Source organism: Tupaia chinensis, unplaced genomic scaffold (genome assembly GCF_000334495.1).
Source record: "Tupaia chinensis unplaced genomic scaffold, TupChi_1.0 Scaffold000281_1, whole genome shotgun sequence".
Lineage (NCBI taxonomy): Eukaryota > Metazoa > Chordata > Mammalia > Scandentia > Tupaiidae > Tupaia > Tupaia belangeri.
In genome coordinates this window covers 1,994,735-2,066,823 of record NW_006159764.1, presented here as the reverse complement: position 1 = coordinate 2,066,823, position 72,089 = coordinate 1,994,735, and the positions used below count along the sequence as shown (strand labels likewise).

The 72,089-nt window shown below is 39.1% G+C and overlaps 1 protein-coding gene across 2 annotated transcripts; it reads left to right on the top strand.

Annotated features, from left to right (window-relative positions):
- The first annotated feature begins 20,961 nt into the window (after nucleotides 1-20,961).
- LOC102491855 (uncharacterized) lies at nucleotides 20,962-53,022 on the top strand. 2 transcript variants are annotated; one of them, XM_006150288.3, is made up of 8 exons: nucleotides 20,962-21,285; nucleotides 28,035-28,182; nucleotides 32,552-32,645; nucleotides 39,884-40,002; nucleotides 43,525-43,667; nucleotides 49,374-49,571; nucleotides 51,652-51,713; nucleotides 52,852-53,022. In XM_006150288.3, the coding sequence occupies exons 1-7, from the start codon at nucleotides 21,275-21,277 to the stop codon at nucleotides 51,695-51,697; spliced, it is 759 nt and encodes a 252-aa protein (XP_006150350.1). In that variant the 5' UTR covers nucleotides 20,962-21,274; the 3' UTR covers nucleotides 51,698-51,713; nucleotides 52,852-53,022. The 2 variants fall into 2 exon arrangements, with proteins under 2 accessions (XP_006150350.1, XP_014443987.1); XM_014588501.2 differs by having other exon boundaries at nucleotides 20,964-21,285; nucleotides 43,525-43,619.
- Nucleotides 53,023-72,089: the final 19,067 nt, after the last annotated feature.

Sequence of the window (72,089 nt, the reverse complement as noted above, 5' to 3'; positions counted from 1 at the left end):
TTAGCTCTTATCACCAATGGCCACTGTAGGCCAACCCCTCCTTCTCTCTGGAAGCACTTTGTCCACTTGGCTTTTCAGACATCATTTTGCTGCTCTGGGGCCCAGTAGTAGAGAAAAATGTGGGCTCTTTTATTTATTTAGTTAGTTATTTTGTTTTTAGAGAGATTTTTGCTAGAGACGGAGAGACAGAAAGTGAGAAATCGCCCCCTGGGGGGATGGCCATACCTCAATCCCTTCTCCTCCATTCTCCTCTCGGAATGTTGGGCTCACACGCACACACGCCCAGCATGAGTTTTAAGCCACCACCAGGTCCAGAATGATGTGGGAGTCCAGCGACGGAACAGATTATGCCATCTGCTGTTCCCTGGGCCCTTTTGTTCAGAAACAAAAACCAAAAAAAAGAAAAAAGTGTCTTGAAGGTATATGTAACTCATGTCCATTACACAATTTATATTTTGTAGCTCACACTTGCATACCTTATCCTTCTCAGACAGTAGCCATGTAGCACACAATTATTTTTATTTCACCTCTTATGCTACACACTTTCTACCCTTCTATACTCTACCTCTAGCTTATGGATAAGTAAGGAAGGGCTGAAAGGAAAAGGAAGCAGTAGTTGTTCGACCTTTGCCTTTCCATTTTCAGTGGAAGTGGTTGGCTCATACAGGAAAGTAACACATTAAACGGATACAGTGGGGTTCCTTGGTTGTTCAGGTTTCTTAGAACACCTGAACCTTCCTTCTGGCTGAAAGCCAGCTCTGCTTTGCTATAGGGTGTGTGCACTCACCAGACAGAGAGACAGAGAGATAGAAAGCGAGAAATCACCGCCTCCCCCGGGGGGATGGCCATGCCACAATCCCTTTTCCTCCATTCTCCTCTCGGGATCTTGGGCACACACGCACACGCACCCTGCGTGAGTTTAAGCCGCCGGGTCCGGGACTCAAACTGCGGTCAACTACATGGGAGTCCAGCAACATAGCCATTACGCTAATTGCTGGTCCCCAAAGCCAGCTCTGCTTTGAATGGACAGCGTGGCCTCTCAGAGCACTCAACACTACCTGTAAGTAGGTGGGCCCTCCAGCGCCTCTGTGGTTTTACGCTCTGTGGTTTCAGTTACCTGCCGTCAGCCATGGTCTGAAAATAGGTGCATGTGGGACAGTACAATAAGGTTCTTAGAGAGAGAAAGAGAGAGGACATTAGTATAGCTTTTACTGTGGTGTTTGCATAATCGTTCCATTTTGCTCTTAGTTACTGCTTTTTATTAATCTCTTACCGTGCCTATCTTACACATCAAACTTTCTCATAGGTAGGTATGTATGTATGATAGGTTTCTGTACCGCTTTCAGGCACCTGCTGGGGGCTAGGCTGACTTGTCTATGATAAAGGGGCCCTCTGTACTCTGCGGTGCGGGTGGAGTGCTCCCCTACTTCCTTTAAGTCCCTCCAAGCACAGAGGCACACTGGACCTCTGCATCCCTGAAACCTAGCATAGCACAATGGCCAGCACTATATAAAAGCTCAGTATTGTACAAGGAAGACAACGGGACGAAAGAATCTCCATTTCTGTTATTAGGTTCCTTAGTTCTGTGCGAATGGCATCTCTTTAGATGAATTCGACAAGCATATTTATATTTAAATTTTTAAATGTAGCTTATTGTTCCACTAGAGTTTTTTTTTTTTTAATTGAGGGTAAATGGGATTAAGGTTTAAATTACCAAAAAAAATTATCTTCATGCTCTTTTACTTTACCCTGATTTATGCTACTAACACAGGTAGAGAAAATATTTTATTTTTTTATTAAGTTGTAATAATCTCATAGGCAAAAGTCAAAATGAGATTTGAATTATGCTTTGTTGACAGATGAATGATTGTCCTATGAATATCTAAGAGACATTTGATTGCCTTTGTTGACAAATATGACATCATATTTTCATCTACAAAAGCATGTGAATTGATAAAATCTAATTACTGTAACTCCCAAAACAAACCCTTAGAAGATGTTTTTAAGTGCAGTGAAAACATTATTGCATCTCAATAAGACTACTCGGTAAACGTACAGTGAGTAAATCTGCAAGCCTTTTTCATTTGTACTTTGGACTACACACATTTATTGAAATAGCTGCTTTATTATGAATAGATTTAAAAGCTGGACAGTAAATAAAAGAACTACATTTAGATGGGTAAGCTGAGAGATATGACTGAATCGTAGCTATAACAGATTTGTTTTACTTGTGTGTTTATCGTGTCTCTTTCTGAATCACCATTGCATATTGAATTACACACCTTCAGGAATGATTTCTTTCTTTTTGGATTAAATCCAATAAACATTTATTAAATAATTCACAACTGTGACAAGTACTATGCTAAGATGTAGGATTATATTTCCTGCCTTGAGAGGCTAATGCCATAATGGTCAAACTGGAAAATAAATGATTATTTAAATAAAATTACAACATGGGAATATGATAAAGATATGGACAAAATAATAAGGAAGCACTGTGGGCTAAATAATTTTGAAGGGCAAGTAAGGCTGAGTTAGGTGAAGGATCAAGATATGGAGAGAATGTTACAGAGAATGGAAACAGGGTGAGACAAGAAACATGTACCTCAGAAATAAATGTTCGCAATAGGTAAGGATGATGGGGAGTGTGTCACTGAGAGTGAAGGAGGGCTAGGGCAGTGATTAAAGCTGAGACTTTTAATATAGACAGCCAAGCCATACAGACCTTTGTCTAATGTGCAAAGCTCTTAGACATCACCCTGTAAAGCAGTGGGAAAGCATTGAAGGAATTAAGGCAAGGGAACGGTAAAGAGGGGGATGGCATACAGTCATGTGCTTCTAAAATTTCTAATTTGATACAAAGTACTTGAGGATCTCTTTAAACATGAATTCGATTTCAATGTGTCTGGTCGGAGCCAACATTTTTCTTTTTCTTTAAGAATTATTTATTTACTTTTATTTATTCATTCATTTATTTTAATTTGACCAGAGAAAGACACACACACACAGAGAAGGAAAGTGAGAAAGAAAGCCATCAGGTCCAGGACTCAAACCATAGTGGACTATATGGGAGTGTCCAGTGCCCTAACCACCATGCCACCTGCTGGCCCCGGGAGCCAACATTTCAACAAAGTCTGAGGCAATGTGCTGGCTGCTTACTGGTTTGTGGCCAAACTGAGTAGAAGCATTTTATGGAGTTTTCCTTTGGAAACATACAGTAAGGTCAAGCATGGTGGCAGAAATACCAGGCAGACTATTAGAACAGATAAGGTGAGAAATAATCAAGCTTAGGCAAAAATAGTGAGAGTCACTAAAGATATTAGGTGAATGAAATCAATTTGATGACTTTTTTCTCTAACATGTTTAATGAGTGAAAATTGAAACATCAAAAAAGTGTAAAGACTTCTAAAGTGATCACCCCTATCCCTACCGCCTCCTTGCGACACTCAACATTGTCCTTTACCCATTTCATCACATATCAGACTTCTAAAGTGATCACCCCTATCCCTACCACCTCCTTGCTACACTCAACATTGTCCTTTATCCATTTCATCACATATTGTTTATCTCTCATCCCTCCATCCACCCATCTATCCACCTTACTTTTTGAATGTATTTCAAGGCATGTTAAAGATATACCTTTTTTTAGAGTTATTTTATTTAACTTTATTTATTTATTTATTTTTATTTATTTTAATTTGACCAGAGAGAGAAAGGGAAACTGAGAAAGCAAGCTGCCAGGTCCAGGACTTAAATGGGTGTCAGTCATGTGGGAGTCTAGTACCCTTAACCATCAAGTCACCTGCCAGCCCCAGTTATCGATAACCTTCTAATTTAAAAAATTTAACATTGACTGAAAACAGATAGCAGAGAACAGATTGTTATTGAAATTTATGCTTCATGAGAAAGAATACAGAAAGAAAAGTTTATGAGGCAGACTCAGATGCCCTACGTTGAGTTCCACCCAGAACACTGACTTAGAGACGGGAATGTCATACCTGGGTTATACATTTACACATGAACGTCTGTAACTCTGATCAGATTTCACAGAGACACGGACTAAGAATCATCAGCTGAGAGTTAACACAAAGGAGTAGGAGAGACTGCTTGGATACAGAGTGTGGAAAGAGCAAAGAGTAGTGTCAGGGCAAGTGTCCTGAGGAAAATGACATTGAAGATGTACGAGAATAAAAAGATAAAATGAAAGCGACTAGAAAGAAATCAGGGAGGCAAAACAGAACCAGCAGAGAGAAGAGTAACAGAAAACATTTTCTTAAAATCTCTTCACTGTTTGGGAATATTCTGGTTTTAAAAATGCTGACATTGCACTATATATATATATATCACATTACATGCATGCATTTATATTTAAGAGTGCTGACATTACACCTTCAGTAGTCAATCCCAATTTCACACTGCTTTACCTGTACAGCAGTGGGAGTAAAGAGCCATTCAGAGAAGATTTTCCAAAGTCACTTTCTCAGTTCTCATTTACTGAAATGCAAACTGGTGTTCCTGCTTTACCCTGAGTGGGGCAGGGAACCAGCTGTCTCCCTGGTCCTCTTTTTACAAGTGCAGAGCTCTTATTCTCTTAAAGGTCACTGACCCACTGATATATAACTTGCAATTAACTCTAGATTTTAGAGAATAAAATAAGAAAATACATTTAATTCTTAGGGAATACATTTTCTAACTTTATTTTCCCTAATTATTAGAAAATTAGATGCATTTTTACTTGAACTTTAAGAAGGGGACCAACAAATGGTGCAATGGTTAGGTCACTGGACACCCACATAGTTGACTTTAGTTCAAGTCCTGGACCCAGCAGCTTAAAACTGATGCCGGGAGCATGCGTGTAGATGCCCAAAATCCTGAGAGGAAAAAGGAGGAGAAGGAATTGTGGTGTGGCCATCTCCCCTGGGTGAGATGGAGGGGGAATGATTTCTCTTTTTCTGTTTCTCTGTCTCTCCAGCAAGAGCGCACGCCCTATAGAAAAATTTCTCTCTAAAAAACAAAAAAGGAAGAAAACAATTTAAGAAGGAACTTAAAAAATAATTTAATGATATTTTTAAACATATTATATTTTAGTTCTACATTATAGCTATTTAAAAGAAAAAGAGTAGATGGGAAAAGTAGAGAAAACACTCATCAACGAGAAGAAGAAAAACATGGAGTAAATCAAGCAGAAGACTCACAGAGGAAAAACAGAGACAAAGAGGATAGAACCGAAGATCTACACAGGAGGAACACATTTGTGTTTCTCTGGAGAGAGGAGTCTGTCCAGGGAGATGTAGCCGCCCTTTTCCCACCAAGGGCTACATAGCCAACATCCTTGGCTTTACTCTGTTGTCACTGCTCTTTTCTGCTACTGCAGCACAAAAGCACCATAGACGGTGTAATTCATGTGACTGTGTTTCAGTAAAACCTTGTAACAAGAGCAGGGAGCCATCAGGATGGACTCAGTGGCATATTAGTGACCCTGAATTAGAACAAAGGACAGATGGAGCCAGTACATGTTTTCTGTAAGGACGAGATGGCAAATATTTTAGGCTTTGCAGGCCACATGTGTCCCTGCTACACATTTTTCTTGACTGTTGGTTTTATTGATTTGTTTTGTTTCATTTTTAAGGTTTTTGTTAAAGGGTATGTGTGCTCACCAGAGAGAGACAGTGAGATATAATGTGAGAAATCACTCCCCAAGGGGAGTGGCCATGCTGCAAGCCTGTCTCCTCCATTCTCCTCCTGGGATTTTGAGCAAGTACAAACATGCACCTGTCATGAATTTCAAACCACCAGATCGGGGACCTGAACCTTGGTTGGCCATGTGGGAGTCCAGCTCCTCAACCACTAAGCTACCTGCTGGCCCCTGTTTGTCTCGTTTTTATAACCCTTTTAAAATGTAAAAGCCATTCTCATTTTACAGGTCCTTCAAAAAGTAACTGTGGACCAGATTTGGTATTCTTTTATACTCACAACGCTTCTGACACCAAATATGTGAATTTTCCACACTAAGAAATTCTCCAGCTTCTCCTGACACCAAGTGGTGTCCTCCAACTCAGTTCAAAACTGACACTGTCAACTGTGTTTGCATCAGGTGAAGAGTTCAGTCAACCACGACTGCCCCAATGCAGACACCAATTTCAAGACCAGGATTTCAGTACTTCTGACTTATCTACAGAGAGAAATTTCCTGTAACTCCTTCCTTTGTGTTAATAATTTATTATAATGGCTCATAGAACTCAGGGAAACCATTTCTATTTTCTAATTTTTAAAAGGGTACAAATAAACAGTCAAATGAAGAGGTACAAAGGATGAGCCATGGGGAGAGGAGTGAGGGTTTCCATGCCTCTCCTAGCACCTTCAGGTGTTCACCAACTTGAAAGCTCTCCAAATCCCTCACCTTTTAGGGTTTTCATGGAGGCTTTACTAAGCAGACATGATTGAATAAATCATTGGTCATTAGTAAATCAATCATTCTCTAGCCCCTGGCCACTTCCTGGAGGTTGGGGTGAAGTTATAAGTTCTAAGTCTTACTAGTGATTTCAGGGACTAGGAGAAATGAAGATTTTCTACTGGTTATTCAGTCTGTGGTCCCCAGTCTCAAGTGGAGAGGGCAAGGAACAGGCCTTCAGAAGAAGACTCTTCCATTGCCGCTGAGAACTAGTGATTTCAGGGACTAAGAGAATGAAGATTTTCTACTGATAATTCAGCCTCCAGTCTCAAGTGGAGAGGCAAGGGGCAGGCCTTCAGAAGAAGCCTCCTCCATTGCTGCTGAGAACTAGGTACCATTTTTATTTTTTGCTTTTTTGGGAAAAAATTGGGGAGGGGGGGTTGTTTTATCTTTTTTCTTCTTTTCCTCTCTGTTTTTTCTTTCTCTCTCTCTTTTCTTATTCTTTTCCTTTTGCTGCTCAATCTCTATTCACTGAGTGTCTAGACAGATCTAAGGGAACTGTAGCCCAACATCCAAACACTATTAGGGCTAAAATATTCCTCAATACCCACTGAATCTGCTTTGTGTGATGCTTACGTGCTTGTACATTAATAACGTTGTATGCTTTTACTCCTGGTAACCTGTCTTTTGTCTGTTTGTTTTATAGTCTCAAATAATGGACTCCTCAGGGAGTGGGAAGAAAGCTTCTTCTATTCCTACAATTAGTTCACAAGAGACTTTTGGGAATAATAGAACTAATTTCCTCTTGATTGTGTTAGTAGTTACATGACTGTATGTGTTTTTCAAGATTCATAGACCAGAACAGCCATGATACGTGAAATTATTATACGTAAAACTTCAATAAATCTGAATAAAAATCTATCTACCTACCTATCTACCTCCGATATATTTATTTTGCTGGAGAATATGAAGATCTACTTTTTAAGGTTGGAAGGAATGCCTAAGTGTACAATTTACCATAGAAGCAAAATACCATTAAAACTGACATTAAGGGAACCAGCAGTTAGCGTAATGGCTATGTCGCTGGACTCCCACGTAGTCGACCGCGGTTTGTGTCCCGGACCCGGTGGCTTAAAACTCACGCCGGGCGCGTGTGCGTGCGTGCCCAAGATCCCGAGAGGAGAATGGAGGAGAAGGGATTGCGGCGTGACCATCCCCCCTGGGAGGTGATTTCTCGCTTTCTGTCTCTATGTCTCTCTCTGTCTGTCTGGCGAGCGCACGCGCCCTACAGTGAAAATCTCTCCCAAAAAAAAAACAAAAAAAAACTGACATTAAGATTTAAATTATAGACAAGAAAAATATCTCACTGTCTCTAACCCTGAGATCCATTGTGGTAGACATGTGATCTGCACTACAAATAAAATATAATAAAGCTTTGATATTTTAGGGAAGAAAATAATAAAAAATTGAACTTTGTGTGAAGTGCAACCATGTTCATGAACACTGGAATCATCACAATGACATTTGGGCTCTGCCTGTAGACATTCTAATCTAAATACCCTTGGTGTGCTGCTGGTGGCACTGGTGGGGGGAGCTGACAGACTTCGTCTTGTTTTAAGTTCTTCATTTGGTTTTAATGTACAGATGGCCTTTGGAAACACTAGGAAAATAGTGATTGCTCTTTTTATTGCTGAAATAAAGTATTTTTAAATATATATATAAAAATTGATTTAAGAAAGTAATATACTAGAAAACATTACTTACAATGACTCTGAATAACAAATGGCCAAGAACAATTTTTTTTTTCCAACTGCAAAATCATTTGCTATTCATTTGATTGGTTTAAAATAAAGCTTTTTATGGACTTCTTAATGTGGACTCTTAAAAATTACTTTGTTATTCACCATTTGGGGATTCCTTCCCTGATAATTGCACTATAGTTGTATTAAAAATGTCCCTCTTGTCTCTCAGAACATTTGCCCATCAACACCTGCCCAAAAGCTGAAACCACTTCAATGTCTAATTTTTCCCACTCGACTTTGCCCACCAGACTATTTTAGACTATAGGTATTCAGCGTCACGGCCTCTTTGAGCTAGTAAATGTTCTATGGACTTTCTCACTCTCAGCTGGGAAGTTATCTTCCACTGCTCCCAGAAAACAGAAGCTTTGGAAAGACCAACTCTCAACTTTCTGTCACTTCTAGAAATTTGCCTGTATTCACACAATTCCTTCTCTTTTTTTCTTCTCTTGCCAATGGAACAATCATATCTCAAGGACAGCTAAGATAAACATGTAAATTGTTATCTCTGGATTCTTTCTCTCTTATCTCCTCAGAGTTTAGACTCCACCAATTACTCTTCCCCCACCACTCCACCCAGCACTGTCCTCTTCTCTCCTGGCATCTTGCTTCTGGCTTCTTCCCAGGCTTTAATCTGCCATATATTCTACATCGTTGTTTTTTTTTTTTTCTCTAGAGTTAAGTTTCTTAAGATCACTCTCTCTTTAATCTTTACTCCCTTACCACCAGGAAGGATCATGGGACCCTGTCAAAAATACCACTCTTCCCCTTGTCTCCCTTTTCTCCACTACCTTCACCATTAAACAGAAGAAAGAGAGACCTTCAGTGTAATTTTTTAAATTCCCCCCCCCATCCACCATATTCAATCAGTACTGTCAATGACAACTTCTGAAGGGTTTTTCAAATGTCTCTTGGTACAGTTATTTTGACGTTCGCAAAATTCTCTTAAGTTGCCCCAATCTCCAGTTTTTCTCCTTTGGATTCCCTTTACACAGTGCAGTCAGGTGAGTTTGTAAAAGCAAAATTTCATGTCATTTACTTTACTCTTGAGATTTTGCACATGCATGCACATATGGTCAGTGTGAGTTTCAAGCCACTGGTCTGGGATTCAAACTGCTGTCAACCATGTGGGAGGCCCGCACCTTACCCACTGTGCCACCGGCTGGCCCCTACTATTTTTATTTTTAACTTGCTCTGGATATATGCACTTGCTGGGGGGGGGAGAGAAAGAGAGAGAGTGAGAAATTACCATCCAGGAAGATGACGATGCCATAAGCCCCTCTCCTCCACCCCCCCTCAGGATTTTGGTCCCACCCACACAAGACCCGGGTATGTTTCTCAAGCAGTGGGATTTGGGAACTGAATCTTAGTCAGCCATGTGGGATCCAGTTACTGTAAACAGCAAGCCATCTGGCTGGCCTGACAATAAATAATTTAAAATATAATTTTGGATTATTGTTTAGTATTTATCATGATAGTATCTTTTAATCACTTCCCTCAGAACTGCCAGGCTACCAGGTAATTGGTTTCAGAGAATTAACATGATTTCAGATCCAGCAAAGTTACTTGGCACGTTTAGGTTTATTTCTATCAGCCCAGATAGTTCTCATTAAAACATAAGTCAAGTTAGCAATGTAAAGGCTACTTATCCAACAGAGCAAAATCAGAAAAGGGGCTTCGCTGTTAGGGATTATCAATAAGCACTTCACAGTGATTTTACCCGTCATGACAGGTTAATCGACTTTAAAAAGAAAAGCGATGAAAACTCTAAGTTTTTAGGGTTAAGCAGTTTTTTGAAGGTTGAAATGATATAGGTAAATATCAGTATATTGACCCAAATTTGGAGATTAAAATTCAAGTGCAATGAGTGAAACAGACAGTATTTAGAGGCTTCATTTCATGTTGGATATTTGTAAATCACCTTTCCATTTAAAAGCAACTCATTATTGCTGGGGAGCGTCGGTAATTTAAATAGGCTTTAGCAAAACCAAACGTGGAACCCTTTGCACATATTATGTCATGGTTTCTGCAAAAGAAAATTTTAAAAAGTGAGTTTCTTTGGCATTTGGCTAGCTGCTAGTTCCACTGGAAAAAGTAAAATTTTTAGAACACACAGTTAGCTTGTGTTAGACTGAACGAGATGGCGTATATATGAGAACAATGTTTAATTTTCCAAGAATCTGCAGTATTCTAATATCAGATTTAGAGCAACCCTAAAAATCATTTTGTTTTTTCTCTTACACCTTTTATCAAAACCGTTCTGTGCTCATGTTTTAGGTCTCCAGGGTAGAGCTGTTAAGTTGTCGTATTATTTATCTGAAAGCAAGAGAAGCTTTCTTCCTATACCACATAAATTCCTTGGGTACAGTAGATGTTATCATAGCACAACACAGGAGTTATATTAATATGATGTGCCCTCTGTCTCTCTGTGGGCTTCAGGGATGATAAATCTGCTAAATAATAGAACGTTCCCACTCCTTGTCTAGAATACATTCCAGAGCAGTGACACTCAAAAGACCCAAAGGCAGGTCCACGGGTTAGTGTTCTCAAGGCTGAGTGTAAACAAAGAAAATAAAGAAAACATACTTGAGTATTATAAAGAGATATTTTGCCACTTTAAAGAATCGTTATTTCAAGATAGTGGTTTTGTATTTGGGTTGCTTAATACTGTATCTTTTCATTTTAAAGATAAGGATGAAAAGTGTATAATGTTTCTATGGTTCTATTTAGTTACATTACTTGGAAAGTTCAAAAATTGTCGAGGCCAACCAGTGGCAGGTGACTAAGGTTGCTGGATCCCACATGCCCAACCATGTGGTTCCAATCCCAGAACTGGAGGCTTGAGACACACACCAGGTGCATGTGTGTGTGCCCGAAATCCTGGATGGGGGAGAAATGGAGAGGGGACTGCAGCTTGACCATCACACTTTCCCTCACTTTTCCTTGCTCTCCCTTCTCTTTCTGTTTCTGTCTGGCAAGGGCACATGTCCTCTGGGAAACTTTTATTTTTTAATTGTCAATTCTACATTATTTCATTATTTTTTTTTCTATTATTCAGGCCCAGCATGGTACCACAGGCAGTGGAGTGCCACTGCACCACACCTGAGCCATGTGGGAGTCCACGTTGCAATCCTTCTCTTCCATCTTCTGTTGGGATTTGGGGCACACACGTATATATGCCTAGAGGGATTTTCAAGCCACCTTATCCAGGGCTCAAAACACAGTTGGCCATGTGGGAGTTCAGCACGTTAGCCATTGTGCTACCTGCTGGCCTCTCATCTCATTCTATCTATGGTTATCTAATGACAACTCCACCCAGTTTGTTTCTAATTCTATTAGCCTGTTTTTTAACAGGGACTGTTGAAGTCCTTGGTCTTCCTGTTTACTCTTGGAGGCAAAGTTTTGTTTTCTCCTCATTAGAAAAGTCAGTCTCTCAAAGAACTTCCTATTCATTAGTCTATGTGCCAGGCACTCTGTTAGACCAAGCACGTAACTGTTCCCACCTAAGGGGAATATTCTAATTTGTCTCCACTGTGATCGTTTTTATTTTTTTTTAAGGTTTTTGTCATCAAGTATGTGCATTCTCTAGAGAGAGACAATGAGAACAAAATCACTCACACACACACCCCGAGGGGATAGCCATGCCCAATCTCTTCTCCTCCATTCTCCTCCTGGGATTTTGGGAATACACTCACAAGGGCCCAGTGTTATTTTTAAGCCACTGGGTCTGGGACTCAAACCGTGGTTGGCCATGTGAGAGTTGAGTGCTATAACCACTTCACCACCTGCTGACCCCCACTTTTATCTTATAGGAAGAAAATAAGTCTTCGTGTGACTATTTTCTCCCCAGAGAAGTAGAATATGAGGTAGATCCGTATGTCTATGTTACAAACATGCTATGAGATTTTTCTAGGCCCTTTGCTGACCAATTACTCTCTGTACTATTGTAAGAATGTCACGTGCCCAGCTGTGAACGGTTTTCATCTTTTGTAACAGCAAGATGACGTCAGACATGTGTATTTCACTCACTCCTTTAACCAATACTAAGTTCATAAGCATGATATACCGTTCTGTATGTGGCCAGGAGGGAGGCCACGGGGTAAACAATATAGACAGAGAAGCTTCTGTGGCAATCAGTTACCTAGCAGCAGGTAACAAGCAACCTGGGGAAGAGTAGAGGAAGACTAGCTGGCTAGTCATTAGTTTAGAGAAATCACTTTTTGAACTTCTGTATCAGGTTAGGCCTTTAGCCTTGCAGGAAACTCTTAAATCTGCATCCCATATACCTACATCATATTTTATGTAGCAACTATATATATTTTTCATTTATTTAACTTTATTCATTATTATTTATTTACATATTTAATTTGACCAGAGAGAGAGAGAAAGGTAAAGTGAGAAAGCAAGCTACCAGGTCCGAGACTTGAACTGTTGTCAGCCATGTGGGAGTCCAGCATCACAACCACCAGGCCACTTCCCAGCCCTGAAAGGAAATGCTAAACGTCTTTCTAAGACTTCTTCACATTCTATGTCTGATGCCTCTGAATCTGCCTTGGAGATGTTGATGCCCAAGCTCTGCCATAGGACCCAGGCCAAGGCATGTGGAATCCTGGCAAAGCAGCATTTCCCAGCCGAGCTCCACTGGCGCTCCAGGACTTCTTTTCTGTAAGATCCACTGTGCAACGCTGAGGCTCCTGGGATGGCAATGGCAGCGAAGTCGCGATGCCCGCCTTGTAACAGAGACTGCATGATGCACCTGGATTCTAGAGATGTCGAAGGTGAACAAAATGTGTTCATATATATTTTGAATTTGCCAGAGGGTATGTGTGCTCACTGGAAAGACAGCTACTATTTTTATTTTTAACTTGCTCTGGGTATATGCACTTGCTGGGGGGGGGAGAGAAAGAGAGAGAGTGAGAAATTACCATCCAGGAAGATGACGATGCCACAAGCCCCTCTCCTCCACCCCCCCTCAGGATTTTGGTCCCACCCACACAAGAACCTGGTATGTTTCTCAAGCAGTGGGATTTGGGAACTGAATCTTAGTCAGCCATGTGGGATCCAGTTACTGTAAACAGCAAGCCATCTGGCTGGCCTGACAATAAATAATTTAAAATATAATTTTGGATTATTGTTTAGTATTTATCATGATAGTATCTTTTAATCACTTCCCTCAGAACTGCCAGGCTACCAGGTAATTGGTTTCAGAGAATTAACATGATTTCAGATCCAGCAAAGTTACTTGGCACGTTTAGGTTTATTTCTATCAGCCCAGATAGTTCTCATTAAAACATAAGTCAAGTTAGCAATGTAAAGGCTACTTATCCAACAGAGCAAAATCAGAAAAGGGGCTTCGCTGTTAGGGATTATCAATAAGCACTTCACAGTGATTTTACCCGTCATGACAGGTTAATCGACTTTAAAAAGAAAAGCGATGAAAACTCTAAGTTTTTAGGGTTAAGCAGTTTTTTGAAGGTTGAAATGATATAGGTAAATATCAGTATATTGACCCAAATTTGGAGATTAAAATTCAAGTGCAATGAGTGAAACAGACAGTATTTAGAGGCTTCATTTCATGTTGGATATTTGTAAATCACCTTTCCATTTAAAAGCAACTCATTATTGCTGGGGAGCGTCGGTAATTTAAATAGGCTTTAGCAAAACCAAACGTGGAACCCTTTGCACATATTATGTCATGGTTTCTGCAAAAGAAAATTTTAAAAAGTGAGTTTCTTTGGCATTTGGCTAGCTGCTAGTTCCACTGGAAAAAGTAAAATTTTTAGAACACACAGTTAGCTTGTGTTAGACTGAACGAGATGGCGTATATATGAGAACAATGTTTAATTTTCCAAGAATCTGCAGTATTCTAATATCAGATTTAGAGCAACCCTAAAAATCATTTTGTTTTTTCTCTTACACCTTTTATCAAAACCGTTCTGTGCTCATGTTTTAGGTCTCCAGGGTAGAGCTGTTAAGTTGTCGTATTATTTATCTGAAAGCAAGAGAAGCTTTCTTCCTATACCACATAAATTCCTTGGGTACAGTAGATGTTATCATAGCACAACACAGGAGTTATATTAATATGATGTGCCCTCTGTCTCTCTGTGGGCTTCAGGGATGATAAATCTGCTAAATAATAGAACGTTCCCACTCCTTGTCTAGAATACATTCCAGAGCAGTGACACTCAAAAGACCCAAAGGCAGGTCCACGGGTTAGTGTTCTCAAGGCTGAGTGTAAACAAAGAAAATAAAGAAAACATACTTGAGTATTATAAAGAGATATTTTGCCACTTTAAAGAATCGTTATTTCAAGATAGTGGTTTTGTATTTGGGTTGCTTAATACTGTATCTTTTCATTTTAAAGATAAGGATGAAAAGTGTATAATGTTTCTATGGTTCTATTTAGTTACATTACTTGGAAAGTTCAAAAATTGTCGAGGCCAACCAGTGGCAGGTGACTAAGGTTGCTGGATCCCACATGCCCAACCATGTGGTTCCAATCCCAGAACTGGAGGCTTGAGACACACACCAGGTGCATGTGTGTGTGCCCAAAATCCTGGATGGGGGAGAAATGGAGAGGGGACTGCAGCTTGACCATCACACTTTCCCTCACTTTTCCTTGCTCTCCCTTCTCTTTCTGTTTCTGTCTGGCAAGGGCACATGTCCTCTGGGAAACTTTTATTTTTTAATTGTCAATTCTACATTATTTCATTATTTTTTTTTCTATTATTCAGGCCCAGCATGGTACCACAGGCAGTGGAGTGCCACTGCACCACACCTGAGCCATGTGGGAGTCCACGTTGCAATCCTTCTCTTCCATCTTCTGTTGGGATTTGGGGCACACACGTATATATGCCTAGAGGGATTTTCAAGCCACCTTATCCAGGGCTCAAAACACAGTTGGCCATGTGGGAGTTCAGCACGTTAGCCATTGTGCTACCTGCTGGCCTCTCATCTCATTCTATCTATGGTTATCTAATGACAACTCCACCCAGTTTGTTTCTAATTCTATTAGCCTGTTTTTTAACAGGGACTGTTGAAGTCCTTGGTCTTCCTGTTTACTCTTGGAGGCAAAGTTTTGTTTTCTCCTCATTAGAAAAGTCAGTCTCTCAAAGAACTTCCTATTCATTAGTCTATGTGCCAGGCACTCTGTTAGACCAAGCACGTAACTGTTCCCACCTAAGGGGAATATTCTAATTTGTCTCCACTGTGATCGTTTTTATTTTTTTTTAAGGTTTTTGTCATCAAGTATGTGCATTCTCTAGAGAGAGACAATGAGAACAAAATCACTCACACACACACCCCGAGGGGATAGCCATGCCCAATCTCTTCTCCTCCATTCTCCTCCTGGGATTTTGGGAATACACTCACAAGGGCCCAGTGTTATTTTTAAGCCACTGGGTCTGGGACTCAAACCGTGGTTGGCCATGTGAGAGTTGAGTGCTATAACCACTTCACCACCTGCTGACCCCCACTTTTATCTTATAGGAAGAAAATAAGTCTTCGTGTGACTATTTTCTCCCCAGAGAAGTAGAATATGAGGTAGATCCGTATGTCTATGTTACAAACATGCTATGAGATTTTTCTAGGCCCTTTGCTGACCAATTACTCTCTGTACTATTGTAAGAATGTCACGTGCCCAGCTGTGAACGGTTTTCATCTTTTGTAACAGCAAGATGACGTCAGACATGTGTATTTCACTCACTCCTTTAACCAATACTAAGTTCATAAGCATGATATACCGTTCTGTATGTGGCCAGGAGGGAGGCCACGGGGTAAACAATATAGACAGAGAAGCTTCTGTGGCAATCAGTTACCTAGCAGCAGGTAACAAGCAACCTGGGGAAGAGTAGAGGAAGACTAGCTGGCTAGTCATTAGTTTAGAGAAATCACTTTTTGAACTTCTGTATCAGGTTAGGCCTTTAGCCTTGCAGGAAACTCTTAAATCTGCATCCCATATACCTACATCATATTTTATGTAGCAACTATATATATTTTTCATTTATTTAACTTTATTCATTATTATTTATTTACATATTTAATTTGACCAGAGAGAGAGAGAAAGGTAAAGTGAGAAAGCAAGCTACCAGGTCCGAGACTTGAACTGTTGTCAGCCATGTGGGAGTCCAGCATCACAACCACCAGGCCACTTCCCAGCCACACAGCTATAATTAATTCATTGTAAGTTGATGTGAGTTAGCAGTCAATGTCCAATTGCTATGTAGCTCCATGAAGCAGCAAGTGGCTTCAGTGTCTTCTCCACTCTGTTCTAAGGAATTCCTGCACAATGCCTAACACTCTTAGTTGCTCAGTTCAATCTATTTATTTGGTTAGTGGTAGAATCTAAGAGCAAGAATAATTCTTATTCTGTAGCATCTTCACTATCATCTGCCCAGTCAGGGAAAATAGGAACCACTGCACTCCTATCAGAATCTGAAAATAGAGAGAAGCTTGGGATTGGGGGAAAACCTGAAGCAGAAGGTTTCAGAGTTTGGCATCCCTAAAACCTAGCCAAGTTGTTGTTCATGTGGTTGGCATAAACACGTTTTACCATTGCTCTGTACAAATACCTCATCTTAAATAAATTTTTTTAAAAAAGGGATAATAACAGAAAAGGTGGAAAGTTCAGAAAATTATTCACTGTGCTTTTAAGATTTGGGGAGGTATTTAATGCCAACCCAGAAGTGTTTCTTGGTACACACTCATCGTTGGCACCATCTCATACATCTGCCTCATTTCATGCTTTTTGTCCCCAGGGACAGTGATTCCTCCCATTGTAGTTCTACAAATCCACCTGTTCTTCTCTGGTACATGTTCTAAATCTTTCCTTTCTCTTCAACTGTCCCTTGATTTTCATCCCCATAGGAATTGCCAGTGACTAAAAGAATTGTTGTTACATAAATTTTTTTCAGAAGCCCATTTATAAAATATATAAAAAGCACAACTCTGCCTGAAGCATTGAAGGGGATGAGGGGTTCAGCTGAATCAGCCTAACTATGAAGGGCACTCAGGATGGTTCAGAAACCGCTCCATGACAGTTTGTTGAGATGAAATGCCTTTAGTAACACACAGATTTGGGACCAGCAGTTGGCATAATGACCATGTCACTGGACTCCCATGTAGTCGACTGCAGTTCAAGTCCTAGACTAGGTGGCTTAAACTCACGCCGGGCGCGTGTGCATGGGTGCCCAAGATCCCGAGAGGAGAAAGGAGGAGAAGGGATTGCAGCATGGCCATCCCCTGGAGGGGGAGGGGTGATTTCTCGCTTTCTGTCTCTCTGTCTCTGTCTTTCTGGCGAGCACACACGCCCTATAGCAAAAAATAAATAAATAAATAAATAAATACACAGATTCACTTTTACAGGGTGTTTTGAGTGTCAAATATGCAGTGGTTTTTCAATCAATACAACTTTTAGAAATAATTTGCAGGAAACTCTCCTTATAAGCACGAGACCAGTAAAGCAGCTGCTGGAATGATACTAATAAATATGGAGTCTCCCACCGGCCAGTAGCCCTGAAAGGGATGAAGGCGGTCACTATTCAATCCGTTCTGAAGGTGGAGCTCCGAGAATTTCATGAGGGATGGGATGTGGGATTTGAAAGAAAGTAGTTGTGGGTGTTTCCAGGATTGTCGGCTTGACTAGGAGGAGGATGTGGAAACAGCTGATTTGTACAGGAGGTTTAGAACTTTACTTCCAGAATATTATGACTAAAATTAAGATGCATATAAGACATTCAAGAGGAATTACAAATAGGCAGGTGGATATATGAGTATGGGATTCAAGAGAGAGAAAGACAGAAGAGGTCTAGGCTGCAGTTATAAATTTTGGAGTCATTAGCATATAGATGGTTTTTATAATAAGGCCATGAGACTGGATAAAGTCATTAATGGGATGAAGTAAGACAGAAAGAGGTCTGAAGACTGAGTTCTTAGTGTGCCAGTGTTAAGGAATTGGGAGTAATATGTCGGGGACAGCCCGAGAGCCTGAAAATTGAAAGAAAATGAGTAGAATGTGGAGTTATAGAAGCCAAATGAAAAGAGTGTTCAAAAGAGAGAAACCTGATGTTTCAAATGCAGCGTATAGGTCAAGAGAATGAGGACTAGAAAATGAACGCTGAGCTTGGTAACCGGAAGTCAAGTGAACTTGCTGGATGTAGCTTCAGAGGAATGGGGGAAAACATTTGAGTGAGTTCAGAAGAGAGCTAGAAGAGGAGATTTGAGGGTTCAGGTTCAGACAACACTTGAAACATTTTTCCCACAGGCCGTAATCCTTCCAGATGGACGTTGAAGGGAGAAGAGGGCCAGAGTGTTATTTTACTTTGTTTTAAAATATATTTATGTTTTAAATGTCTGTTTGAGAGATTTAAAATATATTTATGTTTTTAATGTCTGTTTGAAGGAGAGAGAGAGAGAGAGAGAGGAGAGAGGGAGAGAGAAAATACCCCCAATGGAGCTTGGTCACACCACAATCCTTGCTGCTCCATTTCTTCATCCTGTTAGGATCCTGGGCACATATGTGTCTGCCTGGTGTGCTTTTCAAGTCAACAGGGCTGGGATTCTAAACACGCTCAGCCATGTGGGATCTGTCTCCCCTGCACAGCACTTACATGCTGGGCTACAGGACTGGTCCAATTTGTTTTAAATTGGAAGAAGTATACCAAATGTATATTCGTGGAGGAATCGTGTAGTAGAGAGGAGATGCTGATAATGCAGAAAAGAGAATTTCTGGGTCCATGGCTTTGAGTACAGATGAAGATACAGAATATAACCCACCCATGAAGGTCGATGCCTTGATAACACACATTTGTCACAGAGGGGAAGCAGAGTAAATAGGAAGTGGTTGGAAAGAGGTGGATAAATAAATGCTGGTGCCCTGTGGGAATTATTTTCTGGTTGTTCAAACGAGAACAAGAATGGGAACAGCAATCAGGAAAGTGAGAAGAGAGACTCTGAAATCCTCTGGGAGACTGGGGTAAGGTTGGAGGAGAGCGCTTCTGGGAATCTAGCGTGATTGTGAGCACCTCGTGGGAGCAGGTTTACACTTTAGACAGAGCAGTCAGCACGGTGGTGCATTTTTTTTGAACAGCCTTCTACTACGCAAGTGTAGGTACAGGTAGTGAAAATTAAAACGACTTTCACAAATGACCATGCATTCTGGTTAAGAAGAAGAAAATGTTCCTACCATCAAATATCTACCCTTCTGAATGAGAAAGGACTTCAACAGCTCTTTGAAATGAGAGACTTTCCTTGGCAGTGCACTGCTGAGGAGTAGGGACAAGAAATGCATTTGCTTGTGTTGGATTTTTAATTCTCAGGATACTGATGATTTAGGAGATGTCCCATTCAGATTGTAAATTTAATAAATGTAAATATTTTAGACAAATGAATAAAAAGAGTAAAGGAAATGTCTGATACTTGTCATAACTGCCCCTATAGAAAAGTGTTCATAAAATAGAACTGCAGTATTTTATGTACTGATATGTTTATTAAGAATTATTTTATTTAATTTTATTAATCATCATTATTTTAATTTGATGAGAGAGAAACAGAGTAAGAGAAAGAGAGAGAATGTGAGAGAGTAAACCACCAGGTCTGGGACTTGAACCACAGTCAGCCATGTGGGAGTCTGGAGCACTTAACCACCACACCACCTACTGGCCCCTGTACTGAGTTTTTAAAAAATTATACTGACATGCATAGATACAAATCAATTTGTGGATCTTTAGCAAAAAAAAAAAAAAAATACACATAGAAGATTTTATACTTTTTCAGCCTGAAGCATTTTATATATAAAATTGATATTCTAGCAGAAACTGGAGAAATGTGAAGAGTGTAACTTTTAAAATTTTTATTTTATTCATTCATTTATTTTAATTTGATCAGAGAGAGACAGAGAGAGAAAGAGACAGAGAGAGGGAGAGAGGGAAAGTGAGAATGCAAGCCACCAGGTCCTGGACTCGAATTGTGGTCGGCCATATGGGAGTACAACACCTAAACCACCATGCCAAAGAATGTATTTTCAATTTTGTGACACAAAATACATTCATAAAGTTACTGAAACTTTTTTAGCTTGTAAATGGATTACTACTGTATAGAAAAAAAGTGAAAGAAAAACATGATGCTTTTCCCAAGGTATGTCAAATATCTTCTTTAAAAAACAGATTTTAAGTAAAGAATTTCACAATAACTTGTTCCCTGAAGCCATAAAGAATATGAATGCATTCACAATAGCTTAAGCAAACAGCAATATCTCAGTTTTCGAAATATCATTCGCACTTTTCTGTTTTGAGAAAAGGAGAAATACAAGTTACGGGTTTAGAAAACTTTCATTTTTATCAGCTCATGAAGTTAAAAATTCATTGTGCTGTCTCTGCACTTTGTAGACACCCTGAGCAAAACTGTCGAACCAATAAATGAATACACAATATGATATGATATTCTTTCTCTTTTCAATGAGAAGTTATAAAACATTTGCTTTGAAATTTTAAAAAAAAATCTATTCTTTCTTGTCATAAATAAGAAAGAAATCCTTATCTTCACTTCCAAGGAGTTTTATTTGAGCAAAAATTAAGCAAGAATTAGATATCTTTTCTTCATTCCCTCCTCTCTTATATAATAGTTCTGAACTACAATAGAGAAGTGAGAAAACAAACACAGAGAACATGTTGCACAAATACCATTTCAGTAAAACCCAAACTAGATGCAAACGATTCAAGAAATGATGGGACAGAAGGCAGCAAACTTTTCAGGAATACTATGGGTCTTTATTCTATCATTTATGTTTCAGTAGTCAAGGCTCAGTTATACCAGTGTAGACAACTCCCTGGAAACAGTGTTCAGAGTTACTGCAGCTTAGCACAGGAATTGCTTTGATGAGCTCTAAGAGAATGGTAACAATACCTCCTAAAGGGCCAGGTTGCTAGGTAACAGTTTCCTTGGTCACAGTGAATCCATGGAAGACCCCCAAAGAAGCTGAAGGTTCTTGGTGAACAGCTCTCCGAACCACTCCTAGGGATATGATGAAAAAATGTCTTCAGAAATATAGCTGTATGAAGGTGAGAGGAACTTTTTGCACCGGCAAGACATGTCTGAAAGGTAGGAAAATGAAATTAAAAGTAACCTTAGTCATTACTTGAGAGGGGAAAAAAAAGAGGTAGGTAGTGTTACCAGATTGAATTTCATTTAAAGATGTAAAGTCATACAATCTGCACTATTGATGAGGTTATTTTGAGGGAGAAGCAAACTCAATTGCCACCTTCTCTTCTAATACCTGCAACTGGTCAAAAATGCAATGTATGATCTGTGATCAATGTAACAGAGAGTGGGGACTCGCCCTTTTAAAAATGGTATTTCAAGGTCATCCAGGGCTCTTTGAGAAAGCATATTTGAATTCCAGGGAAAAGCATTTATGGTAGCTAAGAGGAAACATATATTAACTAGCTAAGTGTCAATGAAATTATTACCACAAAAATGAGACTTGTACTAGCTCATTAAAGTCACAAAGCAGATGAAATTAAGAGGCCAAAACCAATTCTTTTATTCTCACTCCTAAATTCTGTAGCTGTCTCATATGTATTTCTCAAAAGATACTGATAATTCAACAATGAGCATGGCTCATGAAAGTGTAAGGAACATATTTATAAATGTCACTGACTTCCTAAGGGTTGAGGAATCATGCTTGGATAGGAACTAGAGGCAGAAGGGGTGGTAGAACTTCTATTCTTGTTAGCTGAATATGCACATTAGAAGCAGAGTCAAGACCCAGTGTTCTTCAAAGTTATTTCTAAATGTCTTATAATTTGGAGTAACTGCATGTGAAACAAAAATTTTTAAATGGGTAGAAATTCTGTACAGAATTATAGCCTTCATTTTCCCCCACTTGCTAAAGCCTTTCTATGCCATACCAAAAGGAGGTTTATCTGTGAAATCTATGTCAAAGGATCTTTACTATCTCTCGGTATTGTTATTTTCCAATCACAAGTAAGTCTTCCTAAAATGATTTTAGAGACAGTGTAAGAAGTGATACTCAAGATACAACTTAAATTTCAATCTTCAAATTTAGAAAGGGATAGGAAGGGAAGAGGGCAGGAATGAAGAAATAGAGGGAGGAAAAAAAGAAATAGAGGGAAGAAAAAAAGGAAAAGAAAAGGAAATCTTAGTGCTGGTAGTTTTTTTCAATATCATGTTTGTACACCATGAAACAAGAATTCTATCTGTACCAACTTCCTAAAAATTTCACGTGGAATTTTACAGTTTTATCTCTGTTCACAAGCTCTATCTTAATCACATATTATTCTTAAGTGTCTTGAAGTATTGTATATGGTTCTATTTTTATATTGTAAAAAAATAGGGAATGGATGATGTTTCTCAAGTATTGAAAACCTTATCAGCATTTGCCCAATATGCTGTTACGGTAAACTTCTAAAAAATTATAAATATTATTTTGTAGAGGGAACCTAAACATATTTCAGTCCTACCTTCTTGGTTTCTGGTATCAAGTAGATCCGCTTCTACAAATGTCAGTGTATCCACTACTAGCTATGGAGGTTATAAGCTTTCTCCCTAGAGACATTTTACAGATGTTTGTTCTTTTACTTTTGTTGTACCTTAACTTAGAGGTCTATTGATATTCATAAGAATGTACATGACGCTAGAAAAAATAGGGACGTGTAAAATTTATAAGAATAAAAATTAAATCAGGTAAAATTAAATATGACCCATTCAGATAGAAGTAGAGGGAAAAAATGAAGTTGTGTACTCTTCAAGCTTAAAATTTATTGTTGTACTGTTTTAGAATCCACAATCTAAATACTTGAAGATATATCTGTTGAAATGCTAGGCTTTGAGATAACTGAAATGTTTTGGGAATATCTGTAATACACATGGCTTTTCAGAAGAGTTCTTTCATAAACTATTATTTACTCAATTTATGGACTTACTTCCAGGAACTTAATTTAGACCTATAAGAAAGTAGTAATCATCTTCAAATTTTATAACTTGGTGTACATAATTCACCACTTTAGAAATTAACTTTATATCAAATTTTCCCCAATTTTATGAGACCTTCATTGAAAATACTTTCTATTATCTCATTCTCATTTTTAGCATGTAGATAGCACAACCATTACCCATTTTACAAATGAATAAGATACTGGCATAAAGAGGACAAGAATTAAGGTTTTAAACGTAAGAAAAGAATGACCCAAGACATAAAAAAGACTGAATTTTTATCCTTGTCATATAACTATAATGCTCTAGAGTTCCAGCAACTTTCTTGTAGTTCCTACTTTAGAAGTGTCTGGTTTTAGCAAGATCCCACTGGATTCAAAAACCTAGCCCAATTCTTTTGGGGGGGATTTGGAGGATTTGGAAAGAGTTTTCTTTGTTAACTGAAAATAAGATTGGACTTTTTTTGTTTCCTTTCTTCTTAAATACAAAGCTCTCAGGATGAAACGATGAATATACAGGGGGTCTTCAAAAAGTTTTTGGAAATTGTAGATTGTGATAAAACTGCATGGATATAAAAAAAATTTGGACTCAAATAAACTTGCAACTAAATTCTGTTTTCCCATGAACTTCTGAAGTCCCCTTGCAAATGGCATGTTTAAAAATTAAGTCCCATTAAATACTATATTGATGACTCTGTGTGGCTGGCGTAGGGGGGCTCCCTGGTCTTCTGTACTGTGTGAGCCCAGCACAGCTTCATTCAACTCCAGAACTCAGCTTTATTTCAGAAACTAGGCCATCTGCCACTTCCTCCTTCACTCGCCTTACAAAGTTACATAATCACCAACTTGACATTTTAATTAAACAGATAGCACCCGTTGCCGCAGACAATTTATGAGGCTTATAAATTCGTGATTGTAAAGGACATTGCAATCTTCAGATGAAAGGGGCTCATGAATTGATAAGTTATGTTATTGTTGTTTTTCACCCAGCAGTCTCAGCACACCTGATTCCTTCTTGTTAGCCATTTCACACCTTTTACAACCAAGAATAGATGGCCAATTCAGATAAGGCCACCTATTTTAAAGACACTATTAATCATGGCTGACAAATACTGTACAGGTTTTGCTGTGGCACCTTCTCCATGGCAGCTTTAGATTAGAACATTAATAAAATTAATTCCTCTTTCATAAGGGCTTAGATTTGAAATTTACGATAACTGCTTGTTCACCGCAAGCTGAAAGATTAAAAATGAGTAAACCAATATACCAACGAAACTGCGTATGTCTGGTTTTATTTTCTTTGGAGTAGGAGAGGGTTTTTAAAAGCTGCTTGATGTTAGCTAGCATGGTGTTCTTATAGGTTCTATTACTGAAGGCTTAACTTTTGTCCTCAGTAAATAATAATTGTTCCAATTGACATTTTTACTTAATTTATTTATTTCAGGTGAGAGAAAGAGAGAGGTAAACAGACAAGGACCCCCACAGGATCCTGCCATGCCTCACTACAAGTCCCTTCCACCTTCAGCCAGTCAGGGTCACAGGCGTGCCCACAAGCACTCTTGGTGTGTTTAGGTTGACCAGGGAACCGAACCCAGGGACTTCCCTTATAGCTCCAACATCGTGCATCAGTCCTTACTACCTATACCACCATGGCTGAGCCAAAATTTACATGTCCTTTTAGCTAGTGCAGTTACTCATATGAGGTTATGTGGAGCAATCAGGAAAAGAAAACAATGAAATGATTTTCCTTAACATTCATTGCACCTTAATAATTATAGAATGCTATGGTCATTTAAATTATTACAGTAGCTTATCTGAAATGTATTTGAATCTTAGCGGTCAAGAACACTGTCATTTACTAATGTGACTTGGACAAGTTACCCTATGTCTCTGTGCCTCAATTTCCTTTCTTTTCTTTTTTCTTTTCTTTTCTTTTCTTTTTTTTTTTTTTTTATGAGAGTTTTGCTATAGGGCATGTGCACTCCATGGAGAGACAGAGAGACAGAAAGCAAGAAATTACTCCCTAAGAGGGGATGACCACACCATAATCCCTTCTTCTCCATTCCTCCTCTCAGGATTTTGGGCACACATGCACATGATCCTGGTGTGAATTTTAAGCCGTTGTGTCCAGGACTCAAACCATGGTCAACTATGTGGGAGTCCAGTGACATACTCATTACGCTCTCTGGTGTTCCCTGTGCCTCAATTTCTTCATCTATAAAATTGAAATTAATGCTACCCACTTTATTAGACGATTAAAACAATTAAATGAGTTAATCCACATAAAGTTTCCTACAGTGTCTAGTGCATGGCAAGTGTTCATAAATTTTAAAATCATCACTTTAGCAATAGTAGTAGTTATCCTCACAGTGTAATGCTACAAAACTAAAGGCCCTATACTCGGGAACTGCCGCTATCTGAATACTAAAGACAAGGAACTGACAACCAAAGATGTTACACCTTGTCCAGGGTGGACTGCAAACACTTGCAGATCTTATTTTGACATCAGTGTTGTGCACATGAAGGCAGGTGGAGGGTGGAGCAGGCGTTTGGGCTAGTGATATAACCTGGAGGATGCCCTGTGTTTCTCTTCTAAAGGAAGCTAAAGGAACAGAAATAATCTTGTTACACTGAGATTTCTCCAAAAAAGCACAGCAAAGAAAAATTTTGTATGGGATTTATGATAGAAGTAACAGAACAAACAAGATTTTAGGAATGTCTCCACAGTTCTTGCCATCAGGTCCTGGTGCCTTATCAATGGACCCTGCTGTGTTACCTAGAGTCTGAAAAGATTGTGAGAGAAAGAATCAAGGTGTTGGGGCCTCCAGAGAGATTTCACACTCAAAGACAATCAGGCTAGTCATCTACGGGTTGGAATCTTTAGTCTTCTAAGGCTTCTTAGTCTTCTCTTAACCATTCTTCTACTCCTGAAAAGAAAAAGATAGACAGAGGTGGGAGAGGGTCTACTTATTTCTATTGCCAAGTTTTAGTTACTTTTCATTATTAATGAATGTCTGGTAGGTATTGAGATAATGTCTAAAGAGTTCTTCTAGATTAAATAAAAAAAAATAAAAATACTAATGTAAACTACAATGAGATCATTTTATTTTAAGTAATTTCACCTTGTAGCTATTTTTTGGCAACACTATGCAAGAATAGAATACACCCAAAAGATTGGATCTTTCTTATCAGGTCTTTTATACAAACACTTTCTTCTCTGTGCCTTACTTTAAAGAAATTATATATACAAAATAAGATCATTCTTATTCTTTAGGCTAAAAATTAAGAGAGAAGGAGACTTTCAGGTTACTTATTCATCCAGTCCCTTACTCTGTAGGTATTACTGTGTTTTAGAGTCAAAGACAACAGTCACTGAAGAAAAATTTGGCAATGTTCATTTTCCTTGTAGTCCTGACTTGATTTTGGTTAAAAAAAAAAAAAAAGGACCCAAAAAGTCACTCCCTGTTTATCCCCAGGTGAATTATTCTATTTCTATTTCACCATCATTTTTTTTTTGTAATTGTTGAACAAAACTCTAGCTACAGCTAGCAGAATTTACCTGGTTTAGGAATAATAAAATTCAGAAATGTAATATTATTCTTCTCATGGTCATTAATTTGTTTTTATGAGAAGAGACTGGTAATTTAAATAAACAATATCTGAGCTATTAAAGAATTGCTCAAATGAGAAAGATATAAGACTCACTTATTTTCTTACTTTTTCTCTCAATGAAGACCTAATCATAATTTTTTTAAATTTAGTGACAGACCGAAAAAATAATTTTCTCTTGGTTAATAGACCATCATTCTATTTTTTTAATGGCATAGTAATGCTATTGTAGAATATGACACTATTTCTAGAATACAATGGTTTTTTAGAATACATAATGGCTATGCTTTGCTATTGTACAAGCTAGAGTTAATAAGTAAAAAGTAAGAGATTTCTGTGTTGTATTTCACGAGGCAACTTCACTGTCTAAGCAAGGTGTAGTTTCCTATAAGCAAAATCACTATAGAGGCAAGATAACTGTGCTTAAAATAGAAAATCCTTACCCTGAACATTCTTGGAGTCTACAAAATTATTTATCAAGAGACAAAAGAGATCAGAAATACAGAGAAGTCTGATTTCTAGTTTTACTTAACATAAAAAAAAATTAGATATTGTTTTTAAATGATGGCTTATAGTAATACACGGTGTCAATCACAGAAAGAAAAACATAACTATTGCTGAGGAGAAAGGTCAAAGTATAAGAACAACTATGAATATAAACCAGAAAGTTAGTATTGGAGAACAGAAAAGATATTTTATATCCTAGTGGTATAAAAATTGGTATGTGGACAGAATTGGACCATAGTTACAGGAGATGGTTAGGTAGCATTTCAAAGTAAGTAAAACTGAGTGAAGAACCTGACATTTTTATTTGTTTGCCTCTAATTTGAGGAAATATAAGAGATTAGGGGAGACCAGGAGAGTTTAAGAATGCTGATATGTGCCGACTCTGCATCTTTAACTCCACCCAGAATAATTTTCTAGTATGAGGCTCAAACTCCTTAGTATTTTATGTGTGTCTGTGTCTGTGAGCATGCACTTGTGTATACTATTAGACGTCTTTTTCTAAGACACACAGTGTTTATTTGTAATCCACATGTGTGTTCCCTTTACCTTTGGTGAAAATCTGTCTTTAGGTAGATGATGAGCCACAAAATTGGCTCTGATCTACGACAAGTTGTAAAAGTCCTTCAAAGATGTACATCAAATCATAGGATGTCATTTCTCTCTCCTACAAGTGGAAGAGTTTGTGCTTAAAATGTTTAGTTTTAAACAAAGATGTTTACATTTACATTTAAAGACTTTAAAATAAATATATAAACACTTCAAGCATTTTCTTTCATCTAGTTCTTCAGGTCAAAACACAAGTAGCCAAGACACTTATCCATCTAATTCATCATACTACTCCGATCCCAGTGGGACTCACACTTGGTCGGCTTTGTCAAGAAACAGAAGAACAAGTCGTCTAGGTTTGGACTCTGGAATATCATCCACAGTAAGTATTTTTAACTAGCCTTTTATTTAGAAAACATACTTTATCCTATTCTTAACATTTTTGATACACATATAACCTATCAAACCTACCTTTACAATTTTTGGGGGGTAGGTGGGAAGATGAAAGGTTGATACTTTCAGCCTCAACCCAGAAAGGAAGAAGAAAGAGCCAGGGGCCAGCAGGTGGCATGGTGGTTAAGGATGCTGGACTCCCACATGTCTGACCATGGTTCAAGTCCTGGACCTGTCAGCTTGCTTTCTCACTTTTTCTCTCTTTACCTTTCTCACACTGCCCCTCTCTGGTCAAATTTAAATAAATAAAGTTAAATAAAAAAATTCTTTTAAAAATGACTACAAAAACCAAAATGGCATCCCTTCTTAATTTAGTCTATGGTCTAAGATTTATTTCTTCTTCTTTTTTTAGTGTAATGTCCTTGTCCACAGATAAAATTTTCTTAGCCCTAACTTGCAACTTATCCTCCTCCTTCTTATTTTTCTTCTCCTTGTTTTCCTTCTTCTTCATTTTAACGTTGTCAGGGAGCACATGTGCTCACTGGAGACAGACATAGAGAGGGAGGAAGAAAGAAAGCACTCCTCATGGGGAACGGTCACACTGCAATCCCTTCTCCATTTCTCCCTCCTTTTTGAATTTTGGGCATGCATTCACTCATGCCTGGCATGTTTCTCATGCCACTGGCTATGAGACTTGAACTACATGGTCAACCATGTGAGATCCAATCACCTTAGGCACTGCACCGTGGAGTGGCCCCAAATTCACAGCTTCTAAGAAATTTTCTCTAACTCATCTAAGTGGAATCATATGCATTTTTCTTCTTTATTTCATTTAAAATTGCTCCATTTATCCCACTGTGTTAAGATGAGTTATTTATATATCTGCCTTCTAAGCACAATCGCCATATTTTATTCAACTCAGTGTCCCTATGCCTGATAAAGTACCTGACTTAAAACAGTGGTTCAATATGTATCATTAAATAAATAAATGAAATGAAACAAAGCATACTACCTTCAAAAAGCATTTGTTGAACCAATAGATTTAATCAGCTGGTTCATCAGAATTAAAAAGGGAGAAAAAAATAGAAAAAGACATATTTACTAAAGAAATACTTACTATTTCTTCAGGAAGAAATGAAAGTCACATAATTGCACACAGTTTACAGCCTTACATAGTTTAAAGGCATGCAACAATTCATTTTCCTACATCAGAAGTTCTAAAATCTGGAACTAGCAAATAATGTAGTGGTTACATCCTTGGACTCCCACATGATGACAGTGGTTTGAGCCTCGCATCTGGCAGCTTGAAACTCAAGTCAGATGCGTTTGTGTGCTTTCCTAAAAATCCCAAGAGGAGACTGGAGGAGAAGGGATTGTGGTATGACCATCCCCCCCCAAGGGGTTGATTTCTCGTTTTCTGTCTCTGTCTCTCTCCATCTCTCCAGGGAGTACACACACCTTATTGCAAAAATCTCTTAAAAAAATGTTACAGAATCAACCACATAACTTCTTTAAAAACAAACAGATTTTAGTACAAAATCAGGTGTCAAGTGAAAATACTGCTAGCTTTGGTTTGGATTTTTTTCTCTAGCACAAGCTTCATAAAATATCACACAGCGGCAATAAGGTATAGCAGTCCTAGGAATTCAACTTCCCAGTATTTGTTATTCTAAGATAGAAGCAAGAAAAGAAAAATTACAAAGCCACACAACATGTTGGGAAACAAATTTCCATAAACATGTAGACTAAATAAATGAGAATAGGTTATATTATTTAATAATCTAAAATGTATTTTTTAGAAGAGATGAATTAATCCCTTGCAAGCATATTAGTAAGTCTTCAGAATAACTCTAATAATTGTTCCATCATTAACTTTTTAGTGCTATTGCTAGTAAGGTAGAGAGCTTTTGTAACTAGTTCTATTTTTATTTTATGTTACTGATTTTTTTAGAAATGTTTGCCTTAGGACATGTGCTCACATCTGGAGAGGGAAGAGAGACAGAGACCAAAAAAGTGAGAAATCACCACACAGGGGAAACGGTCACACTGCAATTCCTTCTCCTCTATTCTTCTCCCAGGAACTTGGACACCGAACCACAGTTGGCCATGTGGGAGTCCAGCAACATAACCACTAGGCCATCTGCTGGCCCCACTAATTCTATATTTAAATAAAGATATGAGGATATTACCTGGAGCAATCAAGGTCTTTGAATGAATAAATAATAAAAGCTAAAATATCCAAGTTAAATGATTATGAAAAAGTCACCTCTTCCTTATTTATTTATTTAGGAGAGGTTTTTGCTTTAGGGTGCATGCACTCGCCAGACAGACAGAGAGAGACGGACAGACAGAAAGCGAGAAATCACACCCCTGGGGGGATGACCACTCTGCAATCCCTTCTCCTCCGTTCTTCTCTCGGGATCTTGGGCATGCACGCACATGTGCCCGGTGTGAGTTTTAAGCCACTGGGTCTGGGAACCAAACTATGGTCGGCTACATGGGAGTCCAGCAACATAGCCATTACTCCAACTGCTGGTCCCTGCCAATTTATTTTGAGGTATCTTTTTCCAGACTTACTCCACAGAATGCACTTAGCCCAGTGCACTGCTCCAAGAATAAAAGAGTCTGTGTTTAAAATCTGGCGAGGGCCAACCTCTTAAGAGAGCTGGATCCCTTGTTGCCAACTACATGGTTCAAACGCCAGACCCAGCAGCTTGTTGATGTGCACGTGTGCCCAAAACCCTGAGAGGAGGGAGAAATAGTGAAGAGACTATGTCGTGACCATGTCCCATGGGGAAACTTTCTCCCTCTTCCCCTGTGTCTCTCTCTCTGTCTTCTCCCTGGTGACTACACTAGCTCTATAGCAACTCCCCCCCAAAAAAGTCTGGGGAAATACACTGCATAGACTGACAATGTATATTAATATAGTAAAGGTTCTTTAGAGCCTTATAGTAAAGAGAAATCTTGATTTAATACAGAGCCTCATCAACGTATTTGATGATGAAAATTTGTGTGTGTGTGTGTGTGTGTGTGTGTGTGTGTATGTGTGTGTGTGTATATGTGTAATAGCTACAAAAATTTATAGCTTAAGCAAAGCATATACTATGTGAATGCAGCTGTATGAGATGAATGCAATTTAATGCTTAATGATATTTCTTTTTATTTTTAGACAGGTTTTTGCTATAGGCTGCGTGCACTAGCCAGAAAGACAGAGACAAAGAGACAGGAAGTGAGAAATAACCCCCCACCCTGGGGGGATGGCCACGTCGCAAACCCTTCTCCTCCATTCCCCTCTAAGGATCTTGTGCACACACACGCACACGCATCCAGCGTGAGTTTAAGCCACCAGGTCCAGGATTCGAACGGCTGTTGATTACATGGAAGTTCAGTGATACAGCCATTATGCCAACTGCTGATCTCTGTTAATGATATTTCTTTAAACCAACTATTTATTCTAGGTTTGTTTGTTTGTATATGTGTATAACACTGGCTAAGAAAAGAATGACTCTATGATGCCTATATCTACTATACTATTTTCAATAATACTCTTTTCAAGTAATATGCCCTTTGTTTGTGTTAACCTTGGAAACCTTAAGTTGCATAAGCAATATAAAATACTAAAAATTTGATTAACTCTAACTTCAATATTAGTTAACAGTATAAAATTGTCCCATATATTATCTGGACACATGTTCTAGTCCATAACAAATTGTCCAGAACAAGGAAAAGGACCAGACACAAAATATTTTATTGAATGCTGGCTACATATCTTCAAGAACAATGCCAATAAACTGGAGCTCTTCCCAAGGAAAACTACCAGGATAGTTCATACTTTATAAGACATGATCTGTGAGTAATGATTGATGGGCTTAGGAAAAAGATGACAAGTGTTACCAAACATTTAAAATAGCATAACACGAAGAGGGATTCTTTTGTGTACGCTCAAAAGAGCAGACCTTATGCAACTGGAGCAAATTTAGACAGATTATGGAAAGAAAATACTGAAAAGATCTTAACGATGAGAACTGTTCTAAAATGCATTGATACTGTACATGAGATATTCAGTAAACATTGAGGATACTTTATCAGAGCAGATGTAAAATGATTCATGAAAGAGTGCATACATTTATTCATGCTGTTATTTACCATCAAACATAAATCAGTTGCAGGTGCTGGGCTGTAGGATGAGTTAGGAACACATCATTTTGATTGGACTAAGATGACTTTAGGAGCCCACCATTAGGTATCTGTAGTCCAGTTTGACTGAAGTTTGGCACGGACTTGTTCTATGTGTACATATAGAGGTGAATTAATTATGTATTACTAGATGATCTTTTTTCTCCTCTCTCATTTCACAGCTTCCATCAGATTCTTGTAAATACCTCACTTGGCACAAGGTAGAAAAACATGATGTTCAAGGAAGTCAACTGCGTTGCCCAAGAGTAAGAGAAGGTGAAAGAAAAATGTTCATATTCCTTGTGTGCATGATCTGAGTCATCTTTTTGTAGATGAAAGGACATTATTTTAAAAACAAGACCTTACTTAGAGGTAGCAGAGATTCCTTTTCAAGACCACATGAGTATTGATATAATTAAGCCACAATAAAAGCATATTCTTATATCTGATTATATAAATAATGATTAATTTTAAATATTGGGAAAGCCCTAATTCAACTACCTATAAATAAGTACTGTGACTTTCATTTCCATTTAATCTTTTGCTGTAAAGTTTTGTTTTCTTCAACTTTTTTGTTTAACATGATATTATGGGCATTTTTTTTCCATGTCATTAAACATTGTCCCAAATACACTTTTTTTTTAGAGAGAGAGATTTTTGCTATAAGGCACATGCACTCACTGGAGAGACAAGAGAGACAGAGAGACAGAAAGTGAGAAATCACACACACCCCACACCCCCCCACACACCCCCGCCGAGGGCATGGCCATGCTGCAATCCCTTCTCCTCCATTTTCCTCTTGGGATTTTGGGCATGTGCACATACATGCGCCTGGTGTGAGTTTTAAGCTGCTGGGTCCAGGATCAAACCCGGTTGACTATGTGGGAGTCAGGCGATGTTATCATTATGCCATCTGATGGTCCTACAAAGTACACTTTTTAACGGTTGCCATAGTTTCGATCATCTAGATATTATTGAGTGTATTTAAATAAGAATCCTTGCTGAAAATTTACTTACTATTTTTCAGGATTGTGAAGAGGTGACTTCAAGTTCATTTAATTCTATGTTGGTTTTAAAAAAAGACATCAGAAGAAAATCTAAACGTACTAAGGTTCCCCAGAAACAGAACCAATGGTGTGTGTGTGTGTGTGTGTGTGTGTGTAGAAAGCCAGGGAGACAGAGATAAGAGAGGTTTATTATGGGAACCAACCTGTGCAACTATAAAGGCTGAGAAGTTTGTATGCTGTCTGTAAGCTGGAGAAACAGGGAAGGTAGTGGTATACTTTAGCATGGGTCCAAAGGCCTGAGTACCAGAGGAACCAATGGTATAACTCTTAGTTTGAAGCCAAAGTGTACAGTGTGAGGTTGGGAGATAAGCCCTGTTGTAAATGCTGAAGTTCAAAGAACTAAAACCTGGAGTCCTAATACCCAAGGGCATGAGAAAATAGATGCTCTGGATCTAAATGAGAGATAACGTACTCTTCCTCGACTTTTGTTCTATCTAGGTCTTTCATGGGTTGGCTGAAGGGCCATTGGCTGAATTGGCCTATCCACATTATATGAGGGCAAATCCCTTTTCTCTAATGATGCAAATGATAATCTCTTTTGGAAACATCCTCTCAGGGTTACCCCAAATAATGTGTTGTCAGCTGTCGGATTATCCTTTAATCAATCAGGTTGACAAAAATGAATCATCACACTAAATATATTTTATTTATTTTTTAAAAATACTTATTTAATTATATTCATTATTATTTCTTTTCATGCTCATCAGTGAGAGACAGAAAGAGAGAGAAAGTGAGTAAACAAGACACCAGGTCTGGGACTCAAACCATGGTTGGCCATGTGGGAGTCCAGGACCTTAACCACTATGCCACCTGCTGGCCCCAGCTAAATGTGTTTTATAAAGACTAAAACTTACTGATGACCATCTTCCCCCTTATACTTGCAGACTTGCAGTAATATTATATGTTTTGCAATTGTAATGTTAACTTATAAAAAGTGGCTTTAGATGTATTCATCCGCCTATTTCCCCTCTCACTGCCATTATTTATTCACACAATGACTGTTTTCCTTCACTCAAACTCAGTGGACAGAGGAAGGGAGACTGAGATAGCATCATTTTCTTAAACTCTGAGTAAAATGTGTTCTTACACTTTCACTCTGTCAGGTCTATTTGCAGCTAAGCACTGATTCCTATCTTTCTGTAAATAATTTTTTATTTTATTTTATTTATTGTTATTTATTTATTTTGGAGAGGCTTTTGTTATAGGGTACATGTGCTCGCCAGAAAGACAGAGAGAGACAAAAACACAGAAAGAAATCACCCCCTAATGGGGATGACCATGCTGTAATTCCTTCTCCTCCATTCATCTTTCTCAGGATCTTGGGCATGCATGCACATGTGTCTGTTTAAGCCACCAGTCTGGGACTCGAACTGCAGTCAACTATATGGAAGTCCAGTGACATAGCCATTACACCAATTGCTGGCCCCGTTGTTGTTATTCTTTTAAGAGAGATTTCTTCTATAAGGCATGTGCACTCACCAGAGAGACAGAGACAGAGGGACAGAAAGTGAGAAATCACCCCCCTCTCCCCGCCGGAGGGATGGCCATGCTGCAATCCCTTCTCCTCCATTCTCCTCTCCAAATTTTGGGCAGGCACGCACATGCACCTGCCATGAGTTTTAAGTCACCAGGTCCGGGACTCAAACTGCGGTTGACTACGGTGGGAGCCCAGTGATGTAACCATTACACTATCTGCTGGTCTCTATTATTGCTAATTTTTAATTTGCTATAGAGCTTGTGCACTCAGTGAGAGAGAGAGGGAGAGAGAGAGAGAGAGAAAGTGAGAATGGAAGCTGCCAAGTTTGGGACTTGAACCATGGTCAGCCATGTGGGAGCTCTTTGCCTCAACCACCACACTACCTGCTGGATCTGACAGCTATCTTTTTTATTTTAGTGGCTAGTACTCCTAGGGATAAATTAGAGTAGTTCTTTGGGGACTATACAGAGAATATTTTTAGAAAAGTGAGACATGGTGGGGAATTAAGAAGGAAGGAAGGAGATCCATGGGGATGGAGACCTAGTGCGTCACATGCACAGTGAGTTCACCAGAAACGAGGTTGAGCTCCGTCATGGGTGAGTGTGGGAGGACTGAAGTCGATCATCACCTTCAGTGTGCGGACCCAGCTCTGTGAGCTGTGGGGAAATGCTAATTCCCACGCCCTGCTCTAAAGATTATGATGAAATTAGTATAGAGTAGAGTCTTGAAATCTGCATGTATAAAAATTGTCCCAGGAAATACTTTTACAGATGGTGTGGGGCCAGACTTTGAGCAACTATGGTTTAGGATGTTTAGGGAGAAGGAAGGAAGGGAGATATTTGAGTCGAAAGTAAAATGATACATAAAGCAAGGATGCTGGCATGCTTGTGTCTTCTGGGGGGATGTTGATCGATGATCAGGGTAGTCATAATGAGGCAGAAATTGTCTTCTGAGCACAATGGAGGGTTGAGGTTCAGAGAGGGCTGTAGAACTGTGGAAATCGGAGGGATGATGACAAAAAGAGAATGTTAGAGTAAACTGAAAATGAGCAAGTGTGGAAGAGGTCCAGAGGTCTCCCTCCCTCCCTGATTTAAGAAGCCAGGTCAAGGCTGAGGTCCTCGTTCAGCAAAACCAATCCCATGTAATGACCACGGTGGCCATTCATGCAGAGGACGTCATGGCTCTGCAGAGATAAAGGCGCGTTTTCTTTCCATAGATCATTAACAACACCCAATTTCTCCTAAGTGACTAGTCGTAAAAGGAGCAAAGCATGATCTAGAAGACTGAAAAACACTAGGAAAACCCCATCACCTCAAGCCATGGAGAAAATAGATCTCCCTTCTTCCTTGCCCTTAATTTGGTTTAAGTTTGTTTTGTGAGATGGAGAACAAGCACTTTTCAAAAGCGTTTTGAAGGAGGGATAAGAATTACCCTCTTTCTATACATTAGATCCTAAAATACCCATTGAAACTACTTCCGTCCATCCCAGTTGTCCCAGTGGCACAGGAGGAATTCCTAAGAAAAGAAGAGTTTTCTGGTATGTGATAAACAGCAATTTCCTGAGGCTTTCATTGTCAGATAAAGCTTCTTCCAATTAAATGGAGCAAAAGAACAAATGGTTGGCAGAATTCTTTTAAAGAATAGATTCTTTCTGTTTGAAAATCGCCAGCAAGTAAACTCTGTGTCTGCTGTGACGAGTCACGAGTCCAGCAAGGGGACAAACAATAAGCTCAGAGGTACCAGGTGAAGCCAACATCCCTGGGCTGTCAGAGATTCCAGACTATGGCTCTTGCTGCAAAGATATATCTTCAATTACCAACCAGGCCTGAGTAGAAAAGAAAATCCAATTTAATGTAACTCCTCACAGTGGAAGTGACCTTTGGTCTCCAACTTCAAAGAAATCTTTGAAAGTTGCTTTAAAAAGAATAATTAAAAGAACAGAAGATCAATAGCACTCACACAAACAATACAGGGCAGAGTTTAATAACTCTGGGATAGCTAGTGCACCCTATACTACTGGAAGAGAGAATACCGTCAAATGTTGAGGTAGAGAAGGATTTAAAGGCCATAAAGCCTGAAGGTCTCCCTGGTCAATTAAGTGATTGCTCCAGTTTTCCACTTCTATAATTTATAATTGATTATTCTCATTAATGAAGAACATTTCTAACATGAAGATATTTTATTTGTAAATTGGCTGGAATACAACCATATTCAGGGATAAAGGATTTCCTGGGTGGCAACAGTGGAGTTCATCATGAAATGAATGCCTGAAAAGAGAGGAGACATCTCGGCCTCCCCCAGTACCTGGTGAAACAACGGATGATCATATCCAAGGAATGAGATTATTGGACTCTTTCTCTGCCTGCTTTCCACAAATCCTTCACATCGGACTCACTGTTTCCTGTCATAGTTCATACGAACACCCTATCAAAAATAAAAAGTTCATTCTTGACGTCTTGGGTATCCTTTTACTGTTTGCTCACCTCTGAAATGGAGTTGTGCTTTCCATAAACATGGAGTGGAGAAGTTCAGACAAAGGGTACCAGGTATGAGTCATAGAAATATAGTATGTTGGGACCAGCAGTTGGTGTAATGGTTGGGTCACTGGACTCCCATGAAGTCAACTGCAGTTTGAGACCCGGACCTGCCTCTTGGCATAAAACTCACATCAGGCACGTGTGCGTGCGTGCCCAAAATCCCAAGAACAGAATGGAGGAGAGGGGATAGTGATGTGGCCATTCCTCCTGAGGAGAGTGATTTCTCACTCTTTGTCTCACTGGTGAGTGAGCACATGCACCCTATAGCAAAAGTATCTCTATTAAAAAATAAAAGAAAGAAAGAAAGAGAAAGAAGGAAAGAAATGCAGTATGTTAAATTTTAAAGGCAACAGCAATATTTAGCGTAGGATTGTTTTCAGGGACCTGGCTGACAACATGGTGGAGTGAAGATCGCCTGAGTAGTGCAATAAAGCGTTGGGGCCTGTGGCAATGAGAAAGTGTATGTGCTTCTGAAATTCCTAGACATCAGTACTTCCACAATGCGCAAAGCCAAGTAAACATGTTTTCTTACCAAATTCAGCTCCTGTTGGGCTCTTGATTTAGGCCTTCCTGTATTTTTGCAGCAGTGTTCCCAAGCTGAGGACATTAGAATTTGTCATCTGGAGTCACACAATTACCTACCTCTCAACCTCAGACCAAGGTAGGGGAAAGCCTTGTTGACAAGCTAGGATTTATAGGCCATAGAAAACTTCTTAAATATTTTAAGCATGTGACTCCTTTGGTAAAAGCTGTATTTTGGGAAGGTGCTATGACAACTTGTGTTATTGACATTGGAGGAGAAATATTGCAGGCAGGGAGACCCCAGAGAAAGCAGTTATAATTTAGGTAGGACACGAGGATCTGGACTTTGAAAAGAAGGGGCAGATTCAAAAGAAAATAGCTGACGTTATGAGATGGCCAATTGAGTTGAGAGACAAAAGAGAAGGAAAATCAGGAGTGACTTCATAATCCCCAAAGACAGAATTATAATATATGGCTGTCAAAGTTATCCTGCTAATGGATTTCCTTACTTGTTTGGTCCCGGTATAATGTATGTAAGGTCGAAAGTTCATTTTACATGCTGACTTTATTAATAGAACTAACCTTTTTTTTCTTTTTCTAATTTTCATAGGGCATGAGTGTTCGAGAGAGAGAGAGAGAGAAAGAGAGAGCATCCCCCAATGGGGCAGAGTCATGTTGCAATCCCCTTTCCTCCATTTCTCTATCCTCTCTTCTAACACCCATGCACATGTATCCAGCGTGTTTTTTAAGTCACCAGGACCAGCATTCAAAATGTGGTCAGCCATGTGGCATCCAGCTCCCCACGCATAGCCCATAACCACTGTCCTGTGGGCTAGTCCTCCTCACTCCCTTGATTAACTAGAAAATCATCAAATTCTCCTTTAACCTCAAAGTGTGTGTGCCCAGAACTTAATCTAATAAAAATATACAAATCTTGGGGTCAGCACGTGGCATGGTGATGAAGGCACTGAACTCCCACATAGCTGACCATAGTTCAAGTCGGCTTGGAGGCTTGAAATCGCACTAGACACGTATGCATGCATACCCAAAATCTTGAGAGGAGAATGGAGGAGAAGGGATTATGGTGTGGCCATCGCTGGTGGGTGATTTCTCACTCTGCCTCTCATTGTCTCGCTTCCTCTCTTGTGAGCTCATGCATTCTATGGTATCTTTGAAAAAAAATACGTACCTTGTATATTTTAACTATGACATTTCTCTTAATAATGTGTTTCATATTAAAATTGTATTTTAAAAAAGCTATTGAAAATTTCACTAAATTGAACTCTCACTCATCTACAGAAACCTAGAAACACAATTAAAATTTAAATAGTCTATAATCTTATTTTTTTTCTGATAACTATAGCCATTTTCCTGCAAAACTTCTTACAAAACAAGACAAATTTTAAAAATAATAGAGTTGCCTATTTATCTGGCATTTCCTCTTTCTTATAGAACTCTTCTCATGAAGGAAGCCTTAAACAGTACTCCTATCACAAACAACCAGAAAGCTTCCTGAGGCATGGGGGGAAATGGAAAAAAAAAAAAGGTTTCAATATCCAATCATTATTTTGATTAATTTATTATTGTCATATCTATGAATCTGGGTTAATGTTTTCAAATCAGAAGATTAACTCTATTTCATTGGGAAGATATAACAGGAAAGTTATTTGACAAATTAAAAAACATTTCCCACGATTAGAATGCAGTACAAGTGACCATGTCGAGCTGTGGTAGACAGGGAGTGGGTTAAATCCCTTTTTCTCATTGCTCACACCGTCTGGGCATCAATCATGCTTTCTTCAATCAGAACGTCTAGTAGAAGCTTCACAGAACTGGCCAACTGTCAAGTGAAGATGTCATTGCTGTCCCCAGGGACCTACTTACCTGGCCTTGCTTTGTGGTTTTGCCTAGGACCCTCTGAAGAGGAGTTACTCTTCAGGCAGGAGGAGAGCGCCTTACCTCCAAGGAAAAGAGTCCTTGAGAAAAGCCAATGGGAAACGTGGCTCCGAGAGAACTGGGAGGACTGCATGGTGAGGAGGTGGAGAGGGAAAAAAGACTATTTTCCTCATTGATTCAAGTATGGCACCTTTTTAATTTTTAAGGACTTACCAACATAAATGTCAAAACTTTAAGCGTATTTTCAGAGCTTTTTCTAAAACACATGGTGATTGGGCTTCTCCATCTTTTTCCCTGCTTTGCTTCATCATAGCATGTTACTTATTTCTAACATTTTATTATATTTATTTTATTTTATATTTCATTAGGTTTTGTTATAAAGTATGTGTGTTTATGAGGGGGGGAGAGGAGAGAGAGAGAGAAAGGAAAATCCCTCCCTTGGGGGGAGATGGCCATGCTGCAATTCCTTCTCCAGTTTCTTCTCAGGATTTGGGGCACACAAGCACACGCACTTGGGATGATTTTCAAGCTGCTGGGTCTGGGACTCAACCTGCAGTCAACCATGTGGGGGTCCAGTGCCTTAACCAGCACCTGCCGGCCCCTTCTTAACCTTTATTTTATCCAGACATTGATGAGCTTGGAAAAAAGTTTAAAATAGTTGAGAATGAAATTGTTACTTGTGATAAAAAAAAATGTCCAGTATTAGACAATAAACTCTACCAAGGAGTTTACGATGTGATCTGGAATTCCTTGAATAATAAATGCATCAACCCAAAAGTTCTGATGAGCTGAGGCAGCCAGCCTGGTCTGAACAGAGCTACCCCAGGACGAATCCGAATTTTCAGCAGTGAAAAGGGAATGAGCTGTGATTTCTTGGTGCTCAGAATCACTCAGCAGACTGACCTAGCATTGAAACACCTCTGCAGTGAATGAGCCTGACCACTACAGAGGCTTGGCACTGTGACTACGCAGGGCTTCTAACTCCTGCTGGATCAAGTCACCTTTAGGCAGAAGACAACAGATTTACCAGGGAAAGCAAGTGTTTGTCAGAATGAAAGAGTAAAACATAACTTTTTCACAACAGAGTGAGATGCCAATATTTCTGTTTTTTGAAGTGATCAAATTATACTGAAAGTTTTCAAATAAATTTTAAATTATTTAGGTATAAGAATGGATACATTCTATTCCCCCAAATTTAAGTAATTACACTTATTGATTTGTTTATTTAAAAACTTCAGATAGCACGCCTCGGGCTTTGTCTTCCATTCTCAGGACTCTCCTTAGAGGTAAACATTTTGATGTATACATGCACTCATTTTTTATAGCTGAAATTTAAACCCTGGATCCACTGTAAAGGCCAAGGGGACTCGCCTAATAAACTATCTTAAGAAACTTAGTTGGCCTTTTGAGAACTATACCGTAAGAAAATGGCTAAATAAAATTTAACGTATCACAGAAAATGGAGAAGTAGTTGTTAATTAAAAAGAAAAAAAAGACATTGAGGAGGTGACATTTAATATACATATATGATTGTTTTATCATTTCTTAAGATTTATTTCTAAATAAAGATCTTTCATAATCTGGAATTTGGACCGTTAAGTCATAAAATGTCTAAAAATATCAAGAGTTTACAATTTTTTGAAGATATAGATATTTACATTACCTTAAAGATGGTAAATTATTTTACTTCAAAGTTTTAAAAGGAGAGTTGGCATCCTATGCAACAGTTTTAATTGACCAAAATAGATGAAAAAATATAGAAATAAAGAAGTTCGGTCAACTTTCAGGAATAGAGTTTACAACAGTAACGCTATCACCAGTAGTAGTTTTAATTTCCTTTATAGAAAACCTGACTGATGATAAAAGTAGAAATAAAATATCCACTTTTTAAAAAAATGCCAAGTTATTTTTTTTTATTGCCAAAGAGTATGTGTTCTTACCAGAGAGATATAAAGAGACAGAGAAAGATAGAGAAAGAGGGAGAAGGCACTCCCCCCACTAAGTTTTGGGGTACACAGACATGCATGCCCAGTGTCTGTTTCAAGATTCTGGGCTGAGTTTCCAACCATGTGGTCTATATGGGATCTGACTCCCTTAACTACTAGACCATGGGCAGTCTAAACTAACCAAGGATACATACCTAGTTAGTGGTGCCTGGGTCCCACAGGGTTAACTATTATTCAACTCTCAGCTCAAGAGGCTTTAAAGCTATGCTGAGCGTGTGTGCATGTGTGCCCCGAATCCCGAGTGAATGAAGAGTTGGAAGAGAATGTACCGTGGCATGACCATGTTCCACTGGGGGACGCTCTCTCCCTCTCCTTCTCATTCTCTCTCTCTTTCTCTGTTGCTTTCTGGCTAGTATCTGTGCCCTCTGGCAAATATAAAGAAAAAAAAGTCATAGTGTTCATCTTTTAAATGGTGCTATCTTAGGGCCAACAGCTGGTGTAGTGATCAAAGCACTGGATTCCCATATGGTGGATCTGGGTTTGAGTCCCAGACCCAGAAGCCTGAAAATCATTCCAGGCATGTGTGTGTGGGTGCCCAAAATCCCAGGAGAAGAATGGAGGAGAAGGGACTGTGGTGTGGCCAGCCTCCATGGGGGATGATTTCTCACTTTCTTTCTCACTGTGTGGTCTATATGGGATCTGACTCCCTTAACTACTAGACCATGGGCAGTCTAAACTAACCAAGGATACATACCTAGTTAGTGGTGCCTGGGTCCCACAGGGTTAACTATTATTCAACTCTCAGCTCAAGAGGCTTTAAAGCTATGCTGAGCGTGTGTGCATGTGTGCCCCGAATCCCGAGTGAATGAAGAGTTGGAAGAGAATGTACCGTGGCATGACCATGTTCCACTGGGGGACGCTCTCTCCCTCTCCTTCTCATTCTCTCTCTCTTTCTCTGTTGCTTTCTGGCTAGTATCTGTGCCCTCTGGCAAATATAAAGAAAAAAAAGTCATAGTGTTCATCTTTTAAATGGTGCTATCTTAGGGCCAACAGCTGGTGTAGTGATCAAAGCACTGGATTCCCATATGGTGGATCTGGGTTTGAGTCCCAGACCCAGAAGCCTGAAAATCATTCCAGGCATGTGTGTGTGGGTGCCCAAAATCCCAGGAGAAGAATGGAGGAGAAGGGACTGTGGTGTGGCCAGCCTCCATGGGGGATGATTTCTCACTTTCTTTCTCACTGTCTCTCTGTCTCTCTCCAGCGAGCGCACATGCTCTAGGCAAAAACCTTAAAAAAAAATAAATAATGGTGCTGTCTTACTCTGAAGTTCTCATAAATATGATATCTGAGTGTTTCCAAGGAGGCTAATTATAACTGTTGATTTAAACCAGTAATTCTCAAACAAAAGTTTATCCTCTTTTCTCTGCACCCCTAGAGAATTTCAGGATCTATTTAAAGATCCTGTCTTCTCAGCCCCATTCTGCAAACCACGTAAGCCACTCACTGGGTCTAATCAAGAGCTTCACCCTCCCCGCCCTTGAGAATTGCTGCAACATAATTCTGAGTGTTCGAATGTATGAGTATTGCGGAAGAGAAAAAACATTGGGGAGGACTGAGAAGTATTGGTGAGAAAAATATACACATGTTTCACTGACGATTCCTTCCAATAGTTGATAAGGAACTTACTGTTTCTTTTTGTTTTTCTTTCAGAATTTGAACATTTCGTTTCAAGATTTGGGGGACCCTTATCAAATTGACAATTTTAACAGGATTCTTAGGAGACTAATTCGAGTCGAAACCCTCTGGTTAGTGGATAATTCACTGGTGGATTTAAGTGCCATAAGATTGCCGAGGTACTTGTTCTCAGTCATGCTTAGTTGTATCTCTGCTGCTTGAATCCATGGGCCATTAATGAATGAATCATTAGTTACATTTTTCTAATACACATCGACATACACGTATATCAAGAATGATGTAGCGGCCCCAAATGTCTATAGCATACATTTTTTTTCTTTTCTTTTTTTTTTTTTCTAGAGAGGATTTTCTACTCACAGTACCTTTCCTCACCTGGTCAGGTCTTAAAGGTGAGACCTTGTGCTAAGTTGGCATGTACGGCAAGACAAAAGTTAAAAAAAAAAAAAAAAGTATGTGTCAAGATGATACACTTTTAAAAAAAAACCTATTCTTTCCAAATTAATATTTTTATTACCAGTTTTCAGGGAAGTAATTGTAGCCATGGAACCACAGGAGCAGAAGAGCTCGCTATTTTCTTTGTGTTATAAACTGGAAAATGCAATCGCATTACATATAATTTATAGTTCTTAACATAGCAATTTTTAGTAACTCATATTTATTCACCATTTATGGTAAAAGACTCCACAAGGTAGTTGATAGGAGTCTTGGCTTAAGCATTACATTCTAATACAGGTGTGGAGGCTGGTGATCAGATTAGTGGAAAAAAAAAGTCCTGCATGTTAAAAAAATTATTATGGACACTTTGGTCTCTACGACACCCAGCTTCTTTAGTTGTCAAAGAGAATCTGCTCCTTGCTCAGAGAATCCTTGTTGCAGAGAGCTGCTACCTGCTTGGCCGGAAAGAATGGGTAGCAGGAGTGAGCTTTGGTAGCAAGGAAAGGGGCAGACAGAAGTCAGGAATGGATTAGGAGACCAAAGGAAACAGCATCCACAGAAAGGAAGGGTGAAGTCTGGAGCAGTGAAGCACTCCGAGCTGCACTGACAGGCCGCAGAAAGAGACCCTCACAGCTGCACTTGAGAGGGGGCCCGTCAGCAGACAGAGGCCGGGCCTCTGTGCCCTGTCTGGGCATCTCTGCCTTAAGTCATTTCAAAGCCCCTTTGAAACTTGAAACATCTTTGCATAGTGCTTCGATTTCCTCTGCTCTTTTTAAAGAACTAGCTTAAACATACCTAAATACAAAGTTTTAAAAGAAACTTTAATTCACTACCACACATTGAAGTTGTTGGTTTATTCAGTACCTTTTTTGTTTTTTTGACTAGACTTTCTTCAAGATAATGGGGATGCAATAACAAGTCATTAGTTATGTGTTTCTAATACACATCTACCTAAACATACTTCAGAAATGATCTAGTGGCCACAAATGTCTATAGCATACTTTCTTTTTTTCAAAACATTTTTGCTATAGGCCACTTGTGCTCACTGGAGAGACAGAGAGACAGAAAGTGAGAAATTACCCTTTAGGGGGATGGCCATGCTGCAATCCTTTCCCCTCCACTCTTCTCTCAGGATTTTGGGCACACATGCACACAAGCCTGATGTGAGCTTTAAGTCACCAAGTCCAGGACTCAAACTACAGTCCACTACGTGGGAGTCCAGCAACGTAGCCAGTATGCCATCTGTTGATCCCTATCTATAGCATACTTTAGGAGCATTAAAACTAGAAGATTATTTACTTTGATCATTTGAACTTGTCTTGATCCAGATCAAGACAACTTTCAAATCTTTACTATTTTATAAAAAGAAAGAACAAAATCTCTTAAAAAAATAAGCTGACTTAGTTTCAGTGTTTACTAGATGCATTCTCTTGGCCATTCTCTTCAGCCTTTCTTGTTTTTATATGAGGGCACTTCAGACCATTTATGGAACATGGGACTCTTGTATGAGTCTCAGTGTAAAAATCTGGGAAATTCATAAAGTGTTTTTATAATGTATATCTTCCATGAACTGTTTGAACACCTCTTGTGTAACAGAAAATCATAGAACTGTAACTCAAACTTTACAACTGTCAAATTGATATATTAAGGGGAAAAATTATTTTTTATGGCCAAAGGGTGCATCCACTCAGCAGAGAGCGAGAAAGGAAGCCAGCACCCTGCAGAGGACTGTGGCCATAACACAATCCTTTCTCCATTTCTCCATCCTGTTGGGATTTTTTTTTTTCATTTGTCAAAGAATGTGAACTCACTGGAGAGAGACAGAGAGGAGACAGCTGGAAAGTGAGAAAGCACTTCCACCCTTACACACACACACACACACACACACACACACACACACACTGGGGGATGGCATGGCCAGGCCACAATCAGTTCCTTCTCCTTCATGCTTCCCTCCTCTCAGGGATTTGGACAAATGTGTACACGCACTCAACATGTATGTCAGGCTATGGAGATGAGATTCAAACCATGGTGGGCCATATGGGGTTTGGCTTCCTTAACAAAGAAGGGCACCCCAAGGAAAAAAATGATTTGCTGCCTCCTTCCCTTTCCCACAGAGCAAGTTGCATCTCTGCCCTCTTGGTGTCCCCTCCTCCTACCAGTCTGCTGCCTGGGGCACTCTGATCCCGGTGACTCTGGATATACATTGAAAAGCAAATGAGGAGAGAACAGATTTCAGAGGAGAATGGAAAGAAGGGAAAAGAGCAGCAAGAGCTTGGCTGGGTTTTTCACGTAGAAATTGTCATAGTACTGAAGTGCTCCTCAAGATGGTGGTATGTGGTGAACCGCAAAAGTCAGAAGTTACCAAAGATACGATGGGGACAGTGTAAGGTAGACATATGGAGAGGAGCTGGGAGAAAAGAAGGAAAATAAAAATAAATGATATAAAATAACTAGAGTGAGTACTGGCAAAAAATAGATAGATAGATAGATAGATAGATAGATAGATAGATAGATAGATAGATAGATAAATAAATAAATAAATAAATAAAATAAAGTAATGAGGACTGGCTTCCTAGTGCTGAAGTAACAGGCTACTCAAGAGAAGCCAGAACCCACTTGGCAACCAAGGTTCTAACACCTGGCCTGGTCAGCCTGAGACACGCCAGGCACAAACACAAGTGTCCAAAATCCAGTAGGATGAAGTCCTGGAGGAAGGGGATTGTCATGACCAGACTCTGTGGAGGGTACACCTCTCTCTCTCTCTCTCTCTCTCTCTCTCCCTCCCCCTCTCTCTCTCTCCCTCCCCACCTTACTCATTTGCTCTTACGTGTGTGCACATGTATCCTATCATGAATAAAGAGAAAAAAAGTTTGTAAGAAATTACAGTGAAACCTGGGTAGGTGCAATTGATTGTGTTTTCCTAAGGCTATTGTACTGCAGTTCTCTATGAGAATGGCGCCATATTTACTGTGGATGGTTATTTACCAAGAGTCTTTGTGGGAGTCCAAGGGATGTAAGATCAGTACTTTTGTTTTTCTCACGGTATTAAATACCAAGTTACGGGGCTGACAGGTGGCATGGTAGTTGAGAGTGGTGAACTCCCACATGACCAACTATGGTTCAAGTCCCAGACCTGGTAGCTTATTTTCTCACTTTCCCTCTCTCACTCTTTCTTTCTCTCACTCTGTCCCTCTCTGATCAAAAAATAGAATAAATAAATAAATAAAGTTAAATAAAATAATTCTTTTTTTCATAATTCTTTTATTTATTTATTTTTTTTTTTCATTTCATTTTCTTCCATACATTCAATCACATTATTATTTGTCTTACAAAATGGATATTTAAACAGGTGAACATTTCTCCCTAGTACTGTTGATAAAACTACGAAATATCTTCAACAGATAATACCACACCTCTTTGTGCCATTAATGCTTTGCCTCTCTGTCTCCCCCCCAAATGTCCTTCCTCAGACCCTCCTCTTTCACACACACTATATCTGGTATTTACATCTATATACTGCGTTTCTATGACCTTTAAACAATTAGTTTCAGTCATAGAGTGCAGACACTCGGTATATATTAAGTGGGGACATACAATGCCTCTCCTTCATAGCATGGCTTGCTTCATTCAGCAGTAAGTCTTCCATATTCCCCCCTCCAGCACTTATCATTTTTTGTTTTTTTTAATCTTAGACATTCTGACTGGGTTAGGTGATATCTCATTGTTGTTTTGATCTGCATTTCTCTTATAATGAGGGATGTTGAGCATTTTTTCATATGCCTTTTAGCTATTCGTATGTCATCTTTAGAGAGTGGTTTTTTCAACTCATTCTCCCATCTTTTAATAGGATTGATTGTTTTTCTCCGGAACAGCTGCTTGAGTTCCGTGTGAATTCTGGTTATGAGTCCCTTATCTGACGCATAGTTTACAAAAATATTTTCCCATTCTGAGGGTTGTCTATTCACACTAATCACTGTGTCTTTTGCCATGCAGAAACTTCTTAGTCTGATGTAATCCCACTTGTCTATTTCGGGGATTATTGACTGTGCATTCAAAAAAAGTTTGTAAGAAATTACAGTGAAACCTGGGTAGGTGCAATTGATTGTGTTTTCCTAAGGCTGTTGTACTGCAGTTCTCTCTGAGAATGGCGCCATATTTACTGTGGATGGTTATTTACCAAGAGTCTTTGCAGGAGTCCAAGGGATGTAAGATCAGTACTTGTGTTTTTCTCACAGTATTAAATACCAAGTTACGGGGCTGGCAGGTGGCATGGTAGTGGAGAGCGGTGAACTCCCACATGACCAACTATGGTTCAAGTCCCAGACCTGGCAGCTTGCTTTCTCACTTTCCTTCTCTCTCTCTTTCTTTCTCTCACTCTGTCCCTCTCTGAACAAAAAATAGAATAAATAAATAAATAAAGTTAAATAAAATAATTCTTTAAAAAAAAACAAGTTATACATAAAAGATTTTTTTCTTTAGGCAAGGTGTCAGTTGTAGATTTTGAATTATTTTCTCTTTTTGCCCAGTCTTGTATAATTATGTTTTAAGGCAAAAATACTGAGAAACATCTCTTAGGAAAATATATTGAACTAAAATGCCTAACACACTTTGTCTCCTAAATATATTTTCTAGATTTCTTTTATAGAAGAAAAAAAACCCTTTTCCTGACTTATAGTGCTATTTTCCTCAATATATCTTTTTTTTTTTTTTTTGGAGAGGTTTTCACTATAGGGCACGTGCACTTGCCAGACAGACAGAGAGACACATAGACACAGAAAGCGAGAAATCACCCCACAGGGGGGATGGTCACGCTGCAATCCCTTCTCTTCCATACTCCTCTTGGGATCTTGGGCACGCACGCACATGAGCCCAGCATGAGTTTTAAGCCACCAGGTCCGGGACGCAAACAGCAGTCAACTAGTGGGAGTCCAGCGACATAGCCATTATGCTAACTGCTGGTTCCTTCATTTTTTTTTAAGTACAGGAAAGTTAAAAGAAAATAATAATAATAATAATCTCACTACTCAGAGACAACATTCTCTACAAGTTGTTGTGTGTCTTTGTATATGCATTTACACTGCTGAGACTGCATTCGGCTATTTACTCTCATTAAGGACAGCTCAAAAACTTACTATGGCCCAAATACGTGCCAGGGACATTGGAAAAGATAACAGATCGCTGTATTCAACAAGCTTATGGTCTTGTGTATTCTGCTTATTTTCTCCTAACATGCTAAAATAAACATTTCTCTCTCTCTTTCTCCCTCTCTTTTTCCACAAAAAAAAAAAAAAATGTAGAAAACATCACGGTCACCCTCTTGAGAGTGTTTATGATTTAGGTGAGGCATTGCTGGCCCTATGTAAGATCTGGTAGTTAACCATCCCCTTCAAATGACAATTAACAAGATCCTTATATTTTTAATCCAGCTGCAGAATTTTAAATATGGACAAAAACCACCTCACATCTTTCAAACAATTGCCAAAGGTACCTCAGATACAACATTTATCCTTGGCTGAAAACCACATTGAGACGCTGGCCGGGCTCTCCAGTCTACGGTGCACTCCGTTAGAATCCCTTACACTCAAGAGGAACCCCTGTGAGTTTCACCAAAATTACAGGAAACGGTAAGGCCCCAAATGCTTGAAGTTACCATTTGCACTCTATTTACTTTTAACCACATTTTAAAATATTATTCCTCTCTTACTTAAATTCATTCAGCAAATATTTGTAACTTCTACTATTGGTCATGGAAAAAGTCATGATGTATTTTTCTACGTAAAACTGCATCATGACTTTTCCGATGACCCAACATTTATTGAACACTTCAAGGTTCTATTTTCAGCTAAAGAACTTTAAAATTGGTGCTGGTGGGTAGTATGGTGGTGAACAGTGCTGGATTCCCACATGACTGAGAGCAGTTCGAGTCCCATACCTGGCGGCTTGCTTTCTCTTTTTTTTCTCTCACTCTTTGTCCCTTTCTCTCTGGTCAAATTTTAAAAATAATAATAACAAATGAAATTAAATAAACAAATGAATAGTCATTCAAGAAAAAAGGACTTTAAGACAATCTTTTGGTGTCTTTCATTTCATCTTTAATGCAGTCTTTTCTCTTGGGTAATTGATGATTGATGTTCAGATGTCAGACTTCTCTTGTAATATGGCTTTCCATACACAAAAATGTTTCAGTTTAGACTTTTAAATTCTCTACACTTTCTCTCACATGTTTAGTAGATATTGTGTCTCTAAAAAAATTTCTAAATATAGATTCCTATCAAGTTCTATGTGACAATCTTTTAAATGGTTTATTTTCTGGTTCTATTTTCACTCCTTCGGGCCATAAGGGCATCGTTAAGTGAATACAAAGAAGAAATCGATTCAATCTACTCTTGAGTTGAAAGAGCTCAAAGCCTGCCAAGAAGAAAGCATTTTTATTACTTTGTCACTATTGGAAATGTTCCTACTGCTAATAGTGGAATCCAAACAACCTTGGAGTGGGCACCACATGACATACCCACCTATTTATCTCCACCTAATTCCCAGCACACTGTGTTCCCCCCACATAACCACGGGTCGCCTCACCTCGCAGCTGAATGTGTTATTCAAAGGCTTAGATCATCTCCAGGCTCCCTTCCTATTTTATGATTATATTCCCTCATTTATATTCAATTTCAATGAAAGACATAGTTCTCACTGTCTTCCTTTCTCATCTTGCCATGTTTCCATGACAGCAGCTATATTCCAGAGATGTATATAACGTTGGACCCTTTACCTCCTGATGTACGATGAAAAACTGTCAAAATAAAAATTCTAATCTCTGTGGTTACTACATAAATCTCATTACTGCAGTTGTCTCCCCTACGTCTGCAGTCTGAAAGCAAAATTTCGTGTTTACGATAATAAATTCTCAAATTGCTTTCATGTAACCGTGAAAATTAGCATCCCAGTTGCTTTTAATATTGAACTAATATTTAACCGTAATAATTTTTTGAAGTTTAAAAGTATCCCTCCTGCAGTCATAAGAGTTTGAGATGGACATTGCAGCCTCATTCACAAGAAAGCACATTCCAAGTCATAAGAATAATTTAATACTATTACATTTAGTTGTGTTAATTTATGTGTGGGGTTTTATAAAGCTTTTGGTCCCGTATTAGTCACTTGCCTCTTTTCAAGGAAGGCCTTAAAACAATAGTATTAGGATTAATCGTCTAAAATCGAATATGCCCTAAGGTCTCACTATAATTCTGTCTTCAAAATTCATGATGTGGTTTAAAGTTATGTAGCAAAGAGAGCTATAATGAGATTCTTCTATTTTTCTAGTATTAACTCTTTTAGGTTAAGTCCAAAGTGAATGCATACTGACTTAATCACTAAAAAGCCAGATTATGTTACTTAGGTAGTGCAGGGTTACATTGAACAGAGAGTTGTAGTCATTTTAAAGAATGATGGAAGGTTTTAACCAACCATTCATGCTGAGAAACTAGGCTGATGTCCAAAGTTTGTCCAAATTTGGATTCAGTTACCCAGCCTAAACGCTATACTTTGAAGATTTGAATAGCATTCATTCTATCATTGGGTATCTTTGTCAAGGACTTGGACCAGACCTTGAATGACTTTTTTACACTATGCTCAGAATTATTTTAAGTATAAATTTTTCTGAATCTTTGTCACCTAGAATTGTGATGTTCCCTTCCTCCTTTGTTTCAGATCCTCCAATAAGAAGACAGCACGATTCAAAAGAGAAAAGACTTAATGATAGAGCTAATAGTGTAAGTCCCAGTAGGTAGAAGGTAGCCCCATTTCTTGGGACACTCATGGACAAACTTCTCTATCATTCTCCAGAAGTCTACGTGCTGCTATTTCATGAGTTTGACGTTTTAATGAAAGTGAGGTTGGGAGCTCCTGCCAGCTATGTCTGACCATGCAGGCCGTAAGACTTAGATTTTAATCTCTGCCCCGTCACCTACAGGCTTTATGATCTTGGATGAATTTCTTAAAATGGAGGACAAAAACCAACCGAACACAACTGTTGTAGAGGATTAATAGTAAAATATGTAGAAAGCACTTAGACCTAAGAAACTCATACAGTCAATGGGAACTTTCAAGGTGGTCAGCACCATCACTGACTTAGCAATCTGCTGTGAGGTTTCAGTATGCTCCATGCAGGAAAATAAGAATGCCATATGGCAGGAAAATAGGAATGCCATATGCCGTATGGCCTGAGTCCTCAGAATTCCCCGATCTAGACTAGCTGTCCATGTGAAAGAAACTGCAGCTTTGTAACACTGCTAGATGATCACTCTTTAAAAGGATTGATCGGGAGGATCTCTTTTTGAACTTGTTAGTGACCCTCTAAATTTGAAATGTGAGCTTCAAAAGAGCTCTCTGTCATGAGAAAATAACTCCACACGATTATTTTCCAGCTTCTCAACCAGAATTCTTCCTAAACTATCACTAAAACATGGCCTTGCTTTATTTTCTCTTTCAACTTTCAACTTGTTAATGAGCACATGTATCATGATCTCATTCTTTCTCTCGTAGTTAGCTGGCTAAATCCACTCATTGATTTTTTTTTTTCCTTAACTTTGTAAACCTTAGAATGAAATTCTTATAAACATAGATTGTATGTAGTCTTACCTCTCTGATCAATACTTATTATTTGCTAAAAGATCTTTTAGATTCCTAAGAAGCCAAGCTATGGCAGAATTATCAGCTCAATGAACATGGATGATATTTTACTTTATTTTACTTTAACTCACTGGAAAGACACAAATAAAAGAATAAAGGAATATCTACTCAGACTTCTTTAGTGCTAGGCACAGTCTGTTTATTTACAGAAGGTAAGTGAAGTAAAATGGTTTCGTTCAATATAGTTACTTTTTTTTTTTTTTTTAACTTTTGCTGTAGAGTGTTCTCCTGTTTGCCAAACTTAAAAATGCTGGATGGGATCTTGAAGCTACCAGAAGATTGTTCACCACCACAAACCAATATATTTTCAAAAATGTGTATTGTATCCTAATTCAATCTGCATATTAATAGAAAGAAAACAATTGTCGTTGCTGCTAAAACTAATAAACACAGAAAATGCATGATTAAATATTTCCATTTATTTATTTTTTGCCTCTTCATATCAGGACAGGAAAACATTTTCTGTAAAGAACTAGAAGGTAAATATTTCAGCTTTGGTGGGCCATATAGTCTGTCATGACTACCCAGCTCTGCCATTGAACTACAAAAGCAGCCACTGACATCTGTACAGAAACGGGTATGTCCATGTACCAATAAAGTTTTATTTACAATGACATGTGGCAGGGTGTCGTTGGCTGACCCCAGTTCTAAGTCTTAAGGTCATGCAGCTGATTACACTACTTTTCACTTCCACGCACTTTCCCTGGTAGGGATGTATGCGTTCCCTATTCCTTGAAGTCAGACATGTCAATGAACCTGCTTTGACTAGTGAAATATAAGCAGGTATGATATAGACCACTTGCAACAGAAATTTTGAAACAATTTTGTGCTTTGCCGTATGAATTTTCCTAGTGCTGCTCCAGCAGGCAGATAGAGGACACTCGAGCAGCCTAGGCCCTTGGATGAAGATAGTGTGGAGCAGAGATGGTCATCTAATAGGCTCTTAGGGGAAGATGAGGGGACTATGCTATCAGCCTGAAATTTCACTTACTCTTGCACCAAAGTTTACCCTCTCCTACTACACACAGGTCCTTAAATTTAGGGGACAGAAATGTAACTTATTCAGTGATGTGTTTTTCCCCAAAATAGCATACTAGGTATTCAAAATGTTGAATGAATAGATAAATGGCTATTGCAGGAAACTTTAATGGGTGGCAGAATTAAAAGGTAGCTACAACTGTAATAGTTCAGGTGACATGTATTAAAAACTTTTTAAAAAAAGGTTTTACCATAGGATACACGCACTCAGCAGAAAGAGACAGTGAGGGAGAAAGTGAAAAGTCACGCCATGGGGGGATGGCCACATTACAATACCTTCTGTTCCATGCTCCTCCTGGGATTCTGGGTACCCATGCACACATGCCTGGTGTGATTTTCAAGCCATCAAGTCCATAACTCAAAACCATGGTCAGCCATGGGGGAGACCAGTGCCTTTGCCACTACGCCACCTGCTGGCCCCTACATATATTAGAAACTTTAATTAGGGAAATAATGCTAGAAATATAAAGGCATTATGAGATCATGAGAAACTGGAGAGTTGTAACAGTCAACAGACTGTTTTATGGTTTAAGCTAGTTTGAATTTGATTTTCTGCTACTTGCAGGCAAACACGTTGTAACAGAGGGAAGATCACTAGTTTCAGACGTAAAACTTCCAAGGGCTGGGTGGCAACACTTAGCTATGAAGAAAACTGGCTAGTCTCACTGGCAAAGATCTTCAGATGCTTTTCACATTCCTGAGACATCCTGCATTGAGGTTACCATCTGCTCTTCTAATTTTAAGGGGGTACAGGTTGTATGGGCAGTGTGGGCAAATGCATGTGACTTCAGCTGGTTCAGCTGTCTGTGCCAGAAGGGAGCCAATTAGAGAGAAGCCTATAAACTGAATAAAACCAAACAAAAATTAAGTCTGTCCACTCACAATCACAGCGGGAGCTCACACAGCCATCAGTGGTCACCTGTTCAGGGATAGAAATCTCAGAGGTAACTGTATCTGCTTACTTGACCTTGACCTGTAATGCTTCCTTGTATCTTCTCTAATGCTCAGAGGTGGTTGCCTAAGCATAACAGCAGACCTACTGTCCTGGGAATATGCAGGAATTTTTTTCTCTTTGAGAGAGCGATTTTTGCTATAGGGCACATGTGCTTGCTGAAGAGACACAGAGAGATGGAGAGATAGAAAGTGAGATGGAGAGACATAAAGTGGCCATCCTGCTGGGGATGTGCAAGCCCTTCTCCTCCATTCTCTTGTCAGTATTTTGGGCACACACGTGCAGTTTGTGTGAGTTTCAAGCTGCCATGTCTAGGACTCTAACTGCAGTTGGCCATGTGAGAGTCCAGCACCTTAACCACTGCGCCCTGCTGACGCCTAGGCAGGGATATTTTTTCTCAACAATAAAGCTATATTGTGAGAATTGTGTGTATAGAGGCCAAAAATGACTGACTTCTGGCCACATTCCATGTAATTCAGCCCAAAGGACGTAAGTTCCCATTCCAAAATTTTCAATTACATTCATTTTCCTGAAATACTCCCTTTTAATCTAATATATTGGTTGTAACAAGCATAAACGGAATGTCTTTATGCTGCTTAGAATCTCACATCTAATGCTCTGTCTCAATTTTCTTCTTCTGAATGGTGCTGGTATGCAGGTTTATGATTACCTGAGGGCTCAGTTCAAAACAGTTGAAGGGATTAAATTGTGTAGGTGCCACAGTTTTCTGAAAGGGGAGCATAATGCAAAAACCTTTTTAATTTCGGAACCAAACTAATTTCAGTAGCAGAAGCTCATTCAGCACATAAGGGAAACATATGTATCAATTAGTCCAGCACCTCACCAGTCCTAGTTCATGCCTACATTGGTGTACAACATCCCATAAAGGATTTTGCGGCTTACATTTGAACAAGTTGAGGTGCGAGAAATGTCTGTTAATAGGTCCATCCTCGGTGGCATAGTCCGTGGTTAACAGGACTGTGGTGGAGGAAGCCACACGGCCACTATGGATTCAGATCTCTGGGTTGGCCTGAAAACACACCAGGCACTCACAGTTACCCTGGATCCTAAAGAGCTAGAAGACTGGGGAGACAGGATGGCAGTGTGATGGGATCCTGTCAAGGGTGCCTCTCTCTTTCCTGTGAGTATACCCACTATAATAAAAAGAATCTGAAAAAAGCATTTTTGATCCATTTTAATCTTTGGAAGGTTCTTTCTTAAAGTGAATCAATACCTGCTTTTGGAACGTCTACCTAACTGTTCAAATATCTCAAGTGATTATAAGTAATTCCATTTGGTAGGAAATTTTTCTCAATTTTCAGTTTCTTGAAAGTATCATGATATTTCTTCTTATGTAACAGTAGAAATATGAGTGGCTAAACTGGAATTCTGTGGGATGAGGAGAATGAAGAAAGTGTAGGAAAAATCAACAAGAACCAATGTAAGAAAAAAACATTATTTTCTTGAAGTTCTTTATACAGTCAAAGTGGAATATTTTTAAAATAAATCATTTGTGCCAAATTTTTAAAATTAAGTTAGCAAGCTTTTTTTTCAGTTCCTTGAGAAGGCATATACTTTCAGTTATTATTTATTTCTAGACTACAACAATTATAACTAATTGCTTGTCATTTTACTACCAAACTGTGTTAATGGATGCCCATCTTCTTAAAGGCTAATTGCAGTCATGAAACAAAATTTCTAATTAGTTTTAGAGCTTTAGAACAGATGCATCAATATTGGAATCATGGATGTATACATTTGCTTTTCTGTATTTTTTTTAAGCATTCTACGAGTTCTGTTTGGAATTTCTGAAAGGTTATTCCAAAATCTATTATATAACTTTATAAAAATCATGGTGAATTTGTTGCTTAAAAAAAAAATCTTTATTTTTTTTCTAAACTCTGAGTGTCCTTGAGCTGCACATATTTTATGGCCCCTTTCATTTTATAGTTTATATTCTAATTCGTTTTGACAGAGTCTACTAAAATGCAAGTTTTTTCAAGGGCAGATTCATCTTAATTCCTCTTTGTACCTCTGAAAGTATTTTTTAAAATTCAATTTAATTTTCTTTTTTTCCCCCCACAAGTTGTGTGTACTTGCCAGGGACAGACAGTGAGAGGGCAAGTGAGAAATCATCCCTCTGGGGTGGGGGAGGGGTATGGTCACACCACAGTCTGCTTCTCCATTTTTCTGGGACTTTGGGCACTCACACACATGCACCTGGCATGATTTTCAAACCATCAGGTTTAGGGCTCAAACTGCGGTCAGCCACGTGGGAGTCTCGTGCCTTAACTATTAGGCCACCTGCTGGCCCCACCTCTGAAAGTATTAAGCATTATTGTCAATTAATAGTGAGTGGATGAGGAAAAATTGAGTCTATTTTCCTTGATATTAGATTTTTAGTACTGAAAAACAAATTTTAAAAATATATCTCATGAGTCTAAAGAAATAAATATTACAAGGATGAAATAAATACTTCTTGAACCAAAAATCTGAGTCATGAATCTCTCTCTGGGATAGATGATAGCCTTCGGGGTGCTCCAGGCTTCATTTCTACCTGCTTCCCATAAACAAGTCAGACCAATAGCCAGCAGCTCTTTCATCTCCTCCCTCTTCCTCCATGGACAGAGGGAGGAGGGCCAGACTCTTTGAACACTAATTACTGACAAGGTTGTTTTCTGTCAGTGGAGCTTAAAGGAGGCCTTGATTTTCCTTTTCCTAATTCTCTTCCTCCCACTCTTGAAAAGCGAAAAGGGCCCTAGCTTTCTCTTTCTCTGTCTCTTGAGGTGTAAACTTCATGTCTCTATTCTCTTGTTCAGCAAAAGACTCTGTCCTTGTTTTACAAGGTTGTGGCAGTGAGCGAGGCTTAATCCATGCTAGGAAAGGGGGAAGCACTCTTTTCTATTTGCTTGTCTCCATGTGCTCTTCAACTGGCAGGTGTAGCTTTTGTTTTATGGAAGTAATCATTTCTAAATAGCAGATCCAGGCTCAGGTGAATGGCAGTCACTCATATGTCTAGCTAGGTCATGCGTTCTAGTAAATCCTAGTACAATTTACTAGACTTTGTCAACAGCTTTTGGGGCAAAGACCTAATTTGTAATAAAATGTTATTTTGTTTAACTGGATATTGTCATTTTCATTTATCTCTTTCCAGAAAATTGTAGGAGATTTTTCTGGAGAAGAATTCTTATATTTCTGAGTCCTATGGCCAAAATATCATTTTTAATAGCATGCTAATCTCACCCTACTCTCATGTGCTGGCACATAAAATATAATACAAGATGAAATACAAAAGCTGACAGTTCCTTGCTAAGCATTAAATTAGCTATGACCTAAATCAAATGTACATAAACCAATTAAAACAGTATCTTAAGTTCTATAGATGCCAATCATACAGCTTCTCAGTCTATTGCCAATATGGTCATATTATGTAAAAGATATTCCCTAAGCATATTGCTTCACACTAAAACGTAACCACATAGCAAACATTTGTTGTACGAATGAAGGATTAAAATAAGGATCTAATACAAATTTAGATCTCATGTTAGATCTCATCTAATGTGAGAATATATCCATTCTCACATGGAGATAGGAATTTTAAGTAAATAGTTGAATATTGGTCTGTGTTATTCAAAATTATGGCTTCCCTTTGACTTTCTAATAGAAAGATGAAGACAAAGCAATTGGTCACTGAATAAAAGGGTCTAAAATACCTGTCAATTAAATTTATATTAAATATCCACAAGACATTTTGCCCATCATCTTTCAGAAGTTAAATTCCTTTTAATAAAAAAGTTTTTAAATGCCCATTTACTCCTTTTTTACAAACACATACCTGTTCAATGATTAGATACATTTTCCCTTGCCCTTAAACTCATTATTTGTCCAAAAACATTTTTAAAACTTCTGAGGTTTTTGCTCAGAAAATTACCATGGATGAACATAGAGAATTCCCCACTGCTAAGAAAAAATAAATCTGCAAAGAGAAAACTAATTTTATCAAATGTCATTATTATTATTATTATACTGTAAACTTTTGGAAAGATATGGCCACATACCTATCCCTACTATCCAACTTAATTCTCCCTCCTTTTCCATTTACACAAACAAGATTATACAACATAATTCTGATTTAAAACCCATTAACAGGCAAGTCACTATTATGTATGAGATACTTTATAATATTTCTACAGCAACTAATGATTTTTAGAAGCTACAAGCTCCTACTCTACAAATATTTTTAGATCCTGTGCTACCTGATATGTAACCTTTCTCTCACTTAAAAAATAAATAGTGAATCTGGCAGAAAAAATAAAACTTTGAGATGTAAGGATCTTCATACTACCCCTACTCCCAGTCTAAAAAGTTGTCTCCTAGGACTCTTTTGCATTTTAGCCTTTTTGCAAGGTTCTTTCCCCCCTCCAAAGGGTGAGTTGAACTAAGACGTATGGAGTTGGAAAAAAGATGTGGGTCATTGATATCATGTTGTTTATTAGCTGAGTTAAGTGGGAACTCACAGAGCTCTTAGTAGGCTCACACAGTCCATAGCAGCACTCGCCAGTGCCTTCTCCCTCTCAGAGTTTGTAACACACAAGGAGAATGTTCAGAGTGCTTCTCTCCATTTTGGAGTCACAGTGTATGGAGCTGAACTGAGCAGGTCAAGGGCAAGCCAAGGCCACCAGGGCTCACCAGCCTACACCAAGGCCAACCTGGGCAGAGCCAGCTAGGTAATTGCTTCTTTCTCATAAAGGGACTGCAGAAGATAGTGGCTCATTGCCAAAACCAAACTGTCGCACAGGTAGATAGGCATAACATTCAATGGTGTAAAACAGCAAAGTCATCCTTACATAACAAGCATGCAAAGGCAGTACAACTAATAGCATAAATTGCATACCCTGTGGGCTTCAAACATGATTAGATAAGAAGTGAGGAAACCAGACTACACCGTTCTGAGTCCATTTGCAATACAACAAGCTCTCAAATCCATCAGGGTGCAGATGGCCTTCTTGTTCAAATTTGACTGGGGTAAAGGGAAAAGGAGAGAGGAGGTGAGTTTGGTTATAAGCACAGATGGGTACATTTCAAGTGTGAAAGTTAGCTTTATAGGGCAACTCAGCTGGATCACAGTGCCCAGACACTTGGTCAAACATTGTTCTAAATTTTTCTTTGAAGATGTTTTATGGATGAGATTAACATGTAAATTGTTTGACTTTGTGTAAAGCAGATTGCCCTTCATAGCATGGATGACCCTCACACCATCAGTTAAAAATGTGAATAGAATAAGACCACCTCAGTCCCCCAACCAGCAAGAAGAAATTTTGTCAGTAGATGACCTTCAGACTGGAACAGCTATCTCAGCTCCTCCCTGATTCTCCAGCCTGGCCACCTACACTGCAGATTTTAGACTTGCTCACTTCTGTAATCACATCAAGCAATTTCTTCAAATCGCTTTCTCTCTCTCTCTCCCTCTCCCTCTCTTGGTATAGTGTTTCTAGTTCTCCAGAGAACCCTGATGAATATCAGTGGTCTTTAAAAAATTTATGGAAAATGCATATTACAAAAAACTACACATTTATAAATTTTCTGCACCAAAATGAACTCATCCTTTAATTCAATTTTTCTATAAACTTTTTGAAGTATCTTTGTACAACAGTTAACCAGTTTAAAATGTGTATCCCTTGTTTGCTTCCAGTTTGATCTGAGCCCTCTACCTTCCAACCCAGGAAAGTAATCAATACTGTTGTTGTTGTACTCTAATTTCTGTGATTGGAAATGACATTGTTAACATATCCTTAACCTTCCCTCCTCTGTGGTTGACTTGTACTCCAAGTCTGAGTCCACCAGTATTTGACTTTTGATACTTGAAAGATGTTGAAACTCAGAAAAACTTTTCCCTCTCAAGCACTTTGTCCTTGCCATTGAAAGTCTAGCTTTTGAATCTTTTTTTCTATACACTTTTTAAAGTCTGCTTTGAAAATCAAAGCTGAACAATTACTTTTTTGTCCTGTTCTTTATCTATTCCACCCTAAAGTAATGGATGCTCGAGCATCTGTGCTTAGAGAACAAAGGCAAAAAGAATCATAAAAAAATATTTTTAACCTATCAAGTCATATTTGCAAATATTTCCCACCTGCAAGAGAGTGGCCAAAAAATGTGATGCTCAGCCTGGCTTCACATGAGAATCACCTAAAGAGCTTTTGAAACTATCACTGTGCTAGTTCCATACCACAGAAATAGTGATTTAATTGCTCCTGTGTGAGGACTAGGTGTCATCACTTTTGTGAAGCTTTTCAGATGATTCCAATATTCAACAAGGAATGGAAACCCCTGATACAGAGGACAAGCCCTGAGCTGGGCTGCAGTGCCTGGTTTTGCCAAAGTAGTTGTCAGGCACAGGGTGATTCACTTTACCTATCTGGATTCAATTTCCTCATATGAAAAATGTAAACCTGAATTTCTAGTTCTTCCAAAGAACTTTCCTACACTAGCATTCTGTAGTCGATCATCATGAGAACTAAAAGGGTGACCTTGTTCAGTGACTGGGTAGAATATCAAGAAAAAAGTTAGTCTAGTGACATGAATAAGGTTTTTATTTTGTTTTAGAGTAAAGCTTGCTAACTAAATGAACCCAGGGATCACTTCAAGACTGCTGAACTATTTAGGCACCAACACAAACCTAGAAGCACTACAACATGCAATTCCACACACTTCGTTGCTCAGCTAAGCTCAACGAGTATTTTCTATGCTGACAGTGTGGACCTCTAAGACGAGTGGAAAAGTTGGCCCCTCTCACTGAGGGGAATAGTTTGCAAAACGCAAACTATGGACTATGCACATAGAATTTCAAGTGACATATTAATTAGCATTAAATCACATGGGCAAAAGCCTTCTCCTTTTTAATTCTGGTTTTTTTCCTTCTTTTAGTTGGTCAAGAAAAAAACTCAGTTTAGTGCTGAGATATCTTTATTACATTGTTAATACTTGCAATTCTTTTTATTTTTTATTTATTTATTTATTTATTTTTACAATATCTCCCTGCTGGGACTATCAGCCTGAGCCATCATACCAAACTCCTTCTTAGATAAGCTCTCACTATGTTGCCCAGACTGGATTTGAGCTCATAATCCTGCTGCCTCACTTTCCCGAATAGCTGGGATTATAGGAAGATGGCACCACACCAGTCCTTAGGGTGGACTGGAAATTGAACTTGGACCTCCCATGTGGTTTGAGCCTGTGGAGCACAACATCTTAGCAGTGATTACCACTGGGATGGGGCCTATGTTTAAAGAGAGTAAATTTCAGAATTAAAAGCTCAGTCAGGGGACCAGCAGGTGGTTTGATGGTTAAGGGCACTGGATCCGACATGGTCAACTGCGGTTCTTGTTCTAGACATGGTGGTTTGCTTTCTCTCCTTTTCTTTCTCTCTCTGTCTCTGGTCAAATTAAAAAATAACAATAACAAATGGAATTAAATAAATAATTTTTTTATTAAAAAAAAAACGCTCAATCAGGCTATGGTATTTAGCTAATACTGAATAGTGATGTTCTAATTTCACTCCTTTTCCATTAAGAGTTACCAATTGGAGGACCAGCTGTTGGCATAGTGGTTACATTGCTGGACTCCCACATGGCTGACCACAGTTCGAGTCCAGACTTGGTTGCTTGAAAATCACACTAGATACGGGTGGGTGCATGCCTAAGATGCCAGGAGGAGAGGGGATTGTGATGTGGCCATCCCCCCTGGGGGGGTGATTTCTCACTTTTCCTCTCACTCTCTCTGTTTCTCTCTGGCAGGTGCACATACTCTGAAGCAAAAACCTCTTTAAAGAAAAAAAAAAAAAAGAAAGGCTCTAAAGAAAAACCTTCTTTAAAAAAAAAAAAAAAGAAAGGAAGGAAGGAAGGAAGGAAGGAAGGAAGGAAGGAAGCAGCCTCAGGGCTAAACTTCCAGATAAACATACGAATAAAATTTAGAGGACCTATTACTCTGAAGTTATTTGTGTATCCTGTCTAAAAATTTCTAATTCATCCGTGAGGTAATATTATTCTTATTACATGGTTCAGTAAACCGAGACTCAGCAAGGTGAGAGTGACTCCCTGAGTCACCCAACTACTAAGTTTCGAAACTGGGCTTGTTCCCAGAGTTTTGGCCATCAAACCAACGATCTTGCTACATCGTCTCCAGCTTTCATAGTGCATAATAAAAAGCTATGTCCCCATTTATAGACTTTCCCCGGGAGCCGAAACTGCATTTTTATCCATCAGGGTAGACAGAATATACCTCGCAGGCAGCTGGTTCCACACTGCCGGAAGTCAAAGTTGCTTCTCAAACAGTCTCTTTCCCCACACAGAGCCACCTGAAACTTGTCATCATTTTACACATTTTACCCGGATTTGTAAAAACCTGATGCAGTTGTTTCCTACTAGTGTCATCTCAAGTGCAGTCTTTTAAGTCTGCAAAAATGCAAATATCTGCAGAGATGCAGTGCATACTAGGGTGACCAGGAACATGCAGCCGGGTGGGACTGATGCAGAGGAAATGTGGGGAGAGACCCTGCTGTTCTCAGACCTGGAGAACCCAACCAAAATGGACTATCATGGCTTGTTTCAGAATCACTAAATGTCAGTATATGTGCTAGAGCTGATGCAGATTTTTAAGTTAGGATCCAGCACCATTTACGTGAACTAGTCACCAGAATGGGTGACTCTCCGCCCCTTTCTTTTTCATGAGAGTAAGGATTAGAGAGAATCAAATTTGTTGATAGTATCATATCATCATTCATAGATTTATTTATATCGGATTGATTTTTTTCTACTTTTTTTTTAAAAAAAGAAGTAACTTTATTGAGATGTAATTCATATATCATACAACTCAGCCATTTAAAAGTATACGATCCAGGGACCAGCAGGTGGCGTGATGGCTGAGGTGCTGGACTCCGAAGTGACTGACCACAGTTCAAGTCCCAAACCTGACGACTTGCTTTCTCACTCTCCCTTTCTCTCTCTCTTCAGTCAAATTAAAATATAAATAAATAAATAAAATGAAATAATTATTAAAAAAAATAAAGTGTACGATCCTATAGTTTGTAGAATATTCACAGAACTGTGCAACCACCTACACAATAAAATTAAGAAAATATTAGGGGACCAGCAGATGGCACAATGGCTATGTCACTGGACTCCCATGTAGTTGACCTTAGTTTGAGTCCCAGGCCCAGTGCCTTAAACTCACACCAGGCACGTGTGCGTGCGTGCCCAAGATCCTAAGAGGAGAATGGAGGAGAAGGGATTGTGGTGTGTCCATCCCCCCTGGGGGGTGATTTTTTGCTCTCTGTCTCTCTGTCTCTCTCTGTCTTTCTGGCGAATGCACATGCCCTATAGCAAAAACCTCTCCAAAAAAGAAAGAAAATATTCGTATTCATTCCCCATTTCTTCCTCCCCACACCCTCTCATGTCTTCCCCCCCCCCCCCCCTTCCCCAGTCCACTCTCCAGCCCTGGGAAACAGGTCTGCTCAAAGAGTGTATAAACCAGATTTTTTTTTTTTTTTGTAAACTGTAGGTCTCAGGCAGGAGAACAAGAGAAGTAAAAGTGTTAATTTGGGGAATAATTTGTGCATAATGGGAGTTCTCAGTAGCCAGAACATCTTTCTCCACTCAAATGCCATTTTAAAAGCTTTTGTGGCATTATACCAAGATCTGCAAAATATTAAATACATTACTTTTCAGTGACAAAGAGTCAAATGTTATACTTAAATGTAAAATGTGCTATTCCAGGAAAAGGACAAATGAGACACATATTTTAGACTTCTAAATTACAGAGGCCAACAGCAGTAACATCAGCATGAGCATGGTCACTCTTCTTCATCACTGTCGTCACCACAATCAAGGATTATCAAGGCACATACCGCAAGGTGAAAGAAAATTGGACTTATTGGAAAAGTAGAATCCCAGAGAAGAAATGCTTTTAGTGAAGACAAATAATTAAGTAAGTAATACTAAGCTAGGCACTTTAAAAAAACAAAATTCTAAGAGATTTTTGCTATAGGACACATGTACTCACTGGACAGATTGAGACAGAAAGTGAGAAATCATCCCCCAGAGGAGATGGCCACACCCCAATCCCTCCTCCTCCCTTCTTCTCTTTGGTACTCACGCACACACACACACACACACACACACACACACACACACACCCAGCATGAGTTTTAAGTCACCAGGTCTGGGACTCATACCATGGTTGACCATGTGGGAGTCCAGGGAACTAACCATCATGCCATCTGCTGACCCCTACGTTACTTATTTATGCTATTTTTAACCTTCTGAGAAGTTAAACAGGGAACCAGGTAAGAGAGAACAAAGAGCAATAGTAATTAATTATGTAATAGAGATATCTGTATCCTCAAGCAAATACACTTCACATTTCACTTTCCCCTTCAAAAATCACCGATGGAAACTTTATCTAGTTGATATGCTTCATCAAGATCATCACCTGCTTTTCTTTTATTTTAAAGAATTATTATTTACTTATTTATTTAATTCCATTTGTTGTTATTTTTTAATTTGACCAGAGAGCGAGAGATAGAGAGAGAGAAAGAGCAAGGGAGAACGTAAGCTGCCAGGTCTGGGACTCAAACCACAGTCGACCATGTGGGAATCCAGTGCCTTTAACCATCACGCTATGTGTTGGCCCCAAGATCATCACTGCTTTGTAGATCATTTGTTCAATGTGACACACTGTACAACCTTCTATAGAAACTGCTTTCCTAACCTTCTAGCTTGGCTTGGAAGTCAAGGTCAAGTAATCACACATGAAACAGAAGTTTCACAATATAGTTTCTGTTCTTCCCTATTATTTATTAGGTATATAATGAACGTTTGTTTAATAAATATTCACGACTTAACTACATTCTTTTCTTTCTTCTATCTGTTCATCAACACTGCCACATTAGCACTGCCACTCAGATGCAGATGCTGTAATCTGAATTGTGGATAGGCATGAACAATGAAAGGCCTCCTAAAAAGCAACTATACTGATACTCCTCAATGATTTGTTCAGGGGTTTGACTCTGAAAGAACTACAGCAAGAGCACCTACCTCCAGCCATGCCCAGAAAGATAGCACAGGCTGTAGGTCAGGGTGTCATCGGGATCTACCGACTTTTGAGGAAAACTGCTCCCTTACTTCCCCCCTCTGTTTTATCTGTTAGTTGTTCATCAAAAGAAGCTAGTTATTGAAACAAATACTTCTCTTTTCTCTCTTCTTTTAACTAGAGTCACAAATTTAATTAAATTGTTTCATCAATTTTAAATCTTAAGATTGGGTGTGGGAGGAAGCGAAGTCAGTGATAGAAGAGAACTTGCAGCATTAAAGGCTTGTATTCAAAAGAGAAAGTGACTTTTAAAAATTAATACTCTGAGATTCTATCTTAGAAAACTGGATAAATAAGAGCACGTTAAATATAAGGAAGATAAGACAAAGAAAAAATATCCAGTTAGAAATCAGTAGAATAGTGTACAGAAAAATGATTTTAAAAAAAATCAAAGAAACTACAGAGCTGTTTTTTTAAAAATATTCAGCAAAATCGATAAACCTTTATTTAGATTTACCAAGAATAAAAGAATAAATGACCAAAATCTTGAATGAAAGAACATGATTACAGATCCATAAATGTTAATAAAAGGATTACAAAAAGCTTTATGAAACAAATTAGGCAATGTAGATGAAATGACAAATTTCTCTAAAAGACACCAATTACTAAAACGTATTCGAGAAGTAGATCTATAACAAGAAAGAAATTGAATTAGTAATTAAAAATGTTTATCACAAAGAAAATCCTGGGCCCGGATGGATTTAATGATGAATACTGTTAAATATTCAGAGAAGAAGTAATGCTGATCCTTTCCAAACTCTTTCAGAAAATGGAGGGAGAGAGAGCGGTTCGCAGAATACATCTCCATTTTAACTCAGGGCTTGCAACACTAATTAAGACATTAATGTCTCTCCCTTTTGATCCCACCAGTGTCATGAAAGAAAATATATTTTCCCAGAAGGAAGTGACTCCAAAGTTTCAGAGATACTAATGTATCTTCTGGGTAGATATAATTTCTGTCCACTCCATAATTGCTTTTTGAAACAGAGTGATACTTAATACAACTTGTACTCTGATGGCACCATATTTCAAAGCAAAGCTCACAGTCATCAAAATTGTGACTCTCTTCCGAATTGCTTATTTAAAAGTTACAGAGTAGCAAGAGTTTACTCTGTAGCTTTTTTTCCCCCTTAGTTTGCTATGGAGCATATGAGCTCACCAGAGAGACAAAAAGGGAGAGACAGAAAGGGAGAAATCACACTCCAGAAGGAAATGTCCATGCCATAATCCTTTGTCCTCTACTCTCCTCTAGAGATTTTGGGCATGCATGCACATGTACCCAACATGTTTTTCAAGCTGCCAGGTCTAAGAATTGAACCATGCAATGGGCCATATGGGATCCAATGTCATAATCTCCACATCACTTGGTTGGGCTGCTCTCTAACTTTCTTGATTTCTCTTTCCTTTGACTTCAAGAAATTCTGCAATAAGAATAAGGTTCTTCTGTAGCAGCTATTTGCATAATCTGCAAATAATTCATGCATATTAGTCTGGGCTCTCCAGAGAGTTTCTCACTACTGTTCCCCCAAAGGCTGCACTGTGAAAAGTACATAATAAGAGCTAGTAAATATTTCTCAGGTCTATGGAATGATCAGGATCTCATTTACTATCCTGGGTAGATGGTTCAGTGAAATTTGGTGTGATGGTTAATTTCATGCATCAATATGAGTTTCTGTGTCCAGAGTTTCTCTCAGTGATTTCTACTTGGATATTTTTTCTTTGTTCTGTCTTCCTTCTATTTCATTTTCTCTTATTTAATCCAGTTTTCTAAAGTAGAAGCCCTTAGAGTATTCATTTTTAAAAACCTTTCTCTCTTTTTAAAACAAGTATTTAATGCTATAAATTCTCCTCCAGCATTGGTTTAGCTTCCTCCCATACTTGTTTCTCTGGAGAGCCCAAACGAATATACGTGGATTATATATGGATTATGTAAATACATATACAATACATAAAATACATAGCCTATGTATTATTATTATGCAAATACATACATATCTGAAATAAGGAATTAACTCACACAATTATGGGGGCTGGTGAGGTCGTGGTCTGCAATCAGCAAGCTGGAGACCCAGGAGAGCTGATGGTCATGTTCTGTTCTGAGTTGAAAGACCTGAGAACCACAGAACCAAAGGGGTAGATTCCACTCTGAGTATGCACCTAGAGGCAGGAGAAAACTAACGTTCCAGCCCCAAGACAGGCAGAGAGAGTGGATTCCTTCTTTCTCAGCCTTTTTTTCTTCTATTCAGGCCTCCAACAGATTGGATAAGGACCACACTGTGGAGAGGTCGATTCCTTGTACTAAGCACACAGATTCAAATGTTCATCCCTTTCAAAAATATCCCACAGACACTTAGAAAGATGTTTAACCAAATATCTGGGCACCCTCATGGTCATTTTGACACAGGATTGTATAAGAGATCATAGTCATTTAAAACATTTGAGAAATATTTATTAGTCCATGTCATGTATCTACTCCCAGTGAAGGCTCTGGGGATCCAGGAGTGGTTACAACAGACAAAACCAGGAGCCAGCTCCACAGTGCGGTGATACTGTGCAGCTCAATAGAAGCTGACCTCACGTGGCCACTGCAGTTCAAGTCCCCGGCCCAGTCAGCCTGACACACACCAGGCCCATGAGAGCACCCTGGATCTGACAGACAGAATTGGAAGAAGGGAAAGGCAGAGTGACTGGATCCTTTAGAAGGTCCTTCTCTCTCCATCTCTCTCTCTTTCCTGTGTGTGCATGTGCTCAATCATCAACAAAGAAATAAAAGGCATTTAAAAGGGATAACATTTCTTTTTTTAAAGAATTATTTATTTAATTTTATTTATCATTATTACTGTTATTTTTCAATTTGACTAGAGAGAGAAAGAAGGAATGAGAGAGGGGAAGTGAGAATGCAAGCCACCAGGTCCGGGACTCAAACTGTGGTCAGCCATGTGGGAGTCCAGAGCCTTAACCACCACTCCACCTGCCGGCCCCAAGAGATAAAACTTCTGCCTTAACTGATGGATGTCAAGAAGTCTATTCCAGTTTTCATAGGTTTTCATAGGTTCTGGCCTTCCATGGTCTATGAAGGACCTGGTTTCACCCCATGGCATCTAAGTTTCTACAAATTTAGTCACCCATCACGTGCTGAATGAACACTCTTCAGATATGTTCCTCCTTTCTCACTCCTGGGGCCATGTTATAACCATATGGTCCCATGAAGGGGGCTCAGGTCTGAGAACATCCAAGACTCACAGCTGACCCCGTCCTTGAAAGTCGCTGCTGCTGTTGTCACCAGACTCTACCGGGCGTGGCACCTTTGAGAGGCTAAAGAGAGCTTAGTTTCCTAAAGTCTTCAGTTTAGTAAAAACATTCTCTACTTTATGCAGAAATGAAGATTGGTGGGTGGGATTTGGGGCATTCCCCACAACTCTCACTCTTTAATGTTGCATCATGAAACACTGGTAAGCAAAAACGGGCTGCTGGTATCTGACTACTTCAAACATCTGTTCTTACAGCAGATTTTTTATGAAAAAGCAAAAAAGATTTATAATGCCTGTATTAGTCATCATTATTCTGAAAAACAGAATCAGTAAGACAGAGATATAGATAAATGATAGATATAGATAGATAGATAGATAGATAGATAGATAGATGATAGATAGATAGATAGATAGATAGATGATAGATAGATAGATAGATAGATATAGATGATAGATAGAGATACATGAGAGGAGATTTCTATAGGAGTTGGCTCCCACAATTGTGGAGACAGAGAAGTCCCTTGAAAGGCTGGAGAAGGGAAGCCTATGGTGTAGTTCAGGCTGAAGGTCTGTCAACCTGGGGACTCTATGGTATAAGTCCTAGAGTTTGAAGATTTGAGAACCTGGAGTTCTGATGTCCAAAGGAAAAAAAAAATGGGTGTCCCAGCTTCAGAACAGAGAAAGGAGTTCACCTTTCCTGTGCCTTTTCGTTCTATCTGGGTCCTTAGTCAATTGGGTAGTGCCCAACTATTGGTTCTCAGAAAAGCCATGATATATTCTGCATAGAAAAACATAGAAAATATGTCATGCTTTTCCAGCAACCCAATACGTTGAGTGAGTGTGGATCTTCCTAACTCAATCCAGTGATTCAAATGCCAGTCTCCCAAATTCATTCTCACAGACATTCCCAGAAACAATGCATCGCCGGCTATTTAGGCATGCCTTAACCCAGTCGAAATTACACCTACAATGAACTATTACAGTTCCCCAAACTGCTATGTATTGGAGAAAGACTGGGAGAGAGATAGAGAATCTATGTGACAAATACCATTCTATACTCAAGGTTGGCTGTTGCATTGATCAATCAGCCCCGGACAGTAGATGAGAGCACGGTCATTCAATACACTTGACGAATATTTAACTCTTACTGTGTGCCTGTTCCCAGAGTAGGCAATTGGACCAACCCCATGTAGGTGACTCTTCTTCCCTTCAGGATGATTTATCTCCTAGGAGGCATTTCAGCCCTAATAGAGATTTCTGGTGGACCAGTCATGTCTGGGCATGGCTTAGACTCAGCAGTGCACTCAGCCACAGATCACACTGCCCCCCCGCCCCATGGCACACATGGGAAGTGATGAGGGAAGGAAGCAGGCAGACGCACTCTCTTGTTTGTGGGGTCTGGGCCAGAAGGCCACACTGCACCCATCTCCCGCGCTCAGTCCTCATCCTGTGAGGAAACCATGCACACCATGTCCACCTCGACTCTGGACCCACAAACCGCTGCTACCCCTTGGCCATCCCATGGTGGGTACACAGAGTGGCGCAATCTGTCCTCACTACAATGGACTTGGGGAGAACTTGGGGCATGTTGGGCAGGGAATGTCAGGGCTCCGCAGTGCAGAACAAGTATCCTGGCTGTCTGCCTTCCTTTGGAATAATTATGTAGAGGACCAGGGAACCAACTGGTGTTTTTCGGAACAGGGAGGCAGTGACAGCTGGGGAAGTTGCCACCAAGAAAAAGAAAAGTAAAGTTAGTTATTAAAAAATTAATTGTATTTCTACACCTTAACAATGAATAATTTGAAAATGGACTGGATGGAAAAATGGGAAAGGATTGTGGAGTGACCACATCCCATTGAGGGGAAGTGAGTTTCCCTCTCTCTCCGTCTCTCTCTGGCATTCCATATTCCCTCTGGCAATAAAAGACCGTAGTGTGTCTCCCCACTCACCTGTTGATAGATGCCCTGTAATTCCTTTCAACACCGTTTCATAGTTAGGGAGGGAGTTCCCTGCGTGACATTCTACGGAGGGCCCCCGTCTTTCTTTCACTTTCTCTCTGTGTCTCAAGAAATAAATAAACTTATGAAAAAAATCATATGGAAATACAAAGGACTCAGAAGGGCCCAAATGATCCTGAAATAAAACGAAGTTGGAGCAGTCAGACTTCCCGATTTCAAAAGTCACTGCAAAACGACCGTCATTAAGGACAAGGGGTTCTACCATAACAATAGGCAATGCGATACAATTGAGAAGCCACAGGCACACCCCCACATTTATGGGCTATCAATTTTCAACAAGGCTGCCAAGCAATTTATGGGGAAAGAGCGGTCTTTTCAACATATAGATAGGGGACAACTGAATAGCCACATGCCGAAGAATGAGGTTGGACTTACTTTTTTTTAGAGGGTTTTATTTTTTGCCTTAGGGCACATGCTTTCACCAGAGAGAGAGAGACAGGGACAGAGAGAAGGAAAGTGAGAAATCACCCTCCAAGAGAATGGCCATGCCACAACCCTTCTTTTCCATTCTCCTCCCAGAATCTTGGGTTCACACACACACACATACACATACGCACCAAGCATGAGTTTAAGCCACCAGGTCCGGGACTCAAACTATGGTCAGCCATGTGGGAGTCCAGAGACATAACTGTTATTTATCTCACATGATAAATAAACATTAGTTTGTAATACACTAAACTCACGCCGGGTGCATGTGCATGCATGTCCAAAATCCCAAGAGGAGAATGGAGAAGAAGAGATTGCAGCATGGCCATGTCCTCCAGGGGTTTCTTTCTTACTTTCTGTCTCTCTGTCTCTCTCTGCCTCTCTGGTGAATGCACCCTATATGAAAAATCTCTCTCAAAAATGAAATGATTAATCTGATCCAACTACATGACCCTTTCAAGTCAGGGTTTAGAGGTCAAAGACATTTGACACAAAAGATATTCCCATTGTCTTCTTTTAAAGATAAAGGAAGCCACATGGCCAGACATAGGGTCAACTTCCTGGAGCTGAGAGTGACAACCCACCCCAACCCCAGTGACAGTCATTATGGAAACTGAGACCTCGGTT

Bases quoted from the DNA above. Each gene is read 5' to 3' on its own strand.
- LOC102491855 (XM_006150288.3), top strand. The intron at 28,183-32,551 runs GTAAGTATTTTT...CTCATTTCACAG, and splicing joins ACTCTGGAATATCATCCACA to CTTCCATCAGATTCTTGTAA. The intron at 32,646-39,883 runs GTGAAAGAAAAA...GGTTTTGCCTAG, and splicing joins TTGCCCAAGAGTAAGAGAAG to GACCCTCTGAAGAGGAGTTA.